This window comes from Pristis pectinata, chromosome 2 (genome assembly GCF_009764475.1).
Source record: "Pristis pectinata isolate sPriPec2 chromosome 2, sPriPec2.1.pri, whole genome shotgun sequence".
Classification (NCBI taxonomy): Eukaryota; Metazoa; Chordata; class Chondrichthyes; order Rhinopristiformes; family Pristidae; genus Pristis; species Pristis pectinata.
Window position 1 is genome coordinate 17,267,682 of NC_067406.1, and position 72,089 is coordinate 17,339,770.

At 44.5% G+C, this 72,089-nt stretch overlaps 1 protein-coding gene across 1 annotated transcript; it reads right to left on the bottom strand.

Annotated features, from left to right (window-relative positions):
* Positions 1-19,348: 19,348 nt before the first annotated feature.
* smox (spermine oxidase) lies at positions 19,349-52,364 on the bottom strand. The gene is made up of 7 exons (XM_052032409.1): positions 52,216-52,364; positions 46,432-46,666; positions 41,891-42,117; positions 37,712-37,885; positions 34,073-34,781; positions 24,441-24,601; positions 19,349-22,086 (listed from the first exon to the last, which is right to left on the bottom strand). The coding sequence occupies exons 2-7, from the start codon at positions 46,637-46,639 to the stop codon at positions 21,934-21,936; spliced, it is 1,632 nt and encodes a 543-aa protein (XP_051888369.1). The 5' UTR covers positions 46,640-46,666; positions 52,216-52,364; the 3' UTR covers positions 19,349-21,933.
* Positions 52,365-72,089: the final 19,725 nt, after the last annotated feature.

Sequence of the window (72,089 nt, forward strand, 5' to 3'; positions counted from 1 at the left end):
ACAGATGCAGATAAGTCCATTATTGTGAAGTCACTTATATGGCTTATATCTGAATGAAAGAACTAAAAGTTACAATTGGCTTGGACAGTGCTAATGGTTAGATCACTGCTCATCAGGATATCAACAGAAGTCTGTGCCCTTACAATTATGGAACTGTTGTAACTGTGACTGAGTCATGAGAGACTGGAAGCTGGTAGATATAAAAGGTCTTTATTCATCATAAGTAGGCCTACTGAAGAATCTATTTCTCCTCTCTCCACACTCAACAGTACAGTGATGTTTTGTACTTTTCTTAAAAACAAAGACAACAATAAATGATTAACTGCCATTTAACTACTTTTTTACTCAGAGAGTGGTGGATGCCTGGAATGCATTGCCTGATAAGGTGGTGGCAGAAAATTCATTGGGGGCTTTTAAGAGGGGTTTGGATGGGCACATGAATGAGAGGAAGATAGAGGGATATGGACATTCTGTAGGTAGGAGGGAATAGCTATGTCAGCACACATTGTGGGCCAAAGGGGCTGTTCTGTGCTGTACTGTTCTGTGTTCTACTGTTTCAATGTCTATAATTACCTACTTAACTTTAACATTTTGAGTGTAGACAGGTAACTTTGCGGAATTACATATTTACAATGGGAGCACAGCTCAAGTGGCAGAACCCTTTTGAATATTCAAATACCTGTGGCTGGTCTGAGGGGTTCTGTGTACAAAACACCAGACACCCAAAATATACTTCAGCAATAAACAATCTGCTGGAAGAACTCAGTGGGTCAAACAGCATCTGTGGGAGGAAAGGAATTGTTGATGTTTTGGGTGGAAACCCTGCATTGGGACATTTCTGATTTGATGCAGGGTTTCGAACTGTAATGTCAACTGTTCCTTTCCTCCCAGATGCTGCTCGACATGCTGAGTTCCTCCAGCAGATTGCTTGTTGTTCTGGATTCCAGCATCTGCATATCTTGTGTCTCTCTTGCATACTCAAAATATACTTCTCGTGTTACAGTGTTGAATGATGGCTCCCTGAATAAGCAAACAGCCAGAATATTAAGTGTCAAAACAGACATGACCTGACCTGTGTATTAAATGACAGGGATTTGCCACTTAACACCTTCACTGATCTCATCATTGGTTTCAGGGAAGGCCAATTAACATGAACATTCATTTATTGTCTTCCCCTGAGTAGCTGCAATGGTACAGAATCAGAAGGCCCCTCACTGAATAATTGGTTTCAATGGCCTTTCAGTATCAGTGGAAGTTAAATTGTGAACAGGCTTTTTTTTTGTGGATTGGTTCTTGGTTTAATTAATGCCTACTCTCCACAGGTTTGCTGGACTGAAGAAGATAACAGCAATAGGTGGAGGTGAAGTCTTGGAGGGATGAGAGTTGTAACTGCCAGACCTTAAGTAAATAATGGACATGGATGGCTGATTTATGGATGACCTCTAGTTTACTGAGGGCACAAAATGTGAGCTCAACCAGGAGAGTGATGGGGTACTTAAATCCAGAGTAACAGATTGAGGAGGGATCAGCAGCAGATGAAGTCTGATGAAAGCAGGAATAATTAATTCCTTTGGTTACTGAGTCAGTAACTGGCTCAGAAAGAACACAGGAAACTTGGATTTCATGGCCCAGTTGAATAGCAAGATCAGAGTCACAAGACACTGTAAATGATGTCACCTGGAGCAACAAATCATCGGCTAGAAGATGACTAGAGTGAGGGTAGGACCAATCAGGGATAAAAGAGGAAACGTGCCTGGAGTTGGAAGAGGGAGGAGAGGTCCTTAATGAATACTTGTCTTCACTATTCACCAGAGACAGAGAGAGACCTTGACATTTGTGAGGATGGAGTATGACAGGCTGATATGCCGGGGCATGTTGATGTGAGGGAAGTGCTGGAACTTTTGAAAAATGTTAGGATAGATAAGTCACTGGGGCCCTGATGGGCTATATCCAAGGTTATTATAGGAAGCAAGGGAAGAGATTGCTGTGTCTTTGGTGATGATCTTTGTGTCCTCACTGTAAATGGTTCCTTTGTTTAAGAAAGGGAGTAGGGATAACCATGGGAATTACAGACCAGTGAGTCTTACTTCAGTGGTGGGCAAATTACTGGAGAAGATTCTTAGAGACAGGATTTATGGGCATTTGGAGAAGCAGAGGCTGATTAGGGACAGTCAGTGAGCCCCTCAGTTTGTAAGGGGCAGGTCGTGCCTCACTAGCCTGATTGAATTCTGTGAGGATGTGACAAAGCACATTGATGAAGGTAGAGCAGTGGATGAGGTGTGCATGGATTTTAGTAAGGCATTTGATAAGGTTACTCATGGAAGGCTCATTCAGAAAGTCAGGAGATATGGGATCCAGGGAAACGTGGATGCGCGAATTCAGAATTGGCTCGCTCGTAGAAGATAGAGGGTGGTGGTAGATGGAGCATATTCTGCCTGGAGGTCAGTGACCAATGGTGTTCTGCTGGCATCTGTTCTGGGGCCCCTGCTGTTTGTGATTTTATAAATGACTTGGATGAGGATGTGGAAGGGTGGGTTAGTAAGTTTGCTGATGATACAAAGGTTGGTGGTGGTGTGGATAGTGTAGAAGGTTGCTGTAGATTACAACAGGATATCGATAGAATGCAGACCTGGGCTGAGAAGTGGCAGATGGACTTCAACGTGGATGAGTGTGAGTGATACACTTCAGGAGATTGAATTCGAAGGCAGAATACAAGGTTAATGGCAGGATTCTTAGCAGTGTGGAGGAACAGAGGGATCTTGGGGTCCACGTCCATAGATCCCTCAAGGTTGTTGTGCAGGTCAATAGGGTTGTTAAGAAGGCGGATGGTGTGTTGGCCTTCATTAGTCAGGGTATTGAGTTCAAGAGCTGCGAGGTGATGTTGCAGCTCTATAGAACTCTGGTTAGACCACACTTGGAGTATTGTGTTTGGTTCTGGTCGCCTCATTACAGAAAAGATGTGGAAGCTTTAGAGAGGGCGCAGAGGAGATTTACCAGGACGCTACTTAGATTAGAGAACAGGTCTTATGAGGAAAGGTTGAGTGAGCTAGGAGAGAAGGAGGATGTGACTTGATAGACATATACAAAATGATAAGAGGCATAGATCTAGTGGACAGTCAGACTTTTTCCCAGGGTGACAATGGCTAACATAAGGGGGCATAATTTTAAGGTGATTGAAGGAAGATATAAGGGGGATGTCAGGGGTAAGTTTTTTTTTTACACAGAGCATGATGGGTGCGTGGAAATCACTGCTGGCAGAGGTTGTGGGGGCAGGTACATTAGGGACAATTAAGAAACTCTTAGGTAGCCACATGAATCATAGAGAAATAGAGGGCTCTGTGAAAAGCAGGATAAAATGTCAGCACAACACTGTGGGCCAAAGGGCCTGTACAGTACTGTGTATCTGTAGAGGGAACTGTTGAAGTTTCGCATTGAAACCCTGCATCGGGACTAAGAGGGGAGATAGCCAGTATAAGAAGAGAGGAAGTGTGCTGAGATTGGGGACAACATTGGTGGACTGGGAGAGGGGAGGATGGGGAAACTGCATCAACAGGGTTACACAGCAAAGGAGCTTCCAGACAAAGCAAATAAATGTGTGGCTGAGAAGTTGGTGCAGGAGGGAAGGTATTAGATTTTTGGATCATTGGGATCTCTTCTGGGGAAGGTGGGACCTGTACAGAGAGGATGGGTTACACCTGAACCTGAGGGGGCCCAATATCCTTGCAGCCAGGTTTGCTAGGGTGGTTTAGGAGGGTTTAAACTAGCTTGCAAAGGGGATGGGAACTGGAGGAGCAGGTCAGAGGAAGAAGGGGATGGGGAAAGGTCAGATCTAACAGGTAGAGAGGCTTTGAGGAAGGAGAAGTAGAGGACAGGCTATAAAAGTAGTAAGGTGGATGGGGTAACGTGCATTTACTTGAATGCAAGAAGCATCAGGAATAAGGGAGATGAACTGAGGGCTTGGATAAGTACATGGGACTACAATATTGTGGCTGTCACAGAGACATGGCTGACAACACGGCAGGAATGGATATTGAATATTCCTGGTTTTCAGTGTTTTCAAAGGGATAGGGAGAGGGGGAGAAGAGGAGGAGGAGGGGTGATGCTACTGGTCAGAGACACTATTACAGCTGCAGAAAGGGTGGATAATGTAGAAGGATCCTCTCTAGAGTCAGTATGGGTGGAAGTTAGGAACAGGAAAGGAGCAGTTACTCCACTAGGAGTATTCTATATGCCACCCACCACCCCCCCCCCCCCACCCCCCTGGTAGCAGTAGGGATACTGAGGAGTGGATTGGGAGGTAGATTTTGGAAAGAGGCAAAAATAACAGGGTTATTATTGTAGGAGACTTCAACTTCCCAAATATTGACTGGCATCTGCTTAGTGCCAAAGGTTTAGATGGGCTGGAGTTTAAGTGTGTCCAGGATGGATTTCTGGCGCAGTGTGTTGACAGGCTGACTAGAGGGGATGCCATATTAGATCTAGTTTTAGGTAATGAACTGGGTCAGGTGATAGATCTCTCGGTGGGTGAGCTTTTGGGGGACAGCGACCTCTGCTCAATAACCTTTGGCATTGTCATGGACAGGGATAGGAGCAAAGAGGACGGGAAGATATTTAATTGGAGAAAGGCGAATTGTGAGGCTATAAGGCGAGAACTTGGGAGTGTAAATTGGGATAACATCTTTGAAGGGAAATGTACTGTGGAGATGTGGTCATTGTTCAGGGATCTCTTGCAGGATGTTAGGGATAAATTTGTCCTGGTGAGGCAGAGAAGGAATGGCAGGGTGAAGAAACCGTGGGTGACGAGAGGTGGAACAACAAGTTAGGAAGAAGAGGGCAGCATACATAAGGTGTAAGCAGCAAGGATCAGACAGGGCTCACAAGGAATATAGAGTAGCAAGGAAGGAACTTAAGAAGGGGCTGAGGAGAGCGAGAAGGGGACATGAAAAGGCTTTGATGAGTAAAGTTAAGGAGAATCCCAAGGCTTTTCACTCGTATGTGAAGAGCAGAAGGATGGCTAGAGTAAAGGTAGGTCCAATTAAAGACACAGGTGGGAAGATGTGCCTGGAAGCGGTGGAAGTGGGTGAGGTTCTCAATGAATACTTCCCTCTCCTTGGTAAATACTGAAGAGGTCTTGATGACGCTGAGGACAGTGTTGGTAAGGGTAATGTTCTAGAGTATGTAGATATCCGGAGAGAGGATGTGTTGGAGCTGTTAGAAAATATTAGGACAGATAAGTCCCCGGGGCCTGACGGAATATTCCCGAGGCTGCTTCGTGAGGCAAGGGAGGAGATTGCTGAACTGTTGGTTAAGATCTTTGTGTCTTCATTGTCTATGGGGATGGTACTGGAGGATTGGAGGGTGGTGAATGTTGTCCCCTTATTCAAAAAAAGGTGGTAGGGATAGTCCAGGGAATTACAGACCGGTGAGCCTTACGTCTGTGGTGAGTAAGCTGCCAGAAAGGATTCTGAGATAGGATCTATGATCATTTAGAGAATCATGGACTGATTAGGGACAGCCAACATGGCTTTGTGAAGGGAAGATCTTGCCTCACTAGCCTGATAGGGTTCTTTGAGGAGGTGACCAGGAAGATTGAGGGTAGTGTAGTAGATGTGGTCTACATGGATTTTAGTAAGGTGTTTGACAAGGTTCCGCATGGTAGGCTCCTTCAGAAGGTCAGAGGCCAAGGGATCCAGGGAGGTTTGGCAGTGTGGATTCAGAATTGGCTTGCCTGTAGAAAGCAGAGGGTTGTGGTGGAGGGAGTGCATTCAGGTTGGAGGGCTGTGACTAGTGGTGTCCCACAGGGATCAGTTCTGGGACCTCTACTGTTTGTGATATTTATTAATGATTTAGAGGAGGGGTGGAAGGGTGGGTTAGCAAGTTTGCAGATGACATGAAGATTGGTGTTGTGGATAGTGTGGAGGGCTGTTGAAGCTTAGAGGGATATTGATAGGATGCAGAGCTGGGCTGAGAAGTGGCAGATGGAGTTCAATCTGGAGAAGTGTGAGGTGGTACACTTTAGAAGGACAAACTTCAAGGCAGAGTACAAGGTAAATGGCAGGATTCTGGGCAGTGTAGAGGAGCAGAGGGATCTGGGGGTTCGTATCCACAGATCACTGAAAGTTGCCCCACAGGTGGATAGGGTAGTTAAGAAAGCTTATGGGATGTTAGCTTTCATAAGCCATGGGATCGAGTTTAAGAGCTGTGAAGTAATGATGCAACTTTACAAAACTCTGGTTAGACCACACTTAGAGGACTGTGTCCAGTTCTGGTCTCCTCATTATTGGAAGGATGTGGAGGTGTTGGAAAGGGTGCAGAGGAGATTTACCAGGATGCTGCCTGGATTGGAGAGTATGGATTATGAGGAGAGACTAAAGGAGCTAGAGAGGAGCATGAGGGGAGATATGATAGAGGTATGCAAAATATTAAGAGGAATAGATAGTGGATAGCCAGCACCTCCTTCCCAGGGCACCAATGCTCAATACAAGAGGACATGGCTTTAAGGTAATGGGTAGGAAGTTCAAGGGAGATGTCAGAGGGAGGTTTTTCACCCAGAGAGTGGTTGGTGCATTGGAATGCACTGTCTGGGGTGGTGGTGGAGGCTGATACATTGGACAAGTTCAAGAGATGCTTAGATAAATATATGGAGGAATTTAAGTTAGAGGGATATGTGGGAGGAAGGGGTTAGATCGTCTCAGGCTGTGGTTTGAAGGTTGGCACAACATGGTGGGCTGAAGGGCCTGTATTGTGCTGTATTGTTCTTCTTGAAACACTTAGTATTATGAGGGTCTGAAAATCAAAATTCTGAGTCTTTGTCCTGAAACTGTTCCTTTTCACACAGATGCAGCCTGACCTGCTGTGTATTTTCATCATTTTCTGGTTCTACAAAGGTGCCAGTGTCAGACTGCAATGGTGACATCATGTCAGATGTTGTAATATGACTAGGCAGGATCAACATTGATTTAAGGAAGGGGAATTGTACTGAATTTTTTTGAGGATAAGTCGTGGGGAGGCCAGGAAATATGGTGTTTTTGGATTTTCAAAAAGATTTTTAAAGTGTCACCCAAAAGGATATTACCCAAAACTGAAAGCAAATAAAAGCTGAGCAACACGGCCAAAACAATAGTATAGAGGAAGTCCCACTTTTAAGAGACAATGCCCTGATTAAGCTGCAGCTTTTCTGACATCACTAGAACACCCAAGAAACTGCTGTGTGGAGCTGAGGCAGCAAAGCGTCTCGTGACTCATTCCTGGTGTCAGACACTGAGTTGGTTGGAAAGACAGGATGTTGCTCAGGCAAATGGTTTTTAAAGAAGGTGACTCAGCTTTGAGGTTGTAAAGGAATGTGAATTAACAACACGGGAACATGGGAACAGAAATAGTTTACTCAGTCCTTCAGCTCTGAGCGTAGACCCTGTCTGATCCCTTCCTCAGCCCCTCACCTACTTTGTGTAACTAAAGAATTCTGTTAATTATAGTCTGGAAAATTTCAACTGATTCTGACAAGGTGGAATGCTGGGAGGAAGAGTTGGATATTTCCAACACCCTGTATCTGTAAGCTGTTTCCTGATTTTACTCCCCAAAACCCTCAAAGTAAACATAAGATCATGTTTTCTTGTTCTGGATTTTCCCTTCTAAGAAAATAGTTTCACCGTGTCCACCCTGTTGAAAGCGTCCATCGTTTTAAACTCTCCAACCCTTTTAAACACAAACAAATATGAACCAAGTTTACATAAGTTAAGCTTATCGTTTAACTCTTTAAGTCCTGGCTTTGATCTGATCAATCTGTGGAGTACCCCTTCCAAGATACATATATCCTTTCTGAGGTGGGGGGCCCAAAATAGTTTATTTTGGGCTCTGAAGATATTCAACTCAGCAAATACAAAGGGTGCAGAGCTTCTGTACATTGCTGGGAACCTGGCACTTGCCATTTAAGAGTGGGCTTGGCATTTTTGACTGAAGAGGTTGATTCTTTCTTAAATGAAAGTCTTAAATGAATGTATGTTCTCCCTGTGTCTGGATGGGTTTCCTCTGGGTGCTCTGGTTTCCTCCCATGTTCCAAAGACATAGAGGTTAGGAAGTTGTGGGCATGCTATGTTGGTGCCAGAAGCGTGGTGACACTTGCAGGGTGCCCCCCCAGAACATTACGCAAAAAGATTTATTTCACTGTGTGTTTCAATGTACATGTGACTAATAAAGAAATCTCATCATATCGTATGGAAAAGCGGAGAATGCTGGAATCCCTCAGCAGGTCAGGCAGTGTCTGTGGAAAGAAAAACAGTTCATATTTCCTAGCCTCAGATGTAGGGTCTTGGATCTGAAATCTTACCTCTGTCTCTCCTTCCACAGATTCATTTTTAAATCTGGTTCATGACACATACTTCCACTCTGAAGTTCCAATGATGGATCTCAACCCATGGGTTAGGTAAATACTGGAGTTCATTGGACCACACACTGGGATAACTCACTCGATTTACAGTGTAGCTTCCAAATGCATCAATCATCTCCCGATCGCAGATCCTGAGGAACTCCACACTGGTTCCAGCCCTGAGTACACTCAGCCTGTTTCTCATGGAGACACAAGAGACTGCAGATGCTAGAATCTAGAGCAACACACAAAGTACTGGAGGAACTCAGCAGGTTAGGTAGAATCTATGGAGGGAAATGGACAGTCAAACATTCCAGGCCAAGATCCTTCAATGGTACAGTAGCGTAGCGGTTAGTATAACGCTATTACATCGCCAGCGATCAGGGTTCAATTCCTGCTGCTGTCTGTAAGGTGTTTGTATGTTCTCCCCATGGGTTTTCTCCTGGTGCTCCTGTTTCCTCTCACTTTCCAAAAACATATAGGTTAGTAGGTTAACTTGGGTGTAATTGGGCGGCACAGGCTCATTGGGCCAGAAAGGCCTGTTACCGTGCTGTATAAATAAAGTTTAAGGTTTTAAGAAACCAACAAATTTTGGATCAGACAGAGTGTCTTTCATTGAACTGATGGTCATTAAACACTAGCTTGTCTGTGAGTATGCCCTGGGATTATTTTTTAATTGTGGAATCCACTGTACTCATTAAATTTGTGATTACGCAATATAATATATTCATTTATTGCCATTCCCAGCAAAAGCTATTTACAGTACATCAATACACTCCTTCCTTGAGCAAATAGTCAAGAGCTTTTAGTGTGGGTTCCAGCACAGCTATTGCCGCACAGCTATTGCCACACGACTCCAGTGACCTGGATTCAATCCTGACATCTGGTGCTGTCTGTGTGGAGTTTGCGTGTTCTTCCTGTGAACACCTGGGTTTTCCCTCAGTGTTTCAGTTTGCTCTCACATCCCAAAGACACATGGGTTAGTAGGTTAATTGGTCACTGTAACTTGCCCTGAGGGCATAGGGAAGTGGTACAACCTGGAGAGATGGGGAGCTGATGGTAATGTGAGGAGAATAAAATGGGATTACTATAGGATTAATTTAAATAAGTGCTTGAGGGTCAGTGGGAGGTGAGCAGGGCCTTCTATGACAAATGATCCTGGACACCATACTTCTCAAACTCTGGTTACTTCCCCCAGCTGACTAGCTAATGGGCTGCAGATGTTGGCTTGTCAATAATGTTGGCCCTTTTCTTAAGTGTTTTCACTTTATTCTTTGCCTTTTCTCATTCTTTTCATATTGTACTTATGCATGTTTATTTTTCTTTCAAAAAATATCTTATTCATAAAACTTGTAAATAAAATGCAGAACACCCTATGCAAAAGAGGCATTTCACTGTGTGTTTCAATGTACATGCAACTAATAAAGGTATCTTATGTAAATATATGGGAAAGCAGAAGTAGATTTGCTAAAACGCAGGATATTTATATGTCACAATACTCACTACAATATCTTTCCTTCCACTTGCTTACAACTTTTACATTATATCAGTGTGACATCTACTTTTGCTATCCCATACATTTACATACAGTATCTTTATTTAGTTGTATGTACATTGAAGCACACAGTGAAATGCATCTTTTGCGTAGAGTGTTCTGGAGGCAGCCCGCAAATGTCGCCATGCTTCTGGCACCAACATAGCATGCCCACAACTTCCTAACCCATACGTCTTTGGAATGTGGGAGGAAACCAAAGCACCCGGAGGAAACCCACGCAGACATGGGGAGAATGTACAAACTCCTTACAGACAGCAGCCAGAATTGAACCGGGTTGCTGGCACTGTAATAGCGTTACCCAAAAGGTTTTGACACAGGTTCCAGTGCTTCACTGTGCAAGGTCTTCTGCTTGTTTGAAATTTCTGGCACTGAGGCATTCTGCCAATTAACTTTCTTGATCTGGTCAGGGAGCCGTCCATCAGGTTAATTCACTCGATTTACAGCGTAGCTTTCAAATGCATCCATCATCTCCTGATCGGCAGAGCCTGAGGAACTCCACACTGGTTCCAGCCGTGAGTACACTCAGCCTGTTTCTCATGGAACCTTAGTGAAGGTGCACAATATGTCAATTCATCCCTCAGCTCAGAGACCTTGACCTTAGAGTGTGACTTACTGTGGCATTAACTTGTGGACAGCTCCTTGAACAGGGAAACCAGCAAACCTTGGAGCAGACAGAGAGTGTCTTTCACTGAGCTGATGGCCATGAAGCAGCAGTTGTCTGGTGCATGTCCTTGCAATTTTTTTTTTGTAAAATATCTTGCGGGGTTTACAGGACATTCTATGCAGGACACGGCCTGACTGACTTGCAGTCAAAGGTGTTTTTCTGCATAAACCTTCCTACAAGATTCAGGTGGTATGGCACGGTCCACCTGAATGGAACATTCCATGGAAACAAGGCCACATTCATCCTTTGCAACTCCGCAGACAGTTTGAACCTCGGTACATACTGACGCTTAGCACTTGTGTATCCAGGGACCAAGCACACCTTGATGTAGCCACACCGAAAGTTGGGCCTCAGGAGAAGCACAGCATTGGTTTCACTTTCCCGCCTTTTTCTGGAGACCTGTGCATTGTATCCCTGACAACGTGGTCCACAGGTGAAATGGAAGATGGTCAGGTGAATCCCAGAGGAGCAGATTATGAGCCATACATGTACCACCTACAGCAACACTGGGAGCTCCTCAGACCTGAACACCAGCTTGGTTCGATGTCTTTTTTCAAAAATACATTTTATACATAACAGTTGCAATTACACAATGCAGGGCAGTCTTTGCCATCGTTCACTGTACCTTGGCCGTCTTTACATGTGTACATTGCACATCTTTAAATTTACCATTATATGGGTATTGGTTTATTGTCACTTGTACTGAGGTACAGTGAAAAACGTCTTGCATACCAATCATACAGGTCAATTCATTACACAGTGCAGTTACATTGAGTTAGTACAGAGTGTATTGATGTAGTACAGGTAAAAACAATAACAGTACAGAGTAAAGTGTCACAGCTACAGAGAAAGTGCAGTGCAATAAGGTGCAAGGTCACAACCAGGTAGATCGTGAGGTCAGAGTCCATCTCATCGCATAAGGGAACTGTTCAATAGTCTTATCAAAGAGGGATAGACGCTGTCCTTAAGCCTGGTGGTACGTGCCCTCAGGCTCCTATATCAACATGGTACCAATGTTTAATTCCCAAACATTGAACCAATAATGAGTTTGAGAGGCTGATACACTGGGCCCTTATCAGTGCTCAGTAGCAGGATGACCATACACTGTTGTTTTTGGAGCTTCAGTACAGCATATGGTCCTGCACCTTAGAACATAGAACAGTACAGCACAATACAGGCCCCTCAGCCCACAATGTTGTGCCGATCTTTAAACCTCACCTAATACTATCTAACCCCTTCCTCCCACATATCCCTCTGTTTTAAATTCCTCTATATGCTTATCTAGTAATCTCTTGAATTTGACCAATGTGCCTGCCTCCACCACCGTCCCAGGCAGTGCATTCCATGCCCCAGCCACTCTCTGGGTAAAAAACCTTCCTCTGATATCTCCCTTGAACTTCCCACCCATTACTTTAAAGCCATGCCCTCTTGTATCGAGCATTGGTGCCCTGGGAAAGAGGGCTGTCCACTCTATCTATTCCTCTTAATATTTTGTACACCTCTATCATGTCTCCTCTCATCCTCCTCCTCTCCTAGCTCCCTTAGTCTCTCCTCATAATGCATACTCCCTAAACCAGGCAGCATCCTGGTAAATCTCCTCTGCTCTCTTTCCAATGCTTCCACATCCTTCCTAACACCCCATAAGCTTTCTTAACTACCCTATCCACCTGTGAGGCAACTTTCAGGGATCTGTGGATATGGACCCCCAGATCCCTCTGCTCCTCCAGACTACCAAGAATCCTGCCATTAACTTTGTATTCTGCCTTGGAGTTTGTCCTTCCACCTCACACTTCTCCGGATTGAACTCCATCTGTCAATTCTCAGCCCAGCTCTGCATCCCTTCAATGTCCCTCTGCAATCTTTGACAATCCTCTACATTATCCACAACAGCCCAACCTTTCTGTCATCTGCAAACTTGCCAACCCACCCTTCTAGCTCCTCATCCAAGTCATTAATAAAAATCACAAAAAGCAGAGGTCCCAGAACTGATCCTTGTGGGACATCGCTAGTCACAGCCCTCCAATCTGAATGCACTCCCTCCACCACAACCCTCTGCTTTCTACAGGCAAACCAATTCTGAAACCACACGGCCAAGCTTCCCTGGATCCCATGCCCTCTGACCTTCTGAAGAAGCCTACCATGTGGAAACTCGTCAAATGCCTTACTAAAATCCATGTAGACCACATCTACTGCACTACCCTCATCAATCTGTCTGGTCACCTTGGAATAGCCCAATCTGCAACATTCGGTTGTGAATAACTCCTTGCACTGATAGATCAACAAGTTTCAGAGAAATCAAAGAGCATTTTTTACTGTATTCATGATCTTCCAGTTTGTCTCATTATGTGTCTCTGGGAACAGCCTGCGTTACACAGCTACTCGGGATGAACCTCAACAACGACCCCTGTATTCCTTTTCAGAATCTTTGGCAAACACAAGCTCAAGAAGATTGTTGATGGTCTCATCCTACCGTAACCATCTCATCGACAATGTGATTGAATCTCCAACAGTGCATGGAAGGTCTGTCAGGGAGGGTCCTTCTCACCCACCTCAGGACTTGGTGCTCATTTGAGAGTTCTGGTGATGAAATGTTTTGCCAAAAAAACTCAGGGAACCATCCAACAGGATGCACCACTTTCTTCTGCAGGAGCTCCAGGATATTTCGTGCAGACTGCTTGGTTGATCTTGGAGGAGGGGGAGTTGGGGGATACTGTTCCCCAAGCATACCGTCAAAGTCATACAGAACTTATGCTTTTCGAAAGAAAACTGCACCACGACAAATAATTTTGTACAGGATCCTCATCCGCATCAGGCATTTTAGGTTTAGGATTAAAAATCTCTTGGATTTGTGAGCCACATAGTATACACACACAGACACGTCCACACTCAAAAGTACAGTAATATATCATTTATAATACAGTAATAGCACAGTAACCCCCACTTATATAAAATGACTATAATCACTTCATGGATTACACAAAAATATACGCGTCAATGCACCATAGAAAGCATCCTATCTGGATGCATCACGGCTTGGTATGGCAACTTCTCTGTCCAGGACCGCAAGAAACTGCAGAGAGTTGTGGACACAGCCCAGCACGTCACGGAAACCAGCCTCCCCTCCTCGGACTCTGTCTTTACCTCTCGCTGCCTTGGCGAAGCAGCCAGCATAATCAAAGACCCCACCCACCCATGTCATTCTCTCTTCTCTCCTCTTCCATCAGGTAGAAGATACAGGAGCCTGAGGGCACGTACCACCAGACTTAAGGACAGCTTCTATCCCACTGCAATAAGACTATTGAACGGTTCCCTTATACGATGAGATGGACTCTGACCTCACGATCTACCTTGTTGTGACCTTGCACCTTATTGCACTGCACTTTCTCTGTAGCTGTGACACTTTACTCTGTACTGTTATTGTTTTTATCTGTACTACATCAATACACTCTGTACTAACTCAATGTAACTGCACTGTGTAATGAATTGACCTGTATGATCGGTACGCAAGACAAGTTTTTCACTGTACTTCGGTACAAGTGACAATAAACCAATACCAATGCCATACAGTAATTAGGGAGCAGTAATAATTTATATTAATACTTTTTGTGGCACTGAACACCAATAATGCACAAAGAGCTGGGATGGTTCTTTGGCATAAGCTAAAAATTTACTGCAGAAATTAGTGCTGGGGGTATGACAACAAAGTTTGCAGGTGGTACAAATATTGATTGGTTGACAATGAAAAGACAAGTTTTGGAACAGAGGATGGTACGGGTGGGCTGGTTATTTGGGCAGAATAGTGGCAAGTTGAACTTAACCCGGAGAAATGTAAAATGATGCATTTGAGGAGGAGTAACAATACAAGGGAATGTACAATAGATGCGAGTGATATGGAGGAACAAAGGGATCTTGGAGCGTATATTCACAGATTCTTAAATGTAGCAGAACAGGTTGATAAGGTGGTTAAAGGTGTAGAAGAAAGAGCAGGGGGGTTATGCTGGAACTTTGCACTACATTTCAACCTGAATACTATGTATAGTTCTAGTCACAGCATTGCACAAAAGTTGTAATTAAACTGGAGAGGATGCAGAGAGATTTACAAAGATGTTGCCAAGATTGAAAAATTGTAGCTATGAAAAGATTGGATAAGCTGGTGTGATTTTCTTTGGAACCGGGAATGCTGAGGGGATATGAAACTGAAGTATATAAATTATAAGGAGCCGATTTGGAATAAGTAGGAAGAACCTATTTCCATTAGCTGAAGGGTTAAAAATCAGAGGACATAGGACACTGGAGGCAAGGAGAGGAAAAGGTGTTTCATCCAGTTGTGTTAGGGGACTGGAACTCACTGCCTGAAAGGGTGGTATGTGCAGAAACTATCTCCATTTCTTTAAAAGAAAACCTCTTCACAAGAAACTGCAAGTGCTGGAATCTGAAATAAAAACAAAAAATCAGCCGGTCAGGCAGCATCTGAGGAAAGAGAAACAGAATTCATGTTTTAAGTCAGAACTGGGAAAGAGATTTTAAGTAGGTGGCTTTAAGTTTAGAAAAGGTGGGGCATGGATGAATGTTCATGTCTGTCAATATTGGAGTTGTCCATGTGTCCCTGGAAGTCCTGACATTGTAGGTCCCAACACATGCACATAGAAACACGCACACAAGTGCGCACACAAGTGCACACACAACTGCATGTACACACAAACACACACATGAATACATGCACACGCACACACAAATGCACACACACAAATGCATGCGCACATACACAAACATAAATGCTCACACAAACAACCACAAATGCACACTCAGACACATGCACACACTCATAAACACAAATACACACACTCACATGCAGACACATATTTATACTCACATATACATGTACACACACATTCAGAAGCACAGGCACACACACACACCTTCACACACTCTCACACAAATACAATGCACACACACACAGACAGATATGTGTGTAAATGTCTGTCCATTGTTGATTGGTTTCTCATCTGGTTTGTAATTTTGCGGTAATGAGTTTTGTCACACACAACACAACTGAATTCCTATTGATGATTCCCTTGCATCGCTGTACTGTTTGCTCTGCGGCAGTTACCTCAAATTAGACGTAGTTTTAACATTTTAGAGGTTGAGATAGGTGAATCGCAAGATTGGATAAAATGTCAACTTTGTGCTCTGCTTGATATTGACTAATAGGGAGTAAAATCAGGCAGGGATAATGCACAGTTTCCTCACAAGTGGATAAGGTTAAAATTGTCCCCTTTAATAAAGGTACCCCGTTGACAACTTCTCGGTAGTTTTGCTCTGGAGTTGTCGCCCCATAAGTGATTCAATTGTCCCATTAATTACTGTAAGGCATGTTCAGAACAACATCTGGTGTGGAAGGCAGTAACATCTCAGTCTGTCCAAACAAGCAATTTCAATGGACGTGTATCATTATAATTTACCTTCCAGTTTCGATGTGGACTTGGCAGGAATGGTCTGATTTGGTCTGATACACTTCCAATAGAAGCATTTAGAGGCCCAATCCAATGGAAGAACATGGAAGCAGTGAGGGACATGCAAAACTATGACAGAGGAGCAGGAGTAAGCTAGTCAGCCCCTCAAACTTGCTCCACAACTTAATAAATCATTGTTGATTTGATTGCAATCTCAATTCTGAACTCCCATCAACCTGAGGTAACCTTCACTCCCTTGCTCATCAAGTATCTTTCCTTAAAAATATTCAAAGATTATGCTTCCACTAACTTTTGAAGAAGGGATTTCCAAAGACTTTAGACACAAAAATTGCTCCTATTTACATCAATGGTGCTGAGGTCGAGAGGGTTGAGAGCTTCAGGTTCCTAGGAGTGAACATCACCAACAGCCTATCCTGGTCCAACCACGTAAATGCCACAACCAAGAAAGCTCACTAGCGCCTCTACTTCCTTAGGACGCTAAAGAAATTTGGCATGTCCCCTTTGACTCTCACCAACTTTTATTGATGCACCATCGGTAGCATCCTATCTGGATGCATCACGGCTTGGTATGGCAACTGCTCTGCCCGTGACTGCCCGAGAGTTGTTGACACAGCTCAACACATCATGGAAATCAGCCTCCCCTCCATGGACTCTGTCTACATTTCTTGCTGCCTCAGTAAGGCAGCCAGCATAATCAAAGACCCCACTCACCCCAGTCATTCTCTCTTCTCCCTTCTCCCATTGGGCAGAAGATACAAAAGCCTGAAAGCACGTACCACCAGGTTCAAGGAGAGCTTCTAACCTGCTGTTATAAGACTATTGAACAGTCCCTTAGTACAATAAGATGAACTCTTGATCTCAAAATCTACCTTGTTATGGCCTTGCACTTTATTGTCTGCCTGCACTGCACTTTCTCTGTAACTGTAACACTTTATACTGCATTGTTATTGTTTTCCCTTGTACTACCTCAATGCATTGTTATAATGAAATGATCTGTATGAATGGCCTGCAAAACAAAGTCTTCACTGTACCTCAGTAAGTGTGACAATAATAACCCAATTTACCAGTTGAGTTGTAGACAGCAAAGAGGGTTGTCTAAGGATACAGCAGGACATTAGATTTGGTGGTAGCTTGGGCAGAGCAGTGACAGATGGTATTTAATCCACATAGTGTGAAGTAGTGCACAATGGAAAGTCAAATTCTGATAGGACATATCGGGTAAATGGCAGGAGCGTTGATGTGCATTGGGACAGAGGCTAGTTTCTGTGATGCGCTGAGCTGTGTCCACAGCACTCTGCAGTTTCTTGCAGTCCCGGGCAGAGCAGTTACCATACCAAGCCATGATGCATCCAGATAGGATAGGATTGAAGCTTTCTGTGGTGTATTGATAAAAGTTGGTGTCAAAGCAGACATACCAAATTTCTTTAGCCTTCTGAGGAAGGAGAGGCGCCGGTGAGCTTTCTTGGCCATGGCGTTCACGTGGTTGGACCAGGACAGACTATTGGTGATGTTCACTGCTAGGAACTTGAAGCTCTCAACATTCTCGACCTCAGCACCGTTGATGTAGACAGGAGCATATGCACTGCCCCCCTTCCTGAAGTCAATGACCAGCTCTTTTGTTTTGCTGACATTGAGGGAAAGGTTGTTGTCATGACACTATGTAACTAAGCTCTCTGCCTCCTTCCTCTATTCTCCTTAAGGTGAGAGGGGAGAATCTTAAAGTAGATCTTCGGGGAAGGTTTTTCACACAGAGTGGTGAATCTCTGGAACCAGCTGCCAGAGGAGGTGGTGGAGGCAGGTACAATTACAATGCTTAAAAGGCATTTGGACAGACACTTAGATAGGAAAGTAAGGGGATATAAGCCTATTGCAAATAAATGGGATTCACATAGATAGGTACCATGGTTGTGGATAAGGCGAACTGAAAGGACTGGTTCTATGCTGAATGATTCTAGGATTCTGTGATCTACTATTCTCTGAGAGAAAAAAATTCTCCTCATCTCTATCTTAAGTGGGTAACCACTCATTTAAAACTGTGGCCCCTTGTTCTAGATTCCCCTATGAGGAAATATCCTCTCCACATCTACCCTATTAAGACATTTCAGCATCTTACATGTTTTAGTCAAGTCACCTGTCACTCTCTGAAGCTCCAGCAGATACAAGCTAGCCCATCCAACTTTTTCTCGGGTCAATCAGGGAGAGCTGCTGAGAATTCACAATCTACTTTGTTTGACCTTGCACCTTATTGTCTACCTGCAATGCACTTCCCTGTAGCTGTGACAATTTACTCTGTATTTCTGTTATTGTTTTTACCCTGTACTACCTCAATGCACTGTGTAATGAATTGGTCTGCACAAATAGTATGCAAGACAAGTTTTTCCACTGTACCTCAGTACAAGTGCCAATAATAAACCAATACCAATACCATTTTGCAGAGAATAAAGGAAAGGTTTAGTGCAAATGGGTGGTTACTGGTTAGCATGGACTCAATGGGCCAAAGGGCCTGTTTCTGTGCCGTATGACGCTATGACTCTTAAAATAACCGTGCCAGAACTGGAATATTTCCTTTTGCATCTCCAACCTTTTCCACGTTCCAGAACCACAGAGGCATCTTCATGTTGAGATTGATTTACTTGTTTGGAACAATGTATTGCTTCCTTAAAATAAATATTTTATTGGGGAGACCAAATATGACTGGGGTGGTAGATTTATGGATTACTTTTGTTCAGCAATGCATCAGCCATTGGCCACTTTAACAATAAACTCGACTTTGACTTTAATTCTCTGCCACACTCTCACTCTCACCTCTCTACCTTTGGCCTCCAACACAATCCTAATGTGGTTCACCAGAGGTTTGAGGAGCAAAAGTTCATAATTACAATAGGTACATTAGACCACACATTGAGTTCAACAATTCCAGACCACGGATCAGTTTGGCAGTTGGCAGTTGAATGGTAATGACTAACTGAACTGTACTGCCTTAAGTGAATCCCTGGGCAATATTACCACCTTTCAACACTTCCTCCTCATCACTGGAATCATTAGTCTTCCTGTGGCTCCTCTCCTCTCCTGGACAGTTATCCCTTTTTATCCTGACGTCTCTGGAGCCCTCCCTATTGTTTTCTCCTCCCCTCTCTAATTTTTCTGTCTCTTAAAACCTTAAAATCTTTCTCTTTTTGTTTCAGTTCAGATATCCAGCCTTTGCTTCTATATTATTGGCTTATGAATGTTGTCCTAAAATCCGTACATCGGAAGCTTCAAAAAGAAAAGCAAACTACAGCACAAAACTGTTAATTCATTTCCATTTATTGAACAGTTGGACCCCATTTTATTTTGACTGATGTGCAATATTTTACGTTTTTCAAATGTCACATTACGTTTGCCATTTCTCCACCTAATTACATACTGATCTGTATCCAGATGCAGATTCTTCTGCAACAATCTCCATATAATCAGAAAAATGACATGTCAAACAAAACCTAAATGTTAAGCAAGATACAACATTATCAGATTAAAATATAACATTGTGAGATTATAAGACAATCAATATTAATTCAAAGATTGCAGCTGACCATGACATTAATTTTAGATCTCGGTTTTAATGCATTGACAGTGCCTCCCTTTTGCTCTCTATATTGCGTTAAAGTTCACTCCACCTATTGGAACATGTTGCTAGGTGTTTAGAACAGATTGATTAGCACGTATGCCATGTTCCAGACGATATCCATTAAGTGCAGTCAGCCATTTCTTGGGAGAATGAGATGAAAAAGAAGAAAAATGGCAACATTTAAAAGTGAAACTAAAAATGCCAGAGGGCCTCTCCTTTCCATTGCTTGAAAAAAAATGGTGCTCCTTCTACACCCACCTTCTCCTCTGAAACTGCAGGGGTAGCTCTGGGGTTAAGTACCCTTCCAAAAGTTACTGGAAAATTGGATGTGAGATGGAATGCAAACTCTGCAAACTTTTATGATCCAGCACAGGTTAATTTAATGCACCCATTTCTCTCTGTTCACAGTCAAATAAAGATTTAGGTGTTTCGGGGAGAGGAAAATAGAACATGCAAATTATATGGAACTTCTCCTAACCTCAGCAGTTTATGTCCCAAAGCCAATTAAGTCGTTTTTGAACCACAGTTAATCTTGTGGTGCTGGGAATGCAGTAACTAACTTGCACACAGCAAGGTCCCACATATAACAATGGTAACCTTTTAAACTGACTTTCCTTTTGGAATAAATGTTAGCCAGGACACCACCAGATGTGGAACAGCATGGGAACAGGAGTAAACCTGTCAAAGACCTGATCCAATATCCATGACTTCATGATCTGTAACTTGGGTCCATTTCCCAGTCTTGAGTCCATATGTCCAACTTCCTCACCTAACAAAATTCTATCAAACTTCATCTTGACATTTGTCTTAGTCTCATTAGCCATTTAAGAGAATTCCAGATTTACACTGTCACTGATGTGAAGAAGTATTTCTCCAATTCAGATTGATGTAGCTTTAACTTAAAGCTATGTCCCCTTGATCTGGCCTTGGGCACCAGTGTAATCATTTCTCTCTGGTCACCCTTTCAACTTCTATAATCATCTAAAACGCAGCAATTAGTTCACCTTTCTAGTTCACAAGGGTATATAAACCCACTCTATACCATTAGTCTTCATGGTTCAAACCTCTTAGTCTAGCTATTATCCCAGTAAATCTGCTCTGCACCCTCTCTGAGGCTCAGAACTGAGCTCTAATTGGATACATCCAGAACTTTCTATGTAACTAAAATAACTTGCTTCCCATTGAAATGAAGGCCATTAATATTTAAAATTATTTGTTGTACCAGTTCATTGGCTTTGAATAATTTCTAAACTTCGACTCCTGAATCTCCTGCATCTCACCATTTCCACAATGCTCCAACTTATCCTTCTTGAGTGAAATACTGAAGTCCATATTTACTCATTTAATCTATCAATGTCACTGTAAAATTTTATTCTCCCTTCTACACTATTTGCTGTGCCATCTGATTTGGTGTTGTCAGTAAATTTGGATATTAGGCTCATCCAAATCATTCATAAATATTAAGAAAAACTGGGGTGTGAGAACTCTCAACAGTTGCTAAAAACAAACTGCTGGAGGAACTCAGCAAGTCTGACCTGGCCACACAGCAGAGGACAAGGAGTAGTTGGGGCTGGAGTTCAAGAGCAGAACAAGATGGGGAGATATGAGTGAAGGGATTAGTGATACATTTGGGTTTTTAATACTAATCTGACAGCATTATTGGAGGGAAATGGACTGTCAACGTCTTGGGTCAAGACCGTCATCTGGACTGATGAAGGGTCTCAGCCCAAAACATTGACTACCTATTTCCCTCTACAGATGCTGCCTGACCCGCTGAGTTCCTCCAGCAGCTTGGTTTTTTGTTGCTCCAGATTCTAGCATCTGCCATCTTTAGTATCTCAACAGATACCACTTGATCTGGGAGGTGCCACTTATCACATTGTAGTAACTTGAGCGCATATCCATTTACTCCTACTTCAATATGATGCATCAGCTTGAGGGGGCAGATGGGACCTCATCGGAACATCTAATCCAAAAAATGGCACCCTCAACAATATAGTATCCCGAAAGCATTGCACTGGACTGGCAGTACAGGAAGGCACACAATTTACAGAAAATTAAAATGAGGTTAGAAGTGCATTAATTTAAAAATTAAAATATTATGTAAGTGTAAACATTTGTATGACCAAAGCATTACCAGAATGTGTTAATCTTGTATATATCCAGTTAAAAATGATTTCAACATACCCTTATTAAATGAGACTATAACACTCTGCCTTAAGAAATGATACATTAACCACATGCTTTTCATCCATTCTGAGTAAGACCTCACATATAGGACTTCTCATCTCTTCCTTGGTAGAGGTCTTGATACATTTCTATGAGACGTCCAGCCTCACGCTCACCAGAAAGCAAAGCACCATGTGTAGTTGAGTAGAACTTTCTGTGAGTTGCTTCCCCAGCAAATAAAATCTGCATAGGCTAACAGGAGGGAAAACACTTATTGAGTATTAGTTGACACTGTAAGGTTAGAAATTCATCCATGATCACTTGTGTTAACTGTTAACCAAATAGAATGTAATCTTAGAAACATAGTACAACACAACGCTGCTGTTCAACATGGTCAGGGCAAGCAGCTGATGGAATTCTACCCCTGTTCTCTTACTTGTTAATTTTTCCAAAAAAACTTAAGATATCTTTATTAGTCACATGTACATCAAAACACACAGTGAAATACATCTTTTTGCGTAGCCTTCTGGGGGCAGCCCGCAAGTGTCGCCATGCTTCTGGCGCCAACGTAGCATGCCCACAACATCCTAACCTGTACGTTTTTGGAATGTGGGAGGAAAGCAGAGCACCCGGAGGAAACCCACGCAGACACGGGGAGAATGTACAAGCTCCTTACAGACAGTGGCCGGATTTGAACCTGGGTCGCTGGCGCTGTAAAGCATTACGTTAACCACTACACTACACTTGCATTGTTTCACGAGACAATATGAATTTATGGCTTTTTTTTTTCAATTTTAAGATAAATGAATGAAAAGGCAAGGTTAGAAATGTGAGTATAGGGAATAAGAAGAAAATTAAGAAACTGATGAAGGAACAAAGCAGGATGTACAGGAAGAACCTCACAAAGGAGGGGACGTAGATTAAGATCATTGATGCGATCTGAGCTACTGGGCATTTCCAACATTTTTTAGCAACACACACAAAATGCTGGAGGAACTCAGCAGGTCAGGCAGCAACTATGGAGGGAAATGAACAATTGACGTTTCAGGCTGAGTCCCTTCATCAGGACTGGACAGAAAGAGGGCAGAAGCCAGAATAAAAGGGTGTGGGGAGGGGGAGGAGCATGAGCTGGCGGGTGATAGGTGAGTCCAGGTGAGAGGGGGGAAGGTAGGTAGTTGCGGGGGAGGGGAGTGGGAATGATGCGAGAAGCTGGGAGGTGACAGGTGGAAGAGGCAAAGGGCTGAAGAAGATGGAATCTGGGAGGAGAGGTCAGTAGACCGTGGAATAAAGGGAAGGAGGTGGGGAACCAGAGGGAGGAAGGTGTGGGTGATGGGCAGGTCGTGAGGGTGCGGGAGGGGAAAGGGAAGGGGTAAAGGGGCCAGAGGGATAAGAGAAAACAAAGGTCTCGGGGGGGAAACAGATGGGAGTGGTTACCAGAAATGAGAGAAATTGATGTTGATGCCATCAGGTTGGAGACTACCAAGACGGAATATGAGGTGTAGTTCTTCTAAATCTGTGTCTAGCCTCAACTTGGCAGTAGAGGAGGCCGTGGACAAACATGTCAGTGTGGGAATGGGAAGTGGACTTAAAATGGCTGGCCACCAGGAGATCCTGGCTGTAACGGCGGATATAGCAAAGGTATTCTATGAAACCATCCCCAATCTGCGTCACGTCTCACCGATGTAGAGGTGAACACACCAGGAGCACCGGATGCAATAACTGACACTGATGGATTCACATGTGAAGTGCTGCCTCACCTGGAAGATTGCATCTCCAACATTGTTTTCAGTTTATTTCAAATTTCCGGCATCTGCTGCTTTATTTTGCTTTTCAGTGGATTTAAGTTGATCGGTAGAAGAGTTGGAGGTGAGCTTCGGAAAATATCTTCACCCTAAGAGTGCTGGGGATCTGGAATTCACTGCCTTAAGGCCAAAAGCTTATTCACATTGGAAATGACCTGGACTAGCACCTAAGGGATTATAACCTAAACACTGAGATCTGAGAAGTAGGAGCGACCTGAATAGATTGATTTTGGGCAGTATGGAGATCATGGGCCGAATGGTCTCTTTCTAAAGCATAAAGGTGACAGTTTAAAGGGCAGAACCATAAATGTTCAGTATCTCTGGACCAAACCAGGAAAGTTGAGTGTGGAAGGAATTGATGCCAAGGTGGAGATCAGTAAACAAAATCATGAGGGGCACAGATCTCCCCTCAGCCTCTGCCACTCCAGAGAAAACAACCCAAGTTTCTCCAACTTCTCTTTATAGCACATGCCCTCTAATCCAGGCAGCATCCTGGTAAACCTCTCCTGCACCCTGTCCGAAGCCTCCACATCCTTCCAAAAATGGGGCGACCAGAACTGAATGCAATACTTTGGATGCGATCTAACCAGAGGTTTATAAAGCTGCAACATAACTTCTTGACTCTTGAACTCAGTTCCTCGACTAATGAAGACAAGTATGCCATACGCCTTCTTTACCTGCGTAGCCACTTTCAAGGAGCTATGGACTTGGACCCCAAGATCCCTCTGCACATCAACACTGTTAAGGACCAACAGCCCCACCTTCCTCCACCTGCCCATTTGTAAAGACTGGTGTGCAACTTACAGGTGCTTTTGTGCTCTTTGGGTAAGGCAGTGGCTTTGCAAGTTTCTCAACATCTGCTCCTGTTGATCCAACTCGAGTGTAGGAGTAGGAGCCACGGATGTAAGGGTTACTGCCCCATCCGGACCTCAGGATCCTCCGGGGTTTTGGAATGTGTGGGTTGCCTGCAAGAGAGATTTAAAAAAGTGTTCAGTCCTTGTATGCCAGGGTATGGGCTGTATATTCTCCAAAGTATAAGCAGCAGACTCAGTAGTGAAAAAATCTGAGGTAATTTTAACAAACTGTAGCCGAACCATATCCAAGTGTCAGGAGTAAAGCTTCTAATCTACACCAGTGAAAAGGTTTCATAGCCCAAGGCTTGTAACAGCTCATACATCTCACCATGTACCAGTCTGAGGTATGTGAAAAACGTTTGATTGAACAATGTGTTTAAGTTGTACTTTTGCCACAGTCGTTTTGTTTCGAAGGATGTCACAATGCCAGCTATAGTGAACTGTGAGCCAAGGGAGGTAATATTTATTGACAAAATGGAATACTGCTAAATACAGAAGTCCCAAGAAGCAGATTTGAACCACGGCATTGAGACATATTGTCTTACTGCAGGCAAATGGGATTAGTGTAGAAGGACAAAAACATCAGCATGGACATGGATGTTCAAATGACATCTGGTGCAGAAGACGGTAAATCCTCAGCGTGTCTGAACAAGCGATTTTCAAGAGGCCTGTCTCACTCTGATTTAACTTTTGGGTTCACTTGATCTGATGCACTTCTAATGGAAGCATCTAATCACCCAGCCAAAAGTCTGCCCCTCAAGCCTTCTTCTCTATTTGATGAGATCATGACAGATGGGATTGTAATCTCATCAACCCCAAGCAACTTTCATTTCCTTCCTCATTAAGTATCTGTTCTTAAAAATATTCAAAGTCTCTGCTTTCGCCAACCTTTGAAGCAGACTTTCAGCTTTCAACAGTGGCCTCATGATTTAGAGGATGAGGAAACATCCTCTCCACAGGTAACCAAATCAAAGACCCACCCACCCTGGTCATTCTCTCTTCTCCCCTCTCCCATCAGGCAGAAGATACAGGAGACTGAGGGCACATACCACCAGGCTCAAGGACAGCTTCTATCCCACAGTGATAAGACTATTGAATGGCATTGACCTTATTCGATGAGATGGACTCTGACCTCACAATGTTCCTTGTTATGACCTTGCATCTTAATGTCTCCCTGCAAGGAACTTCCCTGTAGCTGTGACACTGTATTCTGTTATTGTTCTTACTCTGTACTACCTGAATACACTGTGAAATGAATTGATCTGTACGAATGGTGTGGAAGACAAGTTTTTCACTGCACCTCGGTACAAGTGACAAGAATAAACCAGTGCCAATGCCTTTCAAGACCCCTCTGGATCTGACATGTTTTAATCAAGATGTCTCTCATTCTTCTAAGTTCCAGCAGACACAAGCCTACACTGTCCAGCCTTTCCTCAGAAGACAACTTACCTCTACCAAGTTGATAAGTTTTTCTAAGCTGCTTCCAACACATTAACATCCTTCCTTAAATAAGGAGACCAATACTGTCCACAGTACAGGAAACACTATTGGATCAACATTACAGTACAGCAAATACTACTGGACTAGACAGTATCTGAGCTGTAGTACTGAAGATCTGAGCTCCAGAACCAGTTGCACCTCTAGCCAAGTTGTTCCAGTCCAGTTACAATACCGGCATCTATCCAGTGATCTGGAAAATTGCTTGGATATGTCCTGTACACAAAAAAAAGAAATCCAGCTAATTGCAGTGCAACCAGTCCATTCTTAATCATCAGCAGTTGTCAACAATGCAATCAAGTGGCTCTTAGTCAGCAACAAGCTGCTCAGTTTGGGGTTTACCAGGACCACTTGACTCCCAGCATCATCACAGATGAATTCTAGAGATGAGATGAGAGTGACTACCCATGACAGCCCTAGCTGACTTCATCTAAATAACCCCTGAGCTGGATGTCTCTGTGCAGCCGTGTGGATGGGTGGGATGCCACTTGAGGGTGCAAGCATGGGCTGGGTCCTGATACTTGAGGGGCACCTGCAAAGGCAGAAAGAAGACAGGATTATGAGGAAGAACCCAACCATCAGCAGCACAGTGTTGGAAACGCACAAAGCACCCTGACAGCTCTTTGTAGGCCAACGTGCCATTGTCAGTTAGAACACTGTTTATAGGAACTTACTTTGGCATGCAGCCTTTCAGAGGGTGGGACAGTGGTGCAGCAGTGAGAGCTGCTAACTCACAATTCTAGAGACGGGTTCAAGCCTGACGCCTGGTGCTGTCTGTGTGGAGTTTGCAAGATCTCCCTGTGACAGCATGCATTTCCTCCACGTGCTCTGGTTTCCTCCCACATTCTAAAGCCAAGCTGAACATTTGGACAGGTGCACGGGGAGGAAAGGTTTAGAGGGATGTGAGCCAAATGCAGGCAAATGGGACCAGGTCAGGAAGGCACCTTGTTCTGCATGGACGTATTGGGCTGAAGGGCCTGTTTTCATGCTGCACAGCTCCGTGACCCTATTGTAGGTAAGTTGGCCACTGTACATTGTCCCTACTATGTAGGTAAGTGTTAGAATCTGGGTGGAATTTAGATAATAGAACAGTACAGCACAGTATGCACCCTTCAGCCCACAATGTGCCAAACTATATGCACACCTCCTCCATGATCAATCTAACCCTTCCCTCCTCACAGCCCATACCCCTCCATTTTTCTTAAATCCATGTGTCTATCTAAGAGTCACTTAAATGTCCCTATTCTATCAGCCTCTACCACCACCCCTGGCTATGCATTCCAGGCACATACCACTCTCTTACCTCTAACACTTCTGCTAAACTTTCCTCCACTCACATTACACAAATGTCCTCTGGTATTGGCCATTGCCGCCCTGGGAAAAAGGTGCTGGCTGTCCACTCTATCTACGCCTCTCATAATCTTATACACCTCAATCAAATCGCCTCTCATCCTCATACGCTCCAAAGAGAAAAGCCCTAGCTTGCTCAACCTTTCCTCATAAGACATGCTCTCCAATCCAGGCAGCATCCTGGTAAATCTCCTCTGCACCATCTCTAAAGCTTCCACTTCCTTCCTATAATGAGGTGACCAGAACTGAACACAATACTCAAAATGTGGTTTAACCAGACTTTTATAGAGCTGCAGCATTACCTCATGGCTCTTGAACTCAATCCCCCGAATAATGAAGGCAGCACTGTACTCTTTCTTAACCACCCTATCAATTTGCACAGCAGCTTTGAGGGATCTATGGACTTGGAGCCCAAGATCCCTCTGTTCTTCCACACTGAAAAGAATCCTCCCATTAACCTTGTACTCTGCCTTCAAGTTCGATCTTCGAAAGTGCATCATTTCACACTTCTTGGGATTGAACTCCATCTGCCACTTCTCGGCCCAACTCTGCATCCTGTCTGTTTTCCATTGTAACCTTTGACAACCTTCTACACTATCCACGACACCTCCAACCTTCGTGTCATCTGCAAACTTACTAACCCACCCCTCCACTTCCTCATCCAAATCATTTATAAAAATCACAATGAGCAGGGGTCCCAGAACAGATCCCTGCGGTACACCACTGGTCACCGACCTAAGCTCCACCTATTACCACCCTCTGCTTTCGGCAAGCCGATTCTGAATCCACGCAGCCAAGTTTCCATGCATCCCATGCCTCATGACTTTCTGGATGAGCCTACCATGGGAAACCTTGTCAAATGCCTTACTAAGGTCCATATACACCACATCCACCGCTCTACCTTTATCAATTGTTTTGTCATCTCCTCAAAAAACTCATTAGGCTCATGAGGCACGACCTGCCCCTCACAAGCCATACTGACTATCCTTAATAAGACTATGCTTTTCTAAATGCTTGTATATCCCGTCCCTAAGAATCCTCTCCAATAGTTTGCCCACTACTGATATAAAACTCACTGGTCTATAATTCCCAGGATTATCCCTATTACCTTTCTTGAACAACGGAACAACATTAGTCATCCTCCAATCCTCTGGTACCACTCCTGTGGCCAGGGAGGACACAAAGATCATTGTCAATGCCCCAGCAATCTCTTCCCTTGCTTCCCATAGCAACCTGAGGTCTATCCCATCTGGCCGTGGGGACTTATCTAATCTAATGTTTCTTTAGAAGCTCCAACACTACCTCTTTCTTAACCTCAACATGCTCTAGCACATTAGCCTGTTCTACACTGACCTCTCCCTGGTGAACACTGAAGCAAAGTATTCAGGAAGGACCTCCCCTACCTCCTCCGCCTCCAGGCACATTTCCCCCTTTATCCCTCATCCTAGTCATCCTCCTGTTCACGTACATGTAGAATGCCTTGGGGTGTTCCTTAATCCTATTCGCCAAGACCTTCACATGTCCCCTTAAGATAAGATAAGACATTTTTATTAGTCACATGTACATCGAAACACACAGTGAAATGCATCTTTTGCGTAGAGTGTTCTGGGGGCAGCCCGCAAGTGTCACCACGCTTCCGGCACCAACATAGCATGCCCACAACTTCCTAACCCGTACGTTTTTGGAACGTGGGAAGAAACCAGAGCACCCAGAGGAAACCCACGCAGACACAGGGAGAACGTACAAACTACAGACAGCAGCCGGAATTGAACCCAGGTCACTGGCGCTGTAATAGCGTTACACTAATCGGTACACTACCATGTCTGCCTTCTAGCTCTACTAAGTCGCTTCTTAAGCTCCTTCCTGGTTACCATATAACTCTCAAGAGCCTTGTCTGATTCTTGCTTCCTAAAGCTTTAGTATGCTTCCTTCTTCCTCTTGACTAAACATTCCACCTCTCTTGTTAACCATGGTTCCTTCACCCTACCATCCTTTCCCTATCTCAGTGGGACAAACCTATCCAGAACCCCATGCAAGTGTTCCCTCAACAACCTCCACATTTCTGCTGTGCATTTCCCTGAAAACATCTGTTCCCAATTTATGCTGCCAAGTTATGGGAAAGTCGGAAGAATAATTAGTGCAAGTGGGTGGTTGATGGTCAGTGTGAATTCAATGGGCTGAAAGGCCTGTTTCTGTGCATTGTGACTCTATTGTCTGTGACAAACCCGTGTTGAGACTTAACTTCAGTGATCCTCTATCTCCTGCCAGCCCAGACGATTGGGGAACACTGAGGAACAAAGATTATTTTCCAGTGACCATAGCACTGAGCTCCACCATGAAAGCATTCCCTTGTGGGCAATGATAAGAGCAAAAGAAGTAGGTGGTGGCAGTGAGAAAGTCCCTGGGTGAAGGATATGAAAACAGGTACAGAATGTGGGGTTTACAATGGAGGCAATGAAGAATGAATAATTGGGAATAAGGAGTTCCACCCCATACCCCCCATTCACCCCTCCAAGCAGGGATTGTTAAGAGTTTGCAGGTCTGTCATTGGGAAAGAGTACATGTTGCTGACTTACCTTGTCCCGCTTAAAGGAAATGTCAAACCTCCTTCCACACTGTGGCTCGGTGTGCTTTACAGTGCTGGCGACCTCAACAAAGTCCATGCCTTCCAGGCTAGGACTCTGCCCAGACTCTGGCTGGAAAAGCACAGCATCAGTTGACCAAGGGCAGATGCTTGGCCTGCTGCTGGAGGTTTGCTTGACATATCGTGCAACAGAGGCGGAATCGACAGGCAGGGGCAGAAGGAAGAAGGTGATGGGGCAGTACAGTGGTGTTGAGATAGAAGATCTAGTTAAATGGCAGAGCAGGCTACAGGAACCAAATGACCTATTCCGTTCCAAATCATGCTCTTATTATCCACGCTTCTTGTGGGAGCTTGTTGTAGACAGACTGGCTGGCACGTTGTCCAAATTCCAACAGCAACTAAACATTAAAAAAGGCCTTGCAGGTTGGAACATCATGAGATCACAACAAGAGATATTCATGTCCCACCGTTCCATTATATGCCTTTCCTCCTATTTATGTGGTTCCTTGCACAGACACACCCCACCCTACACAGCCGAGGTTGTCTCACCACATGCTGGCTGGCCCTCCGAAGAAGTTGGGTAGACAGGGCACAAAGTTCACAACCATTGAATCGCATGAGCTTGAAGCACAAGAGGAAGCAAGTCACCCCTTTGTGCCAGTACCAACCAAGAAAGAACAATCCCCTGGCAAAATGCAGGCCCACTGCACCCTGACCAGCTAGAACTGATGGTGCATCCCTTCTGGGGGAGATGGGGGATATCCAGGGGCAGGGGAGCAGAGAGCAGTGGAGAGTGGTGGCAAGAGTAGGTGGGCCAACCACAAGGGACTGAGGGGCCACTGCCTTTTCCTCAAGTTGCTGGAGATGTCAAGGGGGAAGGGGTCAGCATGTCAGAAAGATATTCTGACTGAGGATCAAGAGGAGCTGTCTCACCTCCATTTTGCACCTTTTGGATTGCACTTTCTCTGCAGCTATGACACTTTACTCTGTACTGTTATTGTTTTTACCTGTACTACCTCAATGCACTCTGTACTAACTCAATGTAACTGCACTGTGTAATGAATTGACCTGTATGATTGGTATGCAAGACAAGTTTTTCACTGTACCTTGGTACAAGCGACAATAATAAACCAATACCAATACCCACATGCTCTGGGAGATGTGGGGTGAGAGAATGTGTGTGTAGGAAGTGGGGCAGGTAGCTGCTTTTGCAAAGTAACAGCATTAGGGCCCAATACGTAACATCAGAAGACGAGGCAGGAGCAAAACTCCTGTGACAGAGACAGCTCTTGGATTACAACCAAAATCCAGGTAGATGGGTGTGGAAATTAGAACAGCCAATGTGTACAATACCCACACAAGAGTTCACAGAGTTGCTCCACTGAACTTTATCAAACCCTGGCTCTTACATCCTATTGGATATCTCCACTTTCAATCCAATGAAGTATTGTGTAACATCACATGACTAAGCTAAATCAAGCCAAGTTTTATTTCCGCCTTAGAAGTTAAAAGCTTGCCAAAAGGGCACTCAAAATCAAATATTTCATACTTGTTAAAACCAAATACCAGCCATTAAAAAAATGTTCTCCAGAATAAACACTGCCAATGTTTTCTTTAGGGAGAGCAAGAATCAGGCTGTTAACTGTACTGGAATGGACACAGGAAAGTGATGCCAGAAGAAACACAATGGATGAGAAGTTAATCCCAACAGTTTTGACCCACTTTCTTTCACAGCCTGTTGTGCATAGCCAGCATTTTACCATTTTGACCCCCTTATTATAACCCACAATAGTTAAAGTGCTTGGGGAATATCTTTTCTCTGCTATGGTCTGATAAGGTGAACAGGAGCAAGCTCTGTTTTGTGGAGAGAGCTAAGATCAGCCCGTCATCTTGTCAACTCTTCTGACCATTTGACAACAAATCAAATTCGTGGTGCAGTGACCTATGTGCTTGCCCTCTGTCCATAGTGCGATAAATGATCCCAGGAGCAACGAAGGAAGAACCTCCAAACTTACCTTTACAACCAACTATCATGCCTTCATTGCCAGCTGTGGCTCAGTTGATAGGACTCCTGCTTTGGGGCCAGAAAGCTCCAAGTTCAAGCCCCACTCCGTTGAGGTGAGCGCAAAATTCAAGGCTGACACTTGTGATGCTCATGGAGTGCTCAACTATTCAAGGTTTTTCAAGTGAGCGTTTAACTGAAGTACCTTCTCTGAGGTGAATTTAAAAAAATTCTGTGGCAATATTCTGAATGACAGAATATTCTGAAGCCTTTGTGTTCTGGCCAGTATATATCTTTCAGTAAATGTTACTTGAACAAAAAACAAATGGTTATTATCACAACTGTTTACAGAATCTGGCAGTGCCCAGACTAGCTGTTGCATTTCCATTACAAGTGACCATGTGCCTCGGGATGACATGAGACCTTCTTATCTAACTCCTTGGCATATTATTTCCTCTGTGATAGACCTATTTTTAAACAATTTTAATATGCTCCTTTGTTGAATCAGTTCAGTGAGTGTTTTGGAAACGTTTTCGGCCATGTTATCAGTTTCATTACCGATATAGATATAGATATTCACAGGCACAACCCTCCATGACATGTAGAATGCCCATTTCTCTAAAGCTGCTAGTCCAGAGAGGAAATCATTTGCCAAGCCTGCTACAACACACTGATAAATCACAAACCTGAATTGCTAACATACCTAGGAACAGGAACAAGGCAGAAAGCAAAAATGCTCAGATACTGGAAATCTGAAATAAAAACAGAAAATGCTGGGGATACTCAGCAGGTCAGGCAGCATCTGTGGAGAGAGAAACAGAATTAACGTTTCAGGTCAATCATCTCGGAAGCAAGTCCTTCTACTCCTCGAATGTCTTCCACCTTAATTTTTGCTACAGAGAGGTGTCTTTGCCTAATTTCATCTCTCTAAAATGAAATACAGTATTTCTTTGTGTTTGTAAGCATCACAACTAGGTCGGCATTTATTGCCTGTCCCTAATTACAAGGGGATTCCTGGGCATTTCAAAGTCAACCCGTGCTGGTGGATCTGCAGTCACGTACAGGCCAACCATGTAAGGATGACCAATATCCTTCCCTGAAAGGCCTCAGTGAACCAAACGGGGTTTACAACAAACCAGGCGACTGTTGTGGTTTACTTAATGATATTGATAATGATTTAATGATATTCATCTAAGCCTCCAGACACTATTACAATAGCTTAAGTACAATGTGACCACATCCCAGTTACGTACAGAATGAGGGTAAAGGGTCCCTCCACCAGAATCCCAGCACACAAAAGGTACAGTGCAATTAGAACATAGAACTGTACAGCACAGGAACAGGCCCTTCAGCCCACAATGTTGTGCCAAACTTATTAAACCAGTAATTAAATGCCGAACTAAACTAATCCCTTCTGCCCACACAATGTCCATATTCCTCAATTCTTTGCATATTCATGCTCTTATCTAAGAGACTCTTAAATGCCTCTGTCATATTTGCCTCCACTACTACCATTAGCAGCGCATTCCAGGCACCCACCACTCCCTGTGTAAAAAACTTTGAACTTACCCCCTCTCACCTTAAATGCATTCCCTCTAGTATTAGATATTTTGGCCCTGGGAAAAAGACACCGGCTGTCTACTCTATCCATGCCTCTTATAATCTTATAAACTTCTATCTGGTCTCCCCTCAGCCTCCGCTGCTCCAGAGAAAACAACCCAAGTTTATCCAACCTCTCCTTTTAGCACATGCCCTCTAATCCAGGCAGCATCCTGCTAAACCTCTTCTGCACCCTCTCCAAAGTCTCCACATCCTTCCTATAATAGAGCAACCAGAATTAAATCCAATACTCCAGATATGGCCTAATCAGAGTTTTATAAAGCTGCAACATAACTTCCCGACTCTTGAACTCAGTGCCTCGACTAATAAAGGCAGGCATGCCATAAGCCTTCTTTACCACCCTATCAACCTGTGCAGCCACTTTCAGGGATCTATGGACTTGGACACCTAGATCCCTCTGTACATCAATGCTGTTAAGGGTCCTGCCATTAATTGTGTACTGTCCTGTACAAGGATACTGTACAAAGATCCTGAGTGATGACTCACAGACAGAGCGAGTGTGCATAGGCTGGAAGAGAGTGTTAACCACCTGTAAACTTTCGCAGCAGCTCTGTGCAAGTTTCTGCCACCGTCTCGTCGTCGTATCTCTCCATGATGATGGCTTCTTCTCCACAGATCCAGCCACTCAGTACGTGGCCATAGCGCTCAGGTGGGTACAGCACATCGAAGCTGCAGATCTTTTTGTACCACAGGTCCTGCGGGTACGCCAGGTTCTCGTTCTCTGCGTCGTCCTCCCACACAAACTGGATGCTGTTGCACTCGGGGCTCCAGAAGGGCTCCTCGAACTCCAGGAAGATCTTATCCGTGGTGCTGATTCCCAGCATCTGGATTGCCGAGACCTTCTCCTCTGGAAGGTGTGGGTGGAACATGGTCTCGTGGTACTTCTTCAGCACGCCGAGTGACATGGTGACAATCACATGGTCGGCCAGGATGAACTCGCAATCCTCGCACTCTACTCGCACCTGGTAGCCCTCTTCCTCTTGCCCATCCAGGTTGTGGTTGGGGAAGGTACTGTTGATATAGTGGATTTCCTTGTTGAACGAGCGGTTCCAGTGAATGTACTTCACCGGCTTGTTCAGCTGGATGACCGATTTGGGGATATCCCGCGCCAGGATCTCCACTATGTTAATGAAGCCGCTCGGAATGACATGGTGGGCACCAGGGATTTCCGTCCACTCGCCAAACTCACTGAGGGACACTTCATCCATGCTGTGGCAACTGCTCTCACAGCTTTCAACCTGCCAAGCAGAACAAGAAAAGATCAAAGGGTCGACATCCCAGGTATCCTCAGACCGGTCCGCGCAGTGTTGGACCGCAGCAATTCAAACCGACGTGAGAGAGTGCAGAGTGAGAGATAGTCGCTCCACTTTACCGAACTCCCCTGCTGTTGACCTGGCCTCTCTCCACTTGTTCAAACTCTTTGAGTGCCTGTTCTGTGTCAAAACTTGCCATTTCCCAATACTTCCACACCAAGACATAGAAGGCTATGAATCTAAGGCAGGTAAATGGATTTGTATGGGGTCAGAGTCATACAACATGGAAACAGGCCCTTTGGCCCAACTGGTCCATGCCAACCAAAATGCCCATCCAAGCTAGTCCCATTTGCCCACCTTTGGCCCATAACCTTCTCGACCTCTCTTATCTATGTACCTATCTGACTGCCTTTTTAAAAATTGTTATTGTACATGCCTCAAACACTTCCTCTGGGAAAGACGAGTGCAATGGTCAGTGTGGAAGTGGTGGATTAAAGGGCCTGTTTCTGTGGTGTACAACTCTCTGACCTTCACTCTATGATTAGCCAGACTAAACTCCATAAAACTAGAGTATAGAACTTAGAAGATATAACAGTACAACATAGAAACAGACCCTGTAGCCCATGAGGTCTGTGCCGACCATGATGCCAAATTAAATTAAACCTATCAACCTGCATATGATCCATATCCCTCCATCCCCTGCATGTTCATGCCAGTCTAAATGCTTCTTAAATGCCACTATTGCATCTGTTTCCACCACCACCCTGGCAGTGCGTTCCAGGCACCTACCTGTGTAAAAAAAAAACACACGTCCTTTAAATTTTCCCCCATCACATTAAAGCTATGTCCTCTAGTATTTGATATTTCTACCCTTGGACAAAGACTGACCATCTACCCTACCTCTGCCTTTCATAATCTTATTAACCTCTCCCTTTAACCTCCAAAGCTCCAGAGGAAACAATGCAAGCTTGTGCAACCTCTTCCTACAGCTGATACTCTCTAATCCAGGTAGCATCCTGGTGAACTTCTTCAAAGCCTCCACACCCTTCCTGTAATGGAGTGACCGGAACTGCACACAATACTCCAAATGTGGCCTAACCAAAGTTTGATCCAGCTGCAACATGACTTCCCAACTCTTATACCAAATGCCCTGACCGATGAAGGCAAGCATGCCATATGCCCTCCTTACCACCCTGTCTACTTGTGCTGTGGCTGAGTTTATTGCTCAACCCCCTGTCCTTTGCCTTATAGCGTGATACTCGTTACACACATCAGCCTAATCCCTGAACTAGCTTTATCCAGATCACTTTAAAAGCAGTGAATTGTTAAAGCCTGAACTACATCGCATTATCATAAGTCGGGGCTGTATTCATTTGAAGAGACAAGATTACCATGTGATTTGATAGATATAGTTATAATGATGAAGGGATGGGTCAGTCCAAAAGGAAGCAAACTGTGCCCAGTGTTTGAAGGGTCCAATAAAATTGGGCAGAAGAGCAACAATGAACAGGAACTTAAGAAACAAGAACACCAGGAGACCATTCAGCCCTTCAAGCCTTCTCTACAATTTATGAGATCATGTGATCTTCTGCCTCTGCTCCATCCTCCATATCCTTCAATTCCCATGGTAACCAAAGGTCTCTGGACCTCTGCCTTGAGCATAAGCAATGGCTGAACACTAACAGTCCTCTAGGTATACAGTACCCAAGGTTCACAACCCTTATATGCAAGATTTAGAATGTAGAGCAGAAGATTAATTCCTTTAAACATAGCACATCACCGTGGAGGCTGAAGCAGGAACTAAGTCAACAGTGAAGGAAAGTAAGATCAAGGAATATGGGAATTGGGTGGGCACCTTGGATCAGCACTACTGCCTGTGTGGCTTGCCCAGTAAGGGAGAGGCATGGGTCCGTCAACCACTTAACTCCTGCTATACAGAACCCTCTTTAAATAGGCTGCTGATTTGGATAGGAGGCAGCTAAGTCCTACTTCACAGCTCAGTGTCAAAAAGGATTTCTTTCCAGCTTTATTTTGTAATCGAACTTAAGGTTATTTCATTTTTAGTGAAGAATATTCCCCAGAGTAGATGTGGAGATTACGCATTAATTGTCTATTACAAATTATTTGAGCTTATGACACAGAACAGGATGAAACGGGTTTCCCTTCATGTTATTTATTAAAATTATGCAACTGACTTAAAAATAGTTTTCACGTCTTCTATTTCTGTGGATCTTTAGGAGATTCTATATATCGCATTGACGTCATTCAGGAAAATGTCAATATTTTTTTACAGCTACCTTTCAAAGTGCAGCCAAAGTAATTTTCCAATAGTCTTTTCAACCCTTACACACAAGCCAAAATCAACTTCCTTCTAATGTAAAGTGGATTAAATGCTTTTTTTAGGCTTGATCTTTCATTGACTATAAATAATATTAAACTTGACATATCCAAGACCATGACGAGTTTTGACAGAGTAGGAAGGGAGCAAGTGTTTTCATTGACGGGAGGCTCAGCAACTACAGATTACACATGATTGACAAAAAGCCAGTTCCAAGTTGTTGTGATTTGGGAAGCATTGCCCAAAATAGGTGAGGAAATAGATTTGTTGCTGACTTTCAAGAGCAAACTGAATATGAACACACTTTAGGAGCAGGAGTAGGACAATTGGCCCCTTGAGCCTGCTCTGCCATTCAATATGATCATTGCTGCTCTGATTATAACTCCACACTCCCACCTACCCCTCATAACCTTTCACCCACTCCTCTGCTCATAAAGGGAAAAACCTGCAGAGTTACAGAGAGAGAACAGAGAAAGGACTTAATATATCATCCCTCCCAATGTGCAAAGACACAAAGGGCCAAATGGTCTCCTTCTCCACTGTACGATTCTGGTTTCTGCTTCAAGCCGACTCATACCTTCAAGAACTGCTGGAGCATCGCCAGCTTCAACTTCTTGTTGATTCCCGAGTCCTCACGATTTGCTTTGAGGCGCTTACGCACCACATTTCTTGTGAAAACGCCAACGCTGTTTTGGCTTTCTGCACCAACAGGCCTTCCCCGTTGGAAGAACTCCTGCGTCAGGTTATAGACCTATCATAGAACATAGAACATAGAACAATTACAGCACAATTCAGGCCCTTCAGCCCACAAAGCTGTGCCGAACATGTCCCTACCCTAGAAATTACTAGGCTTACCCATAACCCTCTATTTTACTCAGCTCCATCTACCTATCTAACAGTCTCTTGAAAGACCCTATCGTATCAGCCTCCACCACCGTTTCTGGCAGCCCATTCCACGCACTCACCACTCTCTGAGTAAAAAACTTACCCCTGACATCTCCTCTATATCTACTCCCCAGCACCTTAAACCTATGTCCTCTTGTGCCCACCAATTCAGCCCTGGGGAAAAGCCTCTGACTATCTACCGTATCAATACCTCTCATCATCTTATACACCTTCATCAGGTCCCCCCTCATCCTCCGTCTCTCCAAGGAGAAAAGGCCGAGTTCCCTCAACCTTCTTTCATAAGACATACTCTGCATTCCAGGCAGCATTCTTGTAAATCTCCTCTGCACCCTCTCTATGGCTTCCACATCTTTCCTGTAGTGAGGTGACCAGAACTGAGCACAATACTCCAAGTGGGGTCTGACCAGGGACCTATATACCTGCAACAATACCTCATGGCTCCTAAATTCAATTCCCCGATTGATGAAGGACAATACACCATATGCCTTCTTAACCACAGAGTCAACCTGCGCAGCTGCTTTGAGCGTCCTATGGACTCAGACCCCAAGATCCCTCTGATCCTCCACACTGCCAAGAGTCCTACCATTAATACTATATTCCGCCAACATATTTGACCTACCAAAATGAACCACTTCACACTTATACGGGTTGAACTGCATCTGCCACTTCTCAGCCCAACTCAGTCCCTCTGTAACCTCTGACAGCCCTCCAAACTATCCACAACACCCCTAACCTTCGTGTCATCCGCAAACTTACTAACCCACCTCTCCACTTCCTCATCCAGGTTGTTTACAAAAATCACAAAGAGTAAGGGTCCCAGTACAGATCCCTGAGGTACACCACTGGTCACCGACCTCCACTCAGAATATGACCCTTCAACAATCACTCTTTGCCTTCTGTGGGCCAGCCAGTTCTGGATCCACACTGCAATGTCCCCTTGGATCCCATCTTTCCTCACCTTCTCCATAAGCCTCGCATAGGATACCTTATCAAATGCCTTGCTGAAATCCATATACACTACATCTACTGCTCTCCCTTCATCGATGTACTTAGTCACATCCTCAAAAAATTCAATCAGGCTCATAAGGCAGGATCTGCCCTTAACAAAGCCATGCTGACTATTCCTAATCATATTATACCTCTCCAAATGTTCATAAATCCTGCCTCTCAGGATCTTCTCCATCAGCTTACCAACCACTGAGGTAAGACTCACCAGTCTATAATTTCCTGGGCTATCCCTACTCCCCTTCTTGAATAAGGGAACAACATCCGCAACCCTCCAATCTTCCGGAACCTCTCCCGTCTCCATGAACGACACAAAAATCATCGTCAGAGGGTCCACAATCTCCTCCCTCACCTCCCACAGCAACCTGGGGTACATCTCATCTTGTCCCGGCGACTTATCTAACTTGATGTCTTCTAAAAGTTTCAGCACCACCTCTTTTCTAATATCTACGTGCTCAAGCTTTTCAGGCCACTGCAAGTCCCCACTACAATCCCCCAGATCTTTTCCCGTGGTGAATACTGACGTAAAGTATTCATTAAGTACCTCCGCTATTTCTTCCGGATCCATACACACTTTCCCACTGCTGCACTTGATAGGCCCTATCCTTTCGCATCTCATCCTCTTACTCTTCACATACTTGTAGAATGCCTTGGGGTTTTCCTTAATCCTGCCCGCCAAGGCCTTCTCATGTCCCCTTCTGGCTCTCCTAATCTCTTTCTTAAGTTCCTTCCTTTTAGCCTTGTAGTCCTCCAGATCTCTAACATTACCTAGCTCTCTGTACCTTTTGTATGCTTTTCTTTTCCTTTTGACTAGATTTATTATAGCCTTCGTACACCACGGTTCCTGTATCCTATCATGACTCCCCTGTCTCATCGGAACATGTCTATGCAGAGCTCCACACAAATATCCCCTGAATATTTGCCACATATCTTCCGTACTTTTCCCAGAGAACATCTGTTCCCAATTTAATCTTCCAATTTCCTGCCTGAGAGCCTCATAATTCCCTTTACTCCAAGTAAGCACCTTTCTAGCCTGACTGTTCCTATCCCTCTCCAGTGCTAATGTAAAAGAGATAGAATTATGATCACTATCACCAAAATGTTCACCCACTGAGAGATCTGACACCTGACCAGGTTCATTACCCAATATCAAATCAAGCACAGCCTCTCCTCTTGTAGGTCTATCTACATACTGTGTCAAGAACCCTTCCTGAACACACCTAACAAACTCCACCCCATCTAAACCCCTCACTGTCTGGAGATGCCAATCAATGTTTGGGATATTAAAATCCCCCATCACAACAACTCTGTTATTCTCACACCTTTCTAGGATCTGCTTCCCTATCTGCTCCTCAATAACCCTGTCACTTATTGGGCGGCCTATAAAAAACACCCAGCACCGTTATCAACCCCTTCCTGTTCCTAACCTCCACCCATAGAGACTCCGTAGACAATCCCTCCACAACGTCCACCTTTTCCACAGCCGTGACACTATCTCTGATCAACAGTGCCACTCCCCCACCTCTCTTGCCTCCCTCCCTGTCCTTCCTGAAACATCTAAAACCCGGCACTTGAATCAACCATTCCAGCCCCGGAGCCATCCAAGTCTCCGTAATGGCCACCACATCATAGCTCCAAGTATCGATCCAAGCTCTAAGCTCATCCGCCTTATTCACAACACTCCTTGCGTTAAAATAGACACATCTCAAGCCTGTCTGAACACGTCCCTTCTTTATCACCTGCCTATGGTACTTACTCCTAGCCTCCTCTATTTGAGAGCCAAACACCTCTTCCCCAGTCTCTCCAGTATGGATCCCACCCCCCATCTATTCTAGTTTAAACTCTCCCCAGTAACCTCCCTGCCAGTATGTTGGTCCCCCTGGGATTCAAGTGCAACCCGTCCTCTTTGAACAGGTCATACCTGCCCCAAAAGAGGCCCCAATGATCCAGAAAACTGAATCCCTGCTCCTTACTCCGATCCCTCAACCACGCATTTAACCTCCTCCTCATTCTGTTCCTATACCCACTGTCGCTTAGCACAGGCAGTAATCCGGAAATTACTACCTTTGAGGTCCTGCTTCTCAACTTCCTTCCTAATTCTCTATAGTCTCTTTTCAGGACCTCATTCCTTTCCCTACCTATGTCGTTGGTACCAATATGTACCACGACCTCTGGCTGTTCTCCCTCTCTCTTCAGGATATCTTGGACGCGATCAGAAACATCCCGGACCCTGGCACCTGGGAGGCAAACTACCTTCCGAGTTTCTTTCCTGCATCCAGCCTGCCCACCTAACTATAGAGTCCCCTATCACTAGTGCCCTCCTCACTCCTTCCCTACCCTTCTGAGCCACAGGGCCGGGCTCTGTGCCAGAGACACTGCCCCTGTTGCTTCTAATGTTGCTATCAATGGAAGTTAGGAAACATTAAAAACCACACGCACAATTTTCCCAACAGCTTGGTGTACATCAAAATTGTCAATTAACTGGCATGGCTTGCACTCATTGTTCATCCTTAATTACCTTTGATTTAGCATGCTAGGACATTTCAGAGAACATTAAAGAGGCAACCACAGTGGCATGGATCTGGAGATACGCTAAGGCCAGATCAAATAAGAATCGAAGATTTCCTTCCCTAAAAGACTCTCTCCCCACCTCACCATCCCCACTGTCTGTAATGGAAGAGGACTGCAGACAAAAAGGTCTTCCCCACCCATGTAACCCTTCAACCAAGCATACAGTCATACATCACTGCCTCGATGTTCTTGCAGTCTTTTTGGGCAGGTTTCAATGTCAAGTCCATTAAGGGCTGTATTCTGCATCCTTTGAAGTGTAGGGCTGTGGTCTCACCTCGTTGTATACATCGCTGAATTCTTCAATGACATCCTTCGGTATTCTCTGTCCACTGCTGGTGTAGTAGTGTGCCACCCCATTCTTGGAGTAGAGGCTGATACGGCCAGTGCTGCGCTCTCCATCTGTAGTTTCTTCAAGGAGACCGTGCTCTTCTGCTAGCTGATAAATCGGGTTCCCATGAGCGCCGTGAATCCAAGTTGCCCCAATATCAAATGTAGCACAGCCTGAAACCAGAACGTTTCACATCTTTGGTATTGGTTTATTATTGTCACATGTTGTGACAAGGTTTAGAGGGATATGGGTCAAATGTGGGCAAATGGGACTATCTTCGGTGGACATCTTGGTCGGCATGGGCGAGTTGGGCCGAAGGGCCTGTTTCCTTGCTGTATTACTCTATGTACCGAGATACAGTGAAAAGCTTTTGTTTTGCATGCCATCCAGGCAGATCATACCATACATTATTACATCGAGTTAGTAAAACGGAAAAACAGAATGCAGAACATAGTGTTGCAGCTACAGAGGAAGTGCAGTGCAGGTAGACAAATAGAGTACAAGGGCCACGACGAGGCAGATTGGGAGATCAAGAGTTCAAGAGTTCATCTTTTAGTGTATGAGAGGTCCGTTCAAGAGTCCAATAACAGTAGGATAGAAGCTGTCCTTGAGCCTGGTGGCATGTGCTCTCAAGCTTTTGTATCTTCTGCCCGATGGGAGAGAGGAAAAGAGAGAATGACCAGGGTGTTATTTCTAGTCATGTAAACAGGGGACATGGTTATAAGGGAACCGTCATTTAGAACTGAGGCGCATCAGAACAACTTCTTGCAGAGGATATTGATTAGAGGACTTCTCTATCCCACAGGCTTGAGGAAGACAGATCATTAGAGGTATTTAAAGGGGAAGTGGAAAATTTTTTTGAAAGATCAAGGAACTGCGGGCTGTGGGTAACTAGTACAGAAGGGAAATTGTAGCCTGGGGAGGATCAGCCATGATCAGATTGAATGGGGGGAGCAGGCTTGAGGGGATGGTTGGCCATGCCTGCTCCTATTCTCTTGTGTTCTTACATCAATAGCTGGGGCTGCCTTGGATACAGTTTGAATAGGACATTACTCAGAAAAGTTTGCTACTATAGTCTGATATACAATGCTAATAGATTAGTCAGAATGAGCCTCAAGAAAAATTTCTCTCACATGCATCATACTGTGAGGTATCTCCTTATATGGTTAACAAAGTGCACTTTCCACATTCTTTACAAAATGGCCATTAGGAGAAACAATCGTGTATAATCATTACTATTGGAATATTGTGAGCTTGGAAGTTTGGAGAGACAGGAGCATTGTGTCAGTCCATGGGTTTGCTCATCCAGAAATCCAAGCACCTGATCCAGGGAGGCACCTCCAGAGAAGTACTGAGGGAGTGCTGCCCTGTCATGGGTGCAGTCCCTCAGTCTGCCCTCTCAGCTCCATCTAAAAGACTGGATGGCGCTGTTTAAAAAGAACAGGAGAGTTGTTTTTTCAGTATCCTGGCCAACATGACCAAAAGAAAGGATTGCCTGCTCATTACCTTACTGGTTTATGGGAGCTTGCTGTGCACATGTGGGCTAACATGCTTCCTATTTTACAACAGTCAATACATTGCAAAAGTCTGTTAGTGGCTGCAAATTCACTACATGAATTCAAGATTAATTTTGTAAGCCTTTTCCAGACTGCTTCAACACAAAGCAGAAACCAAAGAAAATACAAAGGCTAGGATCAACCTAATCCAGGGAACAGATGCTTGCTGCCTGTTGATGGTTAGCTTGAGCCTTGTTTCCTCAGCAGTGCATAGAACATTCATGGTCTTTTAATCCAGCTAGTCTTCGCCACTGATTATCCTCTACACAACCCTACTCCCACCTCTCCACCTAACTTAATCTATCCCTTATATACTGTATGTGCCATTCACATTAGTTAATCCTTGAGGGAGCAACTCCACTCACTCCGACTCTCTGGGTAAGGACAATTCAGAACTCCCCGGTAGATTTGGGAGTGACTATTTGACGTCCATGGATCTGATTTTGATTACAGCTGAATGTCCTGAACTTGCAGGGGTAGATTCATAGAGTCACAGAGTTATACAGCACAGAAACAGGCTCCTTGACCCAACTCATCCGTGCCAACCAAAGTGCCTACCTGAGCTAGTCCCATCTATCTGTTTAGCCTAGATCCCTCTAAACCATGTACCTGGGTAAAAAATGCACAATCAAATTTTGCGTGCAAACAACAGAGCATCATCAAAAGAATTACTGACAGACTTACCACAAAAGTACTAACCCACTTCCTGTCTTCACTAACCACACATAAGAACATCAGGCATTCTGACTCCTGTCTCTGTTCTGATCTTCTACCTCAGTGCCATTTTTTACAGAGCCAGTGACCCAGGTTCAATTCCGGCCACTGTCTGTAAGGAGTTTGTACATTCTCCCTGTGTCTGTGTGGGTTTCCTCCGGGTGCTCCAGTTTCCTCCCACATTCCAAAGACGTACGGGTTAGGAAGTTGTGGGCATGCTATGTTGGCGCCAGAAGCGTGACGACACTTGCGGGCTGCCCCCCAGAACATTCTACGCAAAGATGCATTTCACTGTATGTTTCAATGTACATGTGACTATTAAAGATATCTTATCTACCTGCACTAACCACTTATCCCTTGATGCCCTTAATATTTAACAATGTATGAATCTCTGCATTTGATAAAAACAGTGACTGGGTCTCTACAGTCTGTTTGGGTGGAGAATTCCAAAGATTCATTACCCTCTGCGAGAAGAAATATATTTTCATCTCAGTCTTGAATGACCAATCTCTTAATTTGAGACGGTGACCTCTGGTTCCCCCGTCATCATCCCTACCTGTGGATGACTTTGTACATGTCAATGAAATTAACTCTCAGAAGGGAAATAGCAACAATTAGAAGCAGAGCAGCACTTATATCTGATTTGCCAGGCTGGTAATCTCAGAAAGCTCTCAAATCACACTTGCTTGGAATTTAATCCAGACAAGTGTGAGGTAATGCATTTTGGGATGTCAAATGCTAACAGGACATACAGTAAATGGCAGGGATCTCAGGAGTGTTGATGTCCAGAGAGACCTTGGGGTGCAATTTCATAGCTCCCTGAAAATGGCGACACAGGTGGATAGAGTAGTGACAAAGACATTTGGCATACTTGTATCCATAGGCCAAGGCATAGAGTATAAGAGTTAGGATGTCATGTTGAAGCTGCACAAAAACATTGTTCAGGCCACACTTGGAGTACTGTGTCCAGTTCTGGTCATCACATTATAGCAGGGATGTGGTTGCATAGGAAAGAATGAAGAAGAGATTCACTAGGATGTTGCCTGGAATGGAAGGCTTTTCTTATAAAGAGAGATTGGATAGGCTGGGTTTATTCTCACTGGAACTTAGGAGGCTGAGGGGTGACCTTACAGAGGTTTATAAAATTTTTGAGGGGCATAAATAGGGTAGATAGTCTGAACCTTTTCCTAGGGCAGGGAAGCCTTGAACTAGAGAGCACTGGTTTAAAGTGAGTGGGAAGAAATTTAAAGGAGATCTGAGAGTTTTTCACACAGAGGGTAGTGGTTATCTAGAACAAGCTGCCAGAGGAGGTGGTAGAAGCAGATACAATTACAGCATTTAAAAGGCATTTGATCAGCTGCTTGGGTAGGAAGAGCAGAGGGATACAGGTCTAATGCGAGCAAATGGGATTAGCATAGACAGGCATCATGGTTGGCATGGATGAGTTGGGCCAAAGGGCCCATTTTTGTGCTGTACAACTCTACAAAATCTTCTCTTCCAGCCGATGACACTCTCAATACTTTGGACTAACTACTTAAGATGTGGTGGAGGGTGTGAGATACAAGCAGAGTGAAAGAACTGGGGTCTAGTTACAGACTCCATAAATCACTGCACCTCCAAACAAAAAGATTCACAGTGAAACATTTTAGGACATTAAAAGGTGATGGAATCACCAGGTTAGCCAAACCAGACAGCAAATCACATCAGTCCTAACTCATACCAAGTACCGTTCATTCATCAAACCCAGACTTGCTAATCTGCATCAGATCCCAGTCAACACACCCAATAATTTTAAAATCTTGTCTTCAAATGCCTTCATGACTTCACTCCTCCCTACCTTGCTGTCCTCCTCCAAACCTATAACATTCTGAACTCTTTGTACATTCCCAATTCCGATTGTTCTTCTGTTGACAGCTGTGTCTTCAGTGGACAAGGCCCTGGACTCCGGAATTACTTCTCTAAACATCTTGCCTTTCTCTCCTTCTTTAAGATGTTGACTAAAGCCGACCACTTTGACCAAGCTTTTGGCCACCTGTCCTAACATGTGGCTCCGTGTCAAATTCGGCCTAGTAATGCTCTTGTGAAGCACCTTTGGGTACTTGCTAATTAAAGACACCAGGCTGTTGTGAACAGTTGTTCGCTATGGACCTTCGATTTACTCCGTGTCTTGAGATGTGACTTTCCAAGACTTCCATTTAAAAGAAGAAACAGACTTACCAAGTTTAATGCTTTGCACTCTGCCGCCGATTCGCTCCGATGCCTCTAGAACAATGATATCTGTGAGTCCATTCGCTAGAAGTAGTTTGGCAGCAGACAAGCCAGCGAGACCGGCACCGATAACTACTATTCGAGGTTGTCGCTTTCTTTGTGAGCCACGACTGAGAGGATCATCTGCACTGTCTGAAGATATTTCACAACTTTGCATACCGCCCAAGCTCTTCTTCTAAGGAAACTAAGGAGGAGAACAAGACAAAGGTCAGGATTAATCACATGACAAGAAGAATAAACAACAGGAGTAGGAGTGGGTGATACTCCAATCCTACAGAGAGGACTAAAATATAAAAGCAAGGATGTAATGCTGAGGCTTTATAAGGCATTGGTCAGACCATATTTGGAATATTGCGAGCACTTTTGGGCCCCGTATTGAAGGTTAGATGTGCTGGCCCTGCAGAGGGTCCAGAGGTAATTCACAAGACTGATTCTAGGGATGAAAGGCTTAACGTATGGGGAACGTTTGATGGCTCTGGGCCTGTACTTGATGGAGTTCAGAAGGATAAGGGGGGGATCTCATTTAAAGCAACTGAATACTGAAAAGTCTGGACAGAGTGGACTTTAAGAGGATGCTTCCATTAGTAGGAGAGTCCAGGATCCAAGGGCACAGCCTCAGAATAAAGGGACGTCGTTTTAGAACTGAGGTGAGGAGGAATTTATTCAGCCAGAGGCTGGAGAATCTGTGGAATTCGTTGCCACAGAGGGTTGTGGGGCCAAGTGATTGGGTGTATTTAAGGCAAAGATTGATAGGTTCTTGTTTGATAAGGGGGTTAACGGTTACAGAGAGAAGGCAGGAGAATGGGGTTGAGAAAAAAGAATCAGCCATGATTAGATGGTGGAGCAGACTTGATGGGCCGAATGGCTTAATTCTGCCCCTATACCCTATGGTCTTATATTTGATGAGATGAGATATCTTTATTAGTCACATGTACATCGAAACACACAGTGAAATGCATCTTTTGCATAGAGTCTTCTGGGGGCAGTCCGCAAGTGTCGCCACACTTCCGGCGCCAACATAGCATGCCCACGACTTCCTAACCCATATGTCTTTGGAATGTGGGAGGAAACTGGAGCACCCAGAGGAAACCCATGCAGTCACGGGGAGAACGTACAAACTCCTTACAGACAGCAATACTGAAACCTCGTCTGATATTTGATAAGATCATGGCTGCTCTTCTACGTCAATTCCATGTTGTGAGGGCAGCAAAGTGGTATAAGTGGACAACCATTCAGAGAGCATTCAGAGACAATCAGACTGCTGTGTGTCTGGAGTCACATAAGAGGAAGGCAGTGAAATTTTTGTACGACAGTTTGGTAGTTACTGTTGCTGATGGTAACTTTGAAATTTTATATTAAATTAATAAATTAATTTAAATTCACCGACTCCCACATAGGACATTGTCCCCATTTAGTTATGCCAGGCCTCTGGTTTACAGAGGCATTGGTCAGACCACATTTGGAATATTGTGAGCAGCTTTGGGCCCGACATCTAAGGAAGGATGTGTTGGCATTGGAGAGGGTCCAGAGGAAGTTTAGGAGAATGATCCCGGGAATGAAAGGGTTAACATACGAGCAGCGTTTGATGGCTCTGGGCTTGTACTCATTGGAGTTTAGAGGGATGAGGGGGGATCTCATTGAAACCCACCAAATATTGAAAGGCCTGGATCGAGTGGATGTGGAGAGGAAGTTTCCAGCAGTGGGAGAGTCTAGGACCAGAAGGCACAGAATAGAAGGACATCCCTTCAGAAAAGAGATGAGAAGGAATTTCTTTAGCCAGAGGATGGTGAATCTGTGGAATTCATTGCCACAGAACGCTGTGGAGGCCAAGTCATTGGGTATATTTAAAGCAGAGGTTGATAGGTTCTTGATTAGTAATGGTGTCAAAGGTGTTATGGTAATGGTGTTACGGGGAGAAGTCAGGAGAATGGGGTTGAGAGGGAAAAATAAATTAGCCATGATCAAATGGCAGAGCAGACTCGATGGGCCGAATGGCTTAATTCTGCTCCTATGTCTTATGGTCTTACAGGCCTTTTATTTATTCATTTTTCATCTTTTAAACGCACAAATCAGGATTGGGATTGAATTCCCTCCACTTGCCCAGATGAACGCAGCTCGAATATCAATAACTGTCTGGGACTAAACATTCCTTCCCTCCAGCATCAACATATAGACTCTACAGTATATACCATTGACAAAATGCACTGCAGAAGACTGGAGGGTGGCTATGGTAGTGTAGCGGTTAGTGTAACACTATTACAGCACCAGCGACCCAGGTTCAATTCCGGCCGCTGTCTGTAAGGAGTTTGTACATTCTCCTCGTGTCTGCGTGGGTTTTCTCCGGGTGCTCCAGATTTCTCCTACATTCCAAAGACATACTGGTTAGGAAGTTGTGGGCATGCTATGTTGGCACCAGAAGCATGGTGACACTTGTGGGCTGCCCCCAGAACACTCTACGCAAAAGATGCATTTCACTGTGTGTTTCGATGTACATGTGACTAATAAAGAAATCTTATCTTCTCTATATGTTGTGCATTGGTGTAAGAAAGGCTGCAAGGACAAGCCAGGGAACTCCAGGCCAGTGAGCATAACATCAGTGGTGGGAAAGTTATGGCAAGGGATGCCAAGAGACAGGATCATTCTGCATTTGGAAAGGCAAGGACTGATTAGGGATAGTCAGCATGGCTTTGTGCGTGGGAAGTTGTGTCTCACAAATTTGACGAAGTCCTGCATGGTAGGCTGGTCCAGAAGGCTAGATCACATGGGATTTAGGGAGAGCTAGCCAACTGGATACAAAATTGTCATGGTGGAAGGAGTCAGAGGGTGGTGTTGGAGGGTTATTTTTCAAACTGGAGGCCTGTGACCAGTGGTGTGTCGCAGGGATCAGTACTGGGTTCACTATTGTTTGTTATCTATAGAAATTATTTGCATGTAGTCGGCATGGTTAGTAAGTTTGCGGAAGACACCAAATTTGGGGGTGTGGTTGACACTGACCCCTTCACTGGCCCTCCCCCTCACTGGCCCTCCCCTTCACTGGCCCTCCCCCTGACCTTCTCCTCACTGACCTTCTCACTGGCCCTTCCACTCACTGACCCTCCCCTCACTGACCCTCCCCCTCAATGACCCTCTCACTGATCCTCCCCCTCACTGACCCTCCCCCTCACTGACCCTCCCCCTCACTGACCCTCCCCCTCACTGACCCTCCCTCTGACCCACCCCCTCACTGGCCCACCTCACTGACCTCCCCCTCACTGACCCTCCCTCTGATATTCCCCCTCACTGACTCTCCCCCTCACTGACCCTCCACCCTCACTCAACCTCCCCCTCACTGACCCTCTCCCCTCACTATGCCAATGACAAGACCTCAGGTGACCAGTTATCATGGGGTTCTGTTAACTCTCCAGCAGATGGAACACAGGAAGCAGGACCATATGACCATACAAGTTATGATGTCCCATAAGCTTGTCGTTTTTACATCATCTTTATCCTCCTAGAACGAGGCAAGTCACAACCTGCTGATAAAGTGGATGGTGTATCCATTGTATTGGTCATAGAGTCATGGGGTCATACAGCACTTAAACAGGTCCTTCGGCCCAACTCGTCCATGCCAACTGTGTTGCCCAGCGAGCTAGTCCCATCTGCCTACATTTGGCCTATAGCCCTCTGGACCGCTCCTATCCATGTACTTATCTAGATGGCTTTTAAATGTTGCTCATGTGCCCACCTCAACCACTATTTCTGGCAGCTCATTCCAAATACGCACCATCCTTTGTGTGAAGAAGCTGCCCTGATGTCCCTTTTATATCTCTCTTTGGTGGGGGGTAATATTCCTATTGTGCTCTGTGGAATGGATAATAGTCTGAGTTCACAGAAGTTTGGATGGGTGCCAGGGTCGGCATGGGCGAGTGGGCCCGAAGGGCCTCTTTCTGTGCTGTATTTCTCTCTCTCTCTTTCTCTCTGAGAAGAGGTGCTCTTTGCAAGTCGCCTGTGCTCTGCCGTTAAGCACCCACTGGTGGTATATCTCCAGCCTTGTGCTGGTTGTTGTTGTGGAGTGGGTTGGATTTTATTTACAAACACTCTGTAAGTGACAGCCCCAATACCAAAGGTGGTATAAACGTGTGCTGTGGTAACGCGGGGCAGCTAATCAAAGGGCCCCCTGTCTACTGCAGACCCCGCAATCACTGGTGCTTCGCTGAGACCCGTTCTGAAACGCAATCTTGTTTTAGAAGCATCCTATAAAACACACAAAGAGTTTAATGCCGGAGCCCTGAGATTGAGCCCACGTTAAAGGAAGGTTTGCAGTCTGGCATCGGAGTGGAGGATCTCGGCTCGACCCGATTCACATCTCCCATGTCATTTCACAACCAATGTTCCTCCCGCTCGCACCTTTGTTCAAACAATACACCTCATTTATAACATCTCTCTCAAGGTGACAGGCCTCGAGATGTGACATAATGGGTCCGGGGTTGAAATTAGTCCCATCCATAGTTGGCGAGACAGCAACGGGAAAAAGAGCAGAGACTGGTCACACACGATGCAGGAGCGGTACAGTGCAAATGTCAATCTCCGGCGTTGGAAAAGTTGTACTTACAGAAAACGCCTCATGTAAACAACACTATGGATCTGACGGATAACTGCACAGCCTATATCACCTTTCACTGTGAACGCTGGACACCTCATCGAAATAACAGAGACCACCCACGCTTTAACATTCCTCACTCTCAATATTAACCACAAGCAGCCTCTTTCTAAAACCACGTATTAACAACGGTTAGCTGGTGATCTGTGTGGACCGCAAGCTCCGGTGAGGACTCTCCGGGCCGAATAGCCGGATCCTGCGCTGTGTGAAGAGACCGCGAACTTTAGCCCAGATACTGACACGGGAGTCTCGCTCCCTCTTTGAAGCAAAACTTTGTCAACCACTGCCCCAGGCCCCCGCACTTCCTTCTCCATCCGACAGGTGCACAATACCACCACTCCGCAAGCGAACGTCATCTTTCGAAACAACAGTTCCGCAGCTTTTAAAAGAAACCGCACCACTGAACATGTTGAATATGATAAGACAAACTAAATAACGCAGCCGGCCAGAGAAGTGTGTGTGTGTGTGTGTGTGTGTGTGTGTGTGTGTGTGTGTGTGAGCGAGATCGCCAGTACAGGGGAAATCTTGTTTCCATATAAGTTCGCTTTCCAAACAGGATATCAAATAAACCCAGTGCGGGATGCTCTTTTCTTAAAGTCCTGATGAATGGGAAACATAACTTAAAACTGGTCCAAAGGCCATCGGCGAACCTCAAGTCAATTTGCATTTATTATAGTCCCATTATAAACAACAAAACATTATCCTGGTTCCTCCCTTACCCCCTTCCTTTGACGCCCCCGGTGTGAAACGCTGAGACAGTCCCTGGCAATGTATCAGTCTATTGCCACGTACGAAAGGGGGACAAAGAAGCATTCTGTGGTAATGTGCAACAAAAGCACTTGGTTTCTCCGGAAACAACACAGCACCTTCCTAAATATGAAGATATAAGTAACATTTCTTAACACCCAAACAAGAGGCTGTGATGACACGCTTGACACCTATTTTCTGAAGACTCCCCAGCCCGACAGAATTAAATACATCGGCAGTATTGCTGTACCAGATATTTTGTTTGGTTCCCGAGAAAAAGATAAATAATTGCCGGTCGTCCATTGCAAGAGGACGGGCAGAAACAAAAAAAAAATGAGCGCTGCTACCTCGCTCGATCGTCGTCGGCAAACACTGAACAGCCAGCTGAGCCTGCGGCCGTGGTCTCCACTCGCCGGGCGCTCCGCTCCCTCTCCCCCTCCGTCTGTTTGTTGCGATCCGGAGAGACCCAGAAGTAACCAGTCAGCCAGCCAGTCGCTGCGCAGCCCCGGCGCAGGCGCAGCTCGCTGCCACTGTATCAGTTTTCGGCAGGGGAGCGGGGGTGGGGAATGTTCTGTGACGGCTGGGAACCTCTCGGGTCGCCGCTGTTTCACCCACCCACCCCACTGTGGATCTGGGCCCTCACTGCAACCAAGCCTGCGGGTGCCAGAAGGTGTGTAACTCCAGTCTCTCACTCGAGAGGACATGCCTCATTCTCCGACAAGCAGCACTAGATATAATGGACTGATTGTTTTCAGTCGCCACCATCCCCTTGCTCATTTATCTAACTCTGGCCTCTTGCCCCAGTTTTAACCCGACCTCCATTGGCACCTGTAGCTGCCACACTTCTAATCTCCAGATTTCCCTCTCTCGACCTCTGCACTTTGCTGATCACCTTTGAGTGCCTCAAATGTTTGACAAGCTGGTCTCTGATGACATCGGTGAAGCACTTTGGGTCATTTTTTTGTAAAGAACAATTCTATCGAAGGGTCTTGGACATGCAATGTTAACTCTGTTTCTTTTTCCACAGATACTGCCTGAGCTGCTGAGTGTCCTTTTAAAAATATATACTTTATTCATAATATATACAGTAAATACAATTGGTACACATCTCTATGTTGACTGTATGATCAACTTAAGTACATTATCTTGCAGTGCATCAACACAGCTCATGTTTTCTCAAACAATGCACCCATGAAGCTTTTGACAGAACTTTTTATTCAAAATTATGCTTTCTTCATTTGCAGTAAATACAATCAGCACACATCTTTATGTTCATTGTGTCATCGATTCAATACTGAGTGTTTCCAGTCTTGCACCATTAACAGGGTCAGATTCTCCCAAAGCACTTTACAGCCAAAGAAATTCTTTCAAAGGATGTTGTAGAGGATGCGGAGACCAAATGGTGCAGAGTGAACAGAAATGTGATCATCACCTGATAGTTTGATTTGCAATGTTAATGAGAGATTAATGTTGGCTGGGTCCCTGGAGATAGCAGACCTGTTCTTTAAAATAATGCCATGTTGTCTTTTACATTCACTAGTTAGAATCCACGGGGTCTCTGGAAAATGACTGATTGAGTAACACTCGTTTGACTAAGAAGGCAGAGGGGAATTGGTTTAATGTCTCATCCAAAACAATTTCCATTCATGCAATACTCCCTCAATACTGCACGGAAGTGTCAGCTTAGGTTTTTGGGCTTAGTTTTCTGGAATGGGGTTTGACCTCGCAACTCTCTGACTCAATTGCACTGTGACTGAAATGTTCCCCTCTTCAGCAGTGAGTGCAAAATTGTTCATGTTACAACATGAACATTGTATTTTCTAAACATTGTACAGAAATTTTCTGAGCGTAGTAAATTCACGAGAGTTGCCCAATAACGAACTTCTAGAGATTTGCCAAGCAAGATCTACTGGGAGTAGGCAGTTCTTAGGGTCATCTGCAAACTCTGTCACAATAGGTAACTTAGGATACCTGCCATTCATTGGCCATTTATATTACCTTGTCATTCCTAAGTGGCCCTTCCTTTCCTAATGTTAGGGCAGCAATATTAGGAATGTTCCCAGTACTATTCACTGGACCAGTTACGCAGAATCAAATCTGCCCTAGGACTCTTCATGTACAATGAGTGCCATTGTGTAGTGTCTGTTGTTCTATGCATAAGAATGAAAGCCATTCTGAACACAATAATGTCTCAGAAACACAGCTGAAAATTAGACAGTGATGCTACTAATTTTATGACTGATGCCAGCTCATGATGGCTCTCTCACCTCTAGAGCATAATAGTCATTTGTTCCCAGCCCTGCTCTGGACTTGCTGGAGGCTCTTATTTTAGTGCAGTACTTATGAAGTGCAATCTTGGTATCCTCAGGTATTGAAGCAAGGCTCAGTCTCTTTCCTTGGATGGACACAAGAGATCCCATTGCACTATCTTAGGAAGGTCAATGTTTCAGGATAACTAAGAATATCAAAAATCTATAAAAGATCATCCCACCTGAAATGCTTCTTCTGTTCCACAATTATTTGACCCATTTTAAACCTAAATTGCTGCAGTGGTTCTAAAGTGATGAAGATGCACTAAAATGCTTGTATTCGTCGTAAATGACAAATTAACTTTGAAAATAAAAATATGAAAATCAAAAAACTGCACTGCTGAAAATTTGAAATAATAACTCTGTTTTTTTCTCTTTCCACAGATGCTGCTTGACTTGCCGAGTTTTTCCAAGCGGGGCCAGTTCTGTTGTCAGTGAGTTGGCAGGTGATCAAGACCGTCCTTTTGTCGGTAATTTGGTGAATGATCTGAGCCATGTGTGTGGTCATCGGGGAGATGGTGATTAATGATGGAAAACAGATTTAGTAGAGTTTTTTTTGAGGATTTAACAGAGGTGCACAAGATTGTGATTGACTCAGACAGAGCAAATAGAGGGAAGCTGTTCCCATTAGTAAATGGTTCCATGACTGGTGGCATAGATTTAAAATTTTGGACAAAGGAATCAGAATCAGGTTTATTATCACTGACTTATATGACATGAAATTTGTTGTTTTGTGGCAGCAGTTCAGTGCAAAGACATAACAATTACTATAAATTACAAAATAAATAAATAGTACAAAAAAAGGAATAATGAGGTAGTGTTCATTGGTTCATGGACACTTCCTCGTTATTCCTTTTTTTTGCTATCTGAGCAAAAACTTCTTTACTCAGAGAGCAGTTATGATCTTGAATTCATGGCCAGTAAGTCTTCTATCAGACCATCAAATGCTAGTTGATTTATTGAACTGTACATGAAATGTGATATTAAGCACATAATGAAATTGCAAACACATCAGTTCATCCTTAGCAACTAAAAAATTACAGTTGGCTAATACTTTGTGTAAAACTTGACCTGAAACGTATGAAACATTGTTAGATAAAGTGCTGACAGCCACTTCCCTTCGGGACCCCACACACCTCCTATTTGTTATGTGCCTATATTTGCAAGTATGTGGGTAAATAACAGAGTGAAGCAGGAATTGTAATGGAAGTTCCTTAATTAGCACGAGCTATAAAGACGTATCACCTCCGATTCTCATCTCAATAATAAATGTACTGTATCTAATCGCTTACAAGAATGCAGTTCAAGCTTTGAACCAACAAGTGCCAAGAAATTTAACTGTTGAATGTGTGAGGCTAGCATTGTACCAGCGGTCCAACAAATTTTTCAGTCACGAGGCTTTTCATTGGAAACCCCATCTGTACTATACCAAGGTCTTAGGCACAGCTAAATGAAGACTGCACATTCAAATATTCTCACCACTGGGGAACAATCACTGGCCCATTGCTGTGGTCCGGGTAAGTGGGTGAATGATGGGGGAAGGAGGGGTGAATAATCAGGACTTGTGCTGTGATCCAAGAGGGCTGGGGAACAATTGGGGACTGTGCTGTTGTCAGTGAGTTGGTGAACAATCCAGACTTATTGTGTGTTCCTTGTGTGGGGACTGTGTATCCTTAGAACATGGAACAGTACAGCACAGGAAAAGGCCCTTCAGCCCATAATACCTGCCCCAAACACAATGCTGAATTAAAATAAATTTCTTCTGCCTGTACATGATCCATATCCCTCCATTCCCTGCATATTCATTTGCTATCTAACAGCCTCTTAAATGCCACTATCATATCTGCTTCCACCACTACCCCAGCAGCCAGTTCCAAGCACCTATCACTCTCTGAGTAAAAAACTTGCCCCGCACATCTCCTTTAAACTTTCCCCCTCTCACCTTAAATACATATCATCTAGTAATTGACATTTCTACCCCTGGGAAAAAGATTCTGACTGTCTACCCTATCTATGCCTCTCATAATTTTGTAAACTTGTATCAGGTCTCCCCCTCAGTCGCTCCAGAGAAAACAACCTTGTTTGCCCAACCTTTCCTTATAACTCATACCCTGCAATCGAGGCAGCATCCTGGTGAACCTCTTCTGCATCCTTTCCAAAGCCTCTACATCTTTCCTGTAATAGGGCAACTAGAACTGTACACAATAAAAGCGCCCTTCTCGTAATTCTCCTTGATGTTGAAAACCTTTCCCAAAAATCCAATACTGGACTGCCGTTTCATTCTATAATTTGGCATAATCGCCCTGCTTTTGTACTCTGAGACTCTCTTTATAAAGGCATTGCCTGCACTAGTACCTTCAAAGACAGGCGCCCAAACTCTCATGGCTCTTTGCTCCTCATTCCTTTGAAACAAGGCACTTAATTTAAACTGCAGACACTTTACTTTTTCAGTATCATCTTGTGGACTTTCACCTCTTTATCTAGAGTCCCCTGAAACTGTTCTGTACTTACATCTTGCATATTATCTATGTACTTTGAAATTGTGCACTCTATAGTAAATAAAGACAGAATGTTCTGGAAGTACACAGCAGGTCAGGCAGTGGCTGTGGAGGATGAAACCAGATTAACATTTTGGGTCAACGACCTTTCATCAGAGCCATAACCTTGAAGACATAAATTTCAGTTCTGATGAAAGATCATCGACCTGAAGCATTAACTCTGTTTTTCTCTCTGCAGATGGTGTCTGTCTTGTTGAGGTTTACAGGTAGGAAGTCAAAAAGAAAATCGCAGATGCTGGAAATCTGAATGAGAAACAGAATGCTGGAAACACTCAGCAGGTCATGCAGCATCTGCGGAAGGAGAAACGGCATTAATGTTTCAGGTCAAAGACTCTCTTCAGAACTGGGGAAGAGAGAAAAACAAGTTAGTTTCAAATTGCAGAGAAGTTGGGGTGGATAGGACGTAGGCAATATCTGCAATAGGGTGAGACCAAGGTTGCCATGGGGATAGATAGTGGCCAATGTAGCAGGAAGATGAGATGTTGTTCCTCAGGCTTATGTGGGGCTTCATTATAACTGTGCAGGCGGTCAGAGTGGTGATGGGATGGGAATTCAAGTGGCAGGAAACAAGGGTCAGCCCTGCAGACTGAACACAGGCTTTTCACAAAGCAGTCACCTAATTTGCATTTGATTTCTCCAATGTAGAGAAGACCACACTGTGAACACCAAAAGTAGTACACTTGATTGGAAGAGATGCAAGTGAATCACTGCTTCATCTGGAAGGACTGTCTGGATTCCTGGCTGGTAGGAAGGGAAAGGGTGAGTGGACAGGAGTGTCATCTCCTGTGGTTGCAAGGGAAAGTGCCGGAAGAAGAGAAGTGTCGGTGGGGATAAAAGAGCAGACCAGGGAGTCATGGAGGGAATGGTCCCTTCAAAACGCTGAAAGGGCAGGGAAGGAGAAGATGTGATTGGTGGCTGGAATCTTGTTGAAGGTGGAAGGAGCTGAGAAGGATGATCTGCTATTTGCCCTGGCTGCTGGGATGGAAGGTAGGGACCAGGGGAACTCTATTCTTCTCCTGCCCAGGAGGAGAGGGGGTGAGTTCAGAGGTGCAGAAACTAGATAAGATAACAGTCAAAGGTTCTGTCAGCTCGGGACTGAAGGGAGATTGAATTGAGGTGTATAAAATATGGGACCCATTCCCCGTAAAGGGCCCATTCCCCATAGGAGAGGGGTCAACAAGCAGGGGGTAGAGATTTAAAGTAATTCGGGGGGAAGTGTTGAAAAATTCATTTCAACCCAAGGGCTCTGACAGGTTTATACTGGTAGTTCTTTTCCATCCAGTGCAAACATGATAAGACGAATGGCCTCCCCCTCTGTTGTGCGTCCTCTATGATTCTATTATATTACTCACAGCGGTGCAATTTCAACTCAAAATATTTGTCTCAACAATAATTTGAACTGTTCCTTTGATAGTGCTGAAGCTGCAAAACATTTGCTGTTCCCTCTTTCTGTTTCATTTCCTCCATCTTGAGGTTTCTAGCCTATAGCAAAGCACACAAGCTTCGCTGTCATTGGGCCTCTATCATGTCACATTTAGTATAATAGAGTTCTTGAGAAAGTGATACTTGCAATGTCAAGTAATACAATGAGTAATGAGGTGAGCTTCATGTCATGTGATGCTGATAAACTCTGGGTCTAAAGGAAGTTCATCCAGAGATTAATTATTATCCAACAGCTGTACAATCACCGCAGTGCGAAGGTAGGGCGACTCTTGCCCAGCTCACGTTAAGTTACGTCAACACAATTATTGCCCTAGTAAAGAAACAAAGGACTGCCGATGCTGGAATCTAGATGAAAAACACTATGATGCTGGAGGAACTCAGCAGGCCAGGCAGCATCCATGGAGAAAAGCAGGTGGTCCATGCTTCAGGTCAGGACCTGAAACGTTGCTTTTCAGGTGGTCAACTGAAACGTTGACTGCCTACTTTTCTGCACGGATGCTGTCTGGCCTGCTGAGTTCCTCCAGCATCATCGTGTTTTTCATCTATTGCCCTAGTAATCAACACACCCATCCCTGTCTGGTTTCCTTCAAGTGAATTGCATTGCGCTGGAACATATTGGCAAATTTCAAAGACATCAATAAATCATCCTTTCATGTCTCACATTTCCAACATTCCTTTTGTTTCCTCTCTTCCTTCTGGTAATTTCAGATCTCATTCTTTTCCTCCCACAGACACTTGACCCACACGTCCCTTTGTTTCTCACTGGTTTTTACCATCCTCTTCCAGGAGGCACCATGAGCACGTGTGTCATTCAGTTTCTCCTACCCTCCACCTCCCAGTCATAGAGTCACAGAGAAATACAGCACAGAATCAGCCTTCGACCCACTGGGTCCATGCCAACCACCAAGCACCCATTTACACTATCCTACCCTAATCAATATTACTCTCCCCATATTTACATCAACTCCCCCCTTATTTTACCACTCACCTATAAACAATTGGGACAATTTACAGGAACCAATTAATCTACCAACCCACATGTCCTGAAGATGTGGGAAGAAACCAGAACATAGAAACATAGAAAAACCTACAGCACAATACAGGCCCTTTGGCCCACAAAGTTGTGCCAAACATGTCCCTACCCTAGAAATTACTAGGCTTACCCATAGGCCCTTATTTTTCTAAGCTCCATGTACCTATACAAAAGTCTCTTGAAAGACCCTATGGTATCCGCCTCCACCACTGTTGCCGGCAGCTGATTCCACGCACTCACCACTCTCTGAGTAAAAAACTTACCCCTGATATCTCCTCTATACCTACTCCCCAGCACCTTAAACCTGTGTCCTCTTGTGGCAACCATTTCAGCCCAGGGAAAAAGCCTCTGACTATCTACCCGATCAATACCTCTCATCATCTTATACACCTCTATCAGGTCACCCCTCATCCTCCGTCGCTCCAGGGAGAAAAGGCCGAGTTCACTCAACCTGTTTTCATAAGGCATGCTCCCCAATCCAGGAAGCATCCTTGTAAATCTCTTCTGCACCCTTTCTATGGCTTCCACATCCTTCCTGTAGTGAGGTGACCAGAACTGAGCACAATACTCTAAGTGGGGTCTGACCAGGGTCCTTTATAGCTGCAACTTCACCTCTCGGCTCCTAAATTCAATTCCACGATTGATGAAGGACATCCAGAGGAAACCCATGCCAATACAGAAAGAATGTGCAAATTCTGCATGGACACCACTGGAGATCAGGATTGAACCTGGGTCACTGGAGCAGTGAGGCAGCAGCTCTACTTGCTCTGCCTTTTGTTCCCACTCTGAGCAAGGGGCATGGAGATTTAAATTTGCAGGCTTTTGGAGGAGCACGCATATGCATCCATGACTTCATGGGGAAAATGTGTGTGCACATGCGTATCCATGAGAGATAACTTTAGTGGGGAGAGGAGGCCTGTGTACCTGTTTTACCCACCGCTTCATGCATACCCCTGAATAAGTGGGAATGCCAGGCTGCTCCACTGCATACCAGAGAAATTGCCTGCAACCTACATGCATGGACTGGGCACCTCATATTCAGAAATCTCACAAGGTCTCAACATAAGAACATAAATAGAAGCAGGAGTAGGCCTGCCCCACCATTCAAAATGAACATGGCTGATCTGCCCCAGGCCTAGTCTCCACTTCTGTGTCAGTTCCCCATCGCCCTCAGTTCCCTGATCTTTCAAAAATGTATGCACTTCCAGTTTAACTACCCCCCCCCAATGATCCAGCCTGTACAATCGTCCAGGACAGAGAATTCCAGAGATTCACCAACCTATGCCATAAGTTCCAAAGCACCACCCCAAATCTTGTAACTATATCACCTCATTCGAGATTCTCCCACTAGTGGAAACATCTTGACAACTATCCTGTCATGCCCCCTCAGGAGACACAAGAGAGACTGCAGATACTGGAAATCTGGAGCAACACACACAAAATGCTGGAGGAACTCAGCGGGTCAGGCAGCATCTATGGAGGGAAACGAACAGTCAAAGTTTCAGGTTGAGACCCTTCATTATTGAGTCCTGATGAAGGGTCTCGACCTGAAACTTTGACTGTTCGTTTCCCTCCATAGATGCTGCCTGACCCGCTGAGTTCCTCCAACATTTTGTGTGATGACCCCTCAGGATCCTATATGTTTCAGAGTGGATAGAACACAAATTCACTAGAAAACAGGGTTAGAACATAGAACAGTACAGCACAGTAAGGGCCCTTCAGCTCATAGGACATAGAACACTACATCACAGTACAGGCCCTTCGGTCCACAATGTTGTGCCGACATTTTATCCTGCTCTAAGATCTATCTAACCCTTCCCTCCCATATAGCCCCCTATTTTTCTATCATTCATGTGTCTATCTAAGGGTCTCTTAAATGTCCCTAATGTATCTGCCCTCACAACCTCTGCAGGCAGTGCGTTCCACGCACCCACCACTCTCTGTGTAAAAAACTTACCTCTGACATCCCCTTTATACCTTCTTCCAATCACCTTAAAATTATGTCCCCTTGTGTTAGCCATTGTCGCACTGGGAAAAAGTCACGATGTGCCGACCTACTCCATAATCAACCTAACCCTTCCCTCCTACACAGCCCATAACCCTCCATTTTTCTTACATCCATGTGCCTATCTAAAGCTGAAGCCTTATACCACTGTATCAGGTTGAAGTATTCTGCATTACATTCACTCAGACTTGGAAATTGAGGAGATGACCTAATCTCATATTTTCACACAACACAGAAGGAAGCTGTTCAGCCCATTGATTCTCTGCTGGCTGTCAGGGCAATCCAATCCACTAGTTTCCATGTAACCTATTCATTCATACCATATATGCCCATCGACACCCCCATTAATCTCCCACCAGCCACCTACACTGAGATGACCAATTAACCTACCAGCCGACCAGATATGGGAGGAAACCGGGGCACCTGGAGGAAACCCACGCAGTCAGAGGGAGAACATGCAAACTCAACACTGGAGGTCTGGATCGAAGCTGGGTCACTGGATCCGTAAGGTAGCTGCGTTACCAATGGATTGTGATATCACATTGATTTAATGGGCTGGATACAGAGGGAATTGATTTCCTCTGTTGGAGGATCCACCAGGGGGACCATGTTAAAATTAAAACTTAGCTATTTTGGATTGAAATCAAGAAACGCCATTTTCCCACAACAGTAGTAGAACCTGTGACTCACTCTCCCAAATGACCGCAGAAACTGAGTCTGCTGAACAACTAGGTTTCAGGCAGCATTGAATGGTGGCTGTGAGCAATCAAGCCCTCCTCTTATCCGATGATCCGGTTGTGACATTCATAAAACATTTTTATAAACAGAGAAAGGAGTAGGTGCGAGCTGCCATTAAAAAGGTGGCTCAGTTTTGTAATATTTTGATAGCAAAAACTTTGAACTTTCTATTGATGGGTCGAGACCTAGGTGCAAGGTCATTGGCAAATGAGCCTAAAATGATGTAGGAACCAGATTCCCTTATTGCTTTCAATAGGGATCTGCATAAGCATTTGAGGGAAAGGGATATATTGTATTATAAGTCTCTGACTTTTGGAAGGAAAAAACATCATCTAACCAAAACATGAAATCCCTTAACAGTTTGGTCGGTAGATACTTGTTTCCCCTAGCAGTGGAGTCCAGAACTTGTGGACGTGGACTCAGAAATGGGGCCGACCATTTGGGACTGAGAAGAGGAATAACCTCTTCATGCTGATGATTGAACAATGTTCACTACCATTTGCAGTTCATTAGCAATTGAAGCTGCACGTAGGAAGACCTAAAGACATAAGAAACTGCAGATGCTGGAAATCTGGAGCAACGCACAAAGGAGCTGGGGGAGCCCGGCAGGTCAGGCAGCATCTGTGGAGGGAAACGGACTGTCAACGTTTCGGGTCGAGACCCTTCATCTGGACTGGAAAGAAAGAAGGGAGATAGCCAGTATAAAAGGTGGAAGGAAGGGGTGGAGCAAGAACTGGCGGGTGATAGGTGGATCCAGGGGGTTGATAGGCAGGTGAGGGAGGGAGGAGAGTGGGGGTGAAGTAAGAAGGTGATTGGTGGAAGTGACAAAGGGCTGAAGAAAATGGAATCTGATAGGAGAGGACAGTGGATCATGGAATAAAGGGAAGGAGGTGGGGGGGGGGTGGTGGTGGTGGGGAGGGGAACCAGTGCAAGGAGTGTGTGGGTGATGGACAGATGGAGAAGGTGGACGAGGGGAAAGAGATAGGGTGATGGAGACCAGTTGGATAAGGGAAAAAAAGGAGGGGCAAGGGACAGAGGGGAGCAGTTACTGGAAGTTAGAGAATTCGATATTCATGCCATCAGGTGGGAGACCACCAAGGCGGAACACAAGGTGCTGTTCCTCGAATCCCCACTGCTATCACTGGAGCCCTCACCTTCTGTCCTCTTCTATTTCCTATATCTCCGCCCTCACCCCATTCCCCTCCCCAGGCCTACCACCATTTCCAACGGGATCCCACCACCAGGCACATCTTCCCCTCCCCTCCCCTTTCTGCTTTCCAAGCAATCGCTCTCTCCGTGACTCCCTTGTCCGCTTGCCCCTCCCAGTCGATCCCCCTCCAGACACTTATCCCTGCAACAGCACTAAGTGTCACACCTGGCCCGACACCTCCTGCCTCACCACCATTCAGGGCCCCAAACAGTCAGCCAGCACTTCACCTGCGAATCGATCGGTGTCATTTATTGCATCCGGTGCTCCCAGTGCGGCTTCCTCTACATCGGTGAGACCAGAAGCAGATTGGGGGACCGCTTTGTCAATCATCTTCACTCCATCCGCCGTGCCAGCCAGGATCTCCCAGTGGACAGCCATTTTAATTCCACTTCCCATTCCCACACCGATATGTCTGTCCATGGCCTCCTCTCTGCCAAGGTGAGGTTAGAAGCAGATTAGAGGAAGAGTGCCTCATATTCCGCCTTGGTAGTCTCCAACCTGGCAGCATGAACATCGAATTCTCTAACTTCTGGTAACCACTCCCCTCTGTCCTTCCCCCCCCCCCCCTCCTTTTTTCCCTCCTGATCCAGCTGGCCCCCATCACTCTCTTTCCCCTCTCCCACCCTCTCCATCTACCCATCACCCACATGTTCCTCCCTCCGGTTCCCCTCCCCACCTCCTTCCCTTTATTCCATGGTGCACTGTCCTCTCCTATCAGATTCCATCTTCTTCAGCCCTTTTGTCACTTCCACCTATCACCTCCCAGCTTCTTACATCATTTCCACTCTCCCCCCTCCCTCACCTGCCTATCACCCCCCTCCCCTGGATCCACCTATCACCTGCCATCTCTTGTTCCACCCCTACCCTCCACCTTTTCACACTGGCCATCTCCCCTCTTTCTTTCCAGTCCAGATGAAGGGTCTCGACCCGAAACATCGACTGTCCATTTCCCTCCATAGATACTGCCTGACCCACTGAGTTCTTCGAGCTCCCTTGTGTGTTGCTGTAGGAAGACCTAGGCAACATTGTGGCATGGGCTGATTCCTAAGTACAGGCAGTGACCATCTGCCACAAGAGAGAATCGAACCATTCAACTGCAATATCATTGCTGAGGACACAGCATCAACATAAGATATCTTTATTAGTCATATGTACATCGAAACACACAGTGAAATACATCGTTGCTAGAGTGTTCTGGGGCAGCCCGCAAGTGTCGCCACGCTTCTGGTGCCAACATAGCATGCCCGCAACTTCCTAACCCGTACGTCTTTGGAATGTGGGAGGAAACTGGAGCACCCGGAGGAAACCCACGGAGACGCGGGGAGAACGTACAGACTCCTCACAGACAGTGGCCGGAATTGAACCTGGGTCGCTGGTGCTGTAATAGTGGCGCTGTAATAGTGTTACACTAATCGCTACACTACGGTGCCTGCACCACTCACACAGAAACTCAACTGAGCGTGCCACATAAACGCTACAACTACAGGAGCAGATGAGAAGTCAGATGTCCCGCGATGTATCCCACCTGCTGACACCCCAAAGCTTTTCCACCATCTACAAGGTACAATTCGGGGTGTGATGGACTTTCCTTCCACTTGCCTGGATGGCTGCCACTCCAACAACTCAAGTAAATCAATACTATCCAGAACAACCAATCCAATCCACCCCCCCCAGCACTCACTCTATTCACAAGTGCATAGCGCCCCAGTTTGTACCTCCTATAAAAAGCACTGAAGTTACACACCCAGGCATCTTCCACAGCACCTCCTAAATTCACAACTTCAACTCCATTTGGAAAAACAAGACTTGTAGGCACAGAAAAACACTTGCAAGATCCACTCAAAGCACACCAACTTGACTTGGAAACATATCACCCTTCCCTCATCATGGCTAGATCTAAATCTGGGAACCCCCTATCTAATACATTTGGAAATGGAGTTGAAGATCTGCCATGTTCACATTGAATGCTGGAGCAAGTTCACTGGGTAAAACGTTTTAATGTAACCATCTTCTTTCAACACTACCTCCCACTACTGCTGTGAAACTTAAAATTAGATCTTTTCTGTCTTGTTAGCATTAACTTTTTCAAGCTGACAACTAAAATAGCTGCAGATAATTAGTTGTTCTCAAAATTGAACTGGCATCGGCACTTTCCTTCAATCATCACCTCCTCACCCACTCTTCCTCTGGCTCCATTCTCTACCTTTCTCTCACTGTGTTCAGGTCATTCATTTTATGAACTCAAATCTAAAGTAAAGCTTGACGTAAAAATAGCACACTGCTGATTCTTCCTCTGTCTGTCTGTCTCTCTCTCTCCCCCTCACTCACAAACACACACACACACACACACACACAGAGCAAAATCCTCATTAAAAACACTCAATTTTATAGCTCCTTTTCTGCTTTTGAAAATTCTTTAAAGAGAAGCAGCTTCAAAGCAGAAAGTTAAAGGAAAATATTGCATCAGGGCGGCTGACCAAACAATATCAATGTTTCTTGGTGAAAAAATAGTATTAGAATTTTGTAATTCTAATGGGTACTCCAAAATGGGTAGAAGGTTTGATTCCACAGCTGGTCTGTCAGAGGCTAAGGCCTCAGTGTTAAAATCTTAACAATATCAAAGAAAGGCAAATAAATTGATCGATTTAATTGTGTTACTGACAGAGGTTTTTCTTGTCTCTCTTGGTTTCAACTTTGCTTAAAACCTTTACATTTTTCATTAGAAATTTGAGCCAAAACTACCAGACAGCTAGACAGAAAGCTTAAGAGATGTTTTGTTTTCCTTCATTGGATGTGATAAGGAAAACAAGGTCAGAGGGGTCACGCGAGAATTGTACAAAACACGTGTTAGACCACAGCCAGAGTGCATTGTCATTCTCTTAGAGTCATAAATTCATATAATGAGGAAACAGGCCCTTTGGCCAACTAAGTCTGTGCCAACCCTCACACACATCCCATTTCATTCTCCCCACATTCCCATCAATTCCCTCCCCACCACCAGCTCCCCACTAAGGACAATATACAGCAGCAAATTAACCCATCAGCCTACATGTCCTTGGGGTGTGGGAGGAAGCCAGAGCACCCAGAAGAAACCAACACACACAGGGAAAACTTGCAAACTCCGCACGGGTGGCAGCAGAGATCAGGATTGAACCGGGATTGCCGGAGCTGTGAAGCAGCAACAGATTTACTTCCATTTCCAGTTCTACAGGTTCTGAGGTGGCTAATGAGGCAAGTGTGGGAACTGCAGGCTTTAGTTTGCTCACTCCACCCCAGGAAGAATACAGTCAGGTACAGAGGTGATTTATGAGAATATTGTCAGAGCTGGAGATTTTTAAATATGGGGACATATTGGCCAGTCCCGTTTTGCTTGAAACAAATGAAACTCAGGGGAGAGCCAGCTGAGGGGTATTATAATCGGAACTGAACATCAATAAACTGCAGATGCTGGAAATCTGAAAAAAAACACAAAAAATGCTGGAAATGCTCAGCTTGCTAGGCCGCATCTGTGGAAAGCTTTAAGATGAATGGGGGGATGTTTGAAGGAGATTTACGTGTCAAGTTTTTTTTTACAGAGTGGTAGGTGCCTGGAACACACAGCGCCTGGAAGTGGTGGAAGCAGATATGATAGCAACATTTAAATGGCATTTAGAGAGGCACATGAGCAGACAGGGAGTAGACAGATATAGCCCATGTGCAGGCAGATGTGCAGTTTAAATTGGCATCATGGTCTGCACAGACCTCATGGGCCAAAGGGCCTGTTCCTGTGCTGTACTGTTCTATGTTAAACAGCTAAATTTCAAGTCAAAGAACGGTCTTTGATTGAAACATTAGCTGTTTCTTTTTCTACAGGTATTAAAATTAGAGTAGATAGGAAAGACCTACTCCCTTCAGCAGAAAAGGCAACAATGCAAGGGCAAGGATTTCAAATAATTGCGAGAAGAATTAGATGGGTGAATGAGGGGAATTGTTCTCAACTAAAATATGGTGAATGTGGAACTCATTGAAAGGTTAGTGGAGGCAGAATTCCTCACCTTATTTACAAAGTAACCAGATGAGTACTTGATGTGTTGTGGTATACAGGGCTGCCAGCCTAGAGCTTGGGAATGGAAATAGAGCAAATATCTTGATGGGCCTGAACTCAGTGGGATCAATAGTTCCTTTCTGTCGTATACATTGCTGTTGTTCATGATGGAAAACAAAATTCACACAACATTTTACAGAAACATGGGAACTCAGTGATCAGTTTGCGCAAAAAAGCCAAACCCAGCATATGTGTGAGCTTTGAAATTTAGAGTATTAAAAACAGAGCAAAAATGCGTGACTAAAATTTGAAAACAGGAAATCAGGGTGTGCAGACAGGATATGTGCATGTACGTAAGTTGTTTGATACTTAAAATGTCATCAATTACCTGGAAAAAGATACCAAAAGTCTGAAACTGTGTAAATGATGATAATGGACATCAAGCTGAGCTGACAGCACCATATCTATTTTCTGATACAAAAACTTGGAAAAAGATGTTAAAAGTGGAACATGATGAATGAGTTTTTGTTTGGCTTTGGAAATTTTTGTTTATTAAAGCCTGCTCACGCAACAGGCACTAATTCTGTTCTCCCATCACTCTGAGTGTCAGTCAGTCCTCCAGCTGTGGGAGCTGACATTTTACGATTAAATGAAGGCAGGAACAGACTGATGATGGAGGGAGTGGATGGAGATGTCTGAGGGCACACATTGGTGACAGTTGTCTGGTAGGAACATCATGTATAGTTGGGACCAATGTCCTGGCCTCTGTCCCTGGAAAGCCATTGAACCCTGTTTACCTCCTGTATGCTAGACCCTGACCCCCTTCCATCCAGTGCTGCATAATGTAATGTTCTATAGGTATCTAATCTCAAAGCCTTCGCACACAAACTTGTGGACACCATCTTGAACGCTCTCCGCTCCAATGCTCTGAATACTTAGGACCCTTCAAAAGTTTCCCTGGTTTTCAGAAGCTCCTTCCAACTTTTCCAGATACCATTACCTGCGGAAACCTTCTTAAAATCCGCCTCTCTCTTTCTGTTGGCTAAACCTTTCTCCCAGCAGCACTAAAATTTGAGAAAACTGGTATATCCTGATACCCCATAACATTATTATCAGAGCATGGGGCCATTTTTCATTGTTTCCCACTGCTAATATATCCCTCAATGCGAGATATTTTACTTTTCCTCAATAATTATACATGCAGGACAAGACTGGATTCTACTCGCCAGGTAGAAATCCAAGGCTCTGAACTTCCTTAGAGAACAGTGTTCAATTCTGGTTGCCTCATTATAGAAAGCATGTGAAGGTATTAGAGAGGGACTCGAAAAGGTTTTTGAGAATGGCTCCTGGGATGAGGGTCTATAGTTAGGATAGATTGGAGAGGTTGGGACTGTTTTCTTTAGAGAACAGAAGGATGAGGGGAGATTTGTTAGAAACATTTAAAATGATGAAAATCTGGACAGTGGGATACTCCTCCCATTGGTGGAGGGATCAGGGTCCATGGATCACGGGTGACAAAGAAAAAGGAAGAGAATTAAGAGTGACTGGATAGAGAGCTTTTTTATGCATTGTGAGGTTGGAATTTGTAAGGCATTTACTGCAAATGCCGTGGAGGCAGCTTCCAATATGACCATCAAGGTGGAACTGGATAAATGTATAGTGAGGAAACGTGTAGGGCTATGGAGAAATGTCCACTGGGTAGAACTTGCTCTAGTGGAAGACTGGTGGAGACATTGTGAGCTTCCTCCTGTGCTGTAACCATTCTGTGATTCCAAGAGCAAAGCACTGAAGATCCTCTCTCGTGCAGACAGTGGGACTATCTTCATCCATGTGGTCGATATGATGGGGAGGAGCATCCACCACATGTGTCTGCAACAGAACCAGGGCATTCAAATTCTAGAGGGAGGGAGAAGATTGTGTCAGCAACAAGAGGCAGATGCTATGAACAGCTGGATTCCAGAGTGTATCTACCTCCACTTCAATAGATAAACACTAAAACTGTGCTCTTGAGACCTGATTGAAACTATTTTGTTGAAAATAATAATGCCAACCAGTTTTTGTTCAGCACTAGCGGGTACAACAAGGGGTCACAGCCTTTCCAGAGAGTGGCAGTGACTGGTAATAAACCTACTCTTGTGAACCCAGGTCACAGAGTAACACAGCATAGAAACAGGCCCTTCGGCCCAACTCATCCATGCCGACTGTGTTACCCAACAAGCTAGTCCCACCTGCCCACGTTTGGCCCGTAACCCTCTATACTTCTCCTCTCCGTGTACTTATCTAGATGGCTAGAGGTCTCTGGCACTGTGTCTCCACCAGCTGTGTCACTCTCCCGCCCCACTGTGCTGGCAGGTAGTAGTTCTCCATCAACCCATGAAGACTGCTTTGTTATTCCTTTTTATTCACTATTTACTTATTTTGTAATTTACAGTAATTTTATGTCTTTGCACTGTACTGCTACCACAAAACAATAAATTTCACGATGTATAAGTCAGTGATAATAAACCTGATTCTGATTCTAATTTTAAATATAATTTGAACTCATAGTGTTCTGAGTTCATTTCACTATATGCAACTGTTTTGGGACTAAAAGCAGAAAATGTCAGACATTTGTGACAAGTGACCTTTCATCTGAAGTGTTTCTAGAATTGGGTGAAGGCAGATGAAATGTAGACCTCTAACTGATCATCAGAGATCAATGAACAGAAGTCTTGGACTGTGAGAAATGTTCGGAGCACAGGAACACAAGCTTTCTGAAATGACATTAATTGTAAGTTGTCTTCACACTTCCCTAGCTGAGAACTCTTCCTTGCTCACCCTGATCAAGTTGTGGGCATGCATGTTCCCTCAGTTTTTCACCAGCAACTGCTGAAAGCCACATACCCTTCATCACTGTGGTATTATTTAGTACCTACCTTTAAGCTGCTCTGTCACACATTTAATGCCCCATGCCTTAGTCCATCTCTTCTTCCATTCCGTCATATTATTGGAATTATAAATCCTGCATGGAATAGCTTTGATCAACAATCAACTACACTAATATCTGACTCCTAGTCATCAACGTTCCTGTGGTGAACTGACTTAACGATGAAAGTATCAGAGTCACTTTGTGGGCAGAGGGGGGCAAAGGGCAGAATGAGCTGATTGGCGTCACAAACTAATGAATTAAGTCAAATGAATCCCAGTCATCTTTGTGTAATTCAAGGGATCGTCACATGGGCCTCATCGATTGTGTTCTCTTTATACTTCTGGGAGCCCTGCCAGCCTGAAGCTTGAAGTCTTTGTTCATATGGTTTAACTGATTAAGAAATTGAGTACACTGGCAGCAAAAAGTTAACATAGAGATCTACTTTACACAGTACTAAATTGTTGTGGCGAAGTTTAGTGGGTACTTCAAGCTGCAGAATAATTCAAAGCAGTGCTGACCTCAGCTGCCACAGATAATGTAGGTAGAAGGGTTCTGGGTCACATAATTTCCCAGTCTTCTCCAGAGGATAGCTCAGCTTTGTGAAGCAAACAGATACAGGGGGTTCTAGCTGGACTTCTGAGGTCCATGGTGCGTGGGCACACACAGGCGATGACTTTTGTAATGCCCCAGTCCTGTTCCATCCAATCTATCCTTTTCCAACTTTAATTCAAATTTTCTTAAAATTTGTGCTACATCCAAGTTATTGCCCATCCCAAAATAACCCTGAGATCCAATGGGCTTGCTAGGACTTTTAAGGGTTAAGAGTCAGCCATATTGCAATGAGTGTGAACTCACATATAGGTCAGATATCTTCCCAGAATTAACCAGATAAGTTTCTTTTACAAGAAAGGTTGTAATTGGTGGACTTGAACTTGATAGTGGGAGTCATTGGTATGTTGGTACTGGGAGGACCATTTTGACCACTTTGGTCTATTGGTGAAGAGTTGGGCTTTCAGCAACCATAGACCCCACAGTTACCTGTACTTACAGAGCACAAGATTTAAACAGGCATCCTCAAAGTGCACCTTATGTTGCACGAGCAGGTTTTGTGGATCATACGTTTCTGTCATGTTAGATATTCAAAAGGGAAATCTGTTGCTTTTGTAAATTATGGAGTCCTACAGCACAGAAACTTCCTCCCATGAACTGGACTGCTCCTAATGTCCTTGCTATTGACTCATCCTCAGGGATGTTGCCATCTTGCACAGACTGAATGGAGAAAGGACTCTTTCATGCAATTACTGAAACAGCATTCAAATCCCTCCAAAGCTCTCATACCGTTACATGCAATAAATACAAACATATAAAGGATACTTAAAACACATACTTGAATGCTCAGTGATTTTCTCCCAACAGTGTCTTGGAGATTATCTTTCAATTCTAGAGACCAAAAGAGCTTGCTAGAATGAATCATAGGTTACTTTATGCTTTTTCTTTAAAACTGTGTCTAAAATTAAAACATTGACGAAGTAATTCAAGTTACAAAACAACTTCTTCTGTTCATGTTGGGAAATTCATTCAGTACAATTTGTGCAGATGTAACACTACATTATAGAGTAGTGGATGAATTATTCAATGGTGATGCTAATGTACGTGTTACAATGTGTGTAAGGGCATGTTCTACAAATGTCTTAGAATCAACTTCCTATTTAATCATCCATACAGAATCAATTAATTTAAAATAAGGCTTAAAAAAGCTAATCATTTCACTCAGTAACCTGTGGGAGATGAGTTTATTTCCAGCTTCCATACACAACTTCCAGTTAGCATTATCCACTTCACACAATATCATCTTGTTTCTGGTTCCGAAGCCTGGAACACCCAGTGTTGAATAGCTGGAGGAAGGACTCAAATTGAAAGAATGGCTAAAGTTACACAAGCCTAAAGACAAGGATAGGGTTTTTACAGAAGCATACAAAATAGGAGCAGGAGC

What these genes read in the sequence shown, in the direction of transcription:
- smox (XM_052032409.1), bottom strand. Translation starts at nt 46,639, where the DNA reads ATGCAAAGTTGTGAAATATCTTCAGACAGTGCAGATGATCCTCTCAGT. An exon ending in TGCTCCAGCAGTTCTTGAAG is followed by an intron (nt 34,782 to 37,711) that starts GTATGAGTCGGC and finishes TCTGCTTGGCAG; the next exon opens with GTTGAAAGCTGTGAGAGCAG. An exon ending in CAAAGAGCACAAAAGCACCT is followed by an intron (nt 22,087 to 24,440) that starts GTAAGTTGCACA and finishes CCCTCCTGTTAG; the next exon opens with CCTATGCAGATTTTATTTGC.